This window comes from Anarrhichthys ocellatus, unplaced genomic scaffold, assembly GCF_004355925.1.
Source record: "Anarrhichthys ocellatus isolate YVR2014 unplaced genomic scaffold, GSC_Weel_1.0 scaffold84, whole genome shotgun sequence".
Classification (NCBI taxonomy): Eukaryota; Metazoa; Chordata; class Actinopteri; order Perciformes; family Anarhichadidae; genus Anarrhichthys; species Anarrhichthys ocellatus.
The window spans coordinates 488,363-556,899 of record NW_022280114.1 but is presented as its reverse complement, the minus strand read 5'-3'; the positions used below and the strand labels follow the sequence as shown (position 1 = coordinate 556,899).

At 42.5% G+C, this 68,537-nt stretch overlaps 3 protein-coding genes across 6 annotated transcripts in view; 1 reads left to right on the top strand and 2 right to left on the bottom strand.

Annotated features, from left to right (window-relative positions):
- pleca (plectin a) overlaps window positions 1-844 on the bottom strand; it is a 92,840-nt gene extending 91,996 nt beyond the window's left edge. For 3 of the 4 annotated variants that reach the window (XM_031874762.1, XM_031874765.1, XM_031874771.1), the window contains exon 1: window positions 320-844. The gene's annotated coding sequence lies outside the window, so the exon portion shown is untranslated. The remainder of the gene's footprint in view (window positions 1-319) is intronic. The other variant, XM_031874769.1, reaches the window with a different exon arrangement.
- A 7,902-nt stretch (window positions 845-8,746) lies between these two features.
- On the bottom strand, window positions 8,747-18,249 carry eif3eb (eukaryotic translation initiation factor 3, subunit E, b). Its single transcript, XM_031874867.1, has 13 exons — window positions 18,155-18,249; window positions 17,598-17,715; window positions 17,076-17,193; window positions 16,855-16,897; window positions 15,919-16,023; window positions 15,658-15,783; window positions 14,593-14,717; window positions 14,055-14,181; window positions 13,863-13,964; window positions 10,999-11,108; window positions 10,556-10,658; window positions 10,224-10,358; window positions 8,747-9,082 (listed from the first exon to the last, which is right to left on the bottom strand). The coding sequence occupies exons 1-13, from the start codon at window positions 18,242-18,244 to the stop codon at window positions 9,044-9,046; spliced, it is 1,341 nt and encodes a 446-aa protein (XP_031730727.1). The 5' UTR covers window positions 18,245-18,249; the 3' UTR covers window positions 8,747-9,043.
- A 38,914-nt stretch (window positions 18,250-57,163) lies between these two features.
- On the top strand, window positions 57,164-63,055 carry trhrb (thyrotropin-releasing hormone receptor b). Its single transcript, XM_031874692.1, has 2 exons — window positions 57,164-58,297; window positions 61,695-63,055. The coding sequence occupies exons 1-2, from the start codon at window positions 57,506-57,508 to the stop codon at window positions 62,118-62,120; spliced, it is 1,218 nt and encodes a 405-aa protein (XP_031730552.1). The 5' UTR covers window positions 57,164-57,505; the 3' UTR covers window positions 62,121-63,055.
- Window positions 63,056-68,537: the final 5,482 nt, after the last annotated feature.

The following is a 68,537-nucleotide window of genomic DNA, read 5'->3' as shown; positions in this document are numbered from 1 at the left end:
GGATCTGTTGATCAGACAAGGCCGTCATGTCTGGATCCTTTCCAGAGAAGACTCAACCCCCAAAACAATCGCACCCCCTCGGGCGCTGCATCGCCGCCACACCTGAAATAGGCTCGTTGATGCAGCGATGAGAGACCTAAGAGGTGCACCTGCTGCTAAATGCAGAAAATAAAAACACGTCCTCGCATTTCCTCACAGTGGTGATAGGTCGGGTTATTTAATCTGCAGTTGTTTTTTCAATGACACTAAAATCATTTGATTGGCAGCGTCGGCAATGCGGCAAACATGAATTATGAATATATATTCCTGCTTTACTCACGCCAGAAATATCCAGGATGACGCGCCGTTTTTGGTCCCAGATGAATGAATGAAAAAACAAAAATCTGTCTCCTGCAGTGGTGGTGATTCGTTCCGGTTAGATCCGCTCAAACTTAGAGAAGCATCATCCTCACAGCCGCAGCGGGAGCCGCGCCTGCGCCCTGCGGTGTCCCAGGACGTTCAGCCGGTCAGACCTGGACTCATCCGGGGCCGACATCAGGACCGATCCGCTCCCGCAGCCCGCATGCCTCCCTCCTGCGAGTACAAACGTGTGCCGGGCGAAGTTGTCGCTGAACAGCAAGCAGGGCACGCAGATGGCGAGAGAGGAGAGATCCGATCGCACGCTCGGCGCGCGCACGTGAATAGAAACTCAGATCAGGTTGACTGCAGCGCGCGGAGGCAGCGGCTTCTTCACGCGTTGCACGCGAGTGATTTCAGGTAAAGCTTGTGGGCGAACATATATTGTAAACTTATATCATGTTTCCCACTTTGCCGTTTAATGAGTGAATCAATCATAAATCCATTATATTGACAAACACATGAGTCTACTCTTTCCTTGAACTGCACACCTTCAGGATGCTTGAGAGGCAACGTGAGCAGCACACTACTGCTGAGCTCAGCATCTTTCCCCTATGACGAAACAGATGGCTGCTGAGTAAACATAGTGAGACTACATTGATTCTTGCATATGGGAATATGTTGTTGTTGTTGTTGTTGTTGTGGTGGTGTTTTGCTCATGGTCTAAACTGCTGTTAGTTTTCCACTTTAGATTGAAGTCAACATGCACAATTTAAAAAGGATATTTTGGGGTTAAATGGAACAAAGATAAATGTCTTCAATCCTGACAGATCCTGGTTATATCATGTCAACTGAGTAACTCTAAAAAAGGCCATGAAATGTGGTGCACTGGATTGGACTTTGTGTTGACTATTTTTTCGTCAAGTTAAAATATACATTTTGATGTATAAAAGGAACTTTCTCCCAAATTTGTCTCACCAAATTCTTCCTCTGCGATTCCTCTATATGTTGGCACCTGAATGATTAACATTAGCATTCAAGGATTCGACATTTGGAAGAAAAAGACAAGAAATATGAGAAACTTCAAGAAATCCAGTTCATCACATGTATTCTGTATGTTTGTGCTAGTGTCCGCCACCTGACCTCCGCCTGCTCTTTCAGGTCATAAAAATGCAAAATGACCAGAACTATGAATCAGTAAATCTGTTCCATTTAGTCTCCTTTTTTGCCTCGCGAGTCTGTTTCATCCTGCTTCATGTTCCTGCTTCGCTCCAAACGAGGCCGAGCTGTAATGAGTCAAATTAAAAACTGTCGCACTGAGCCATTACGTAATCCCCACGACGTGGATGACGGGTTGCTTGTTTGTCCATTATCAGTAGTCGAGTGAATCAAAGGGCCCGGAGGCACGCATCGGGTCTGAATAGCGCAGCGGGACTCCTCCGTGGATCTGTCGTGCTGAAGGGTCACACTGATCAACCAAGTGCTGCATGAAGCCGGAGAGGAAGGTGAAGCATGATCCGGGTCACTTTAGATTTCATTGCGAAGGACAATCATCCAGTCAAGAACAAGCCTTGCAAACAATGATGTTTAAAAAAATCAATACTACAAATGCTCCTGCTCTGGAATGCCATTTCAGCCAATAGTAATTCAATAAATACATACATAAATAAATAAGACTTTGAAATAAATCCTGAAATAAATAAACAAATGTAAATATACATTTGTTTATTTGCAGGGAATATTTATTTGATAAAATATTCCATACTGCTGCTGTACGCGTGACGTTTGCTCTTCCAGACATGATATAATGGAAGTGTCCACCGACATGTATGTGATGCATGAGACGCATTAAGTGTGTATCTTAACTACTGCATAAAATGTATCTTAATTAGATTTAAAATAGTACATTTTCATCACAAGTACTTAAAGTGTAAAAAAAATGAACAGCTGAGTGCACAAAAACATGATCAGCTTATATTGAGCTGAAGCCCTGCAAAGAAGAACACTTAACACGCTCAAAGTTACTACAAAGTAATACATTAGTACTTATAGTATCATTTATATGTGAGAAGTATACTGAGAAAAAACACATCTTAAGTATATTTTCTGTTACCTGGTTAAAAATCTTTACTGTTAATCTACTGCCTTCATAGCCTCAATACTATTGAGGCTATGAGGCAGTAGATTAACAGTATTGTAATGTATTGAGTCAATACATTACAATATTTGGCAAAAATAACTCTCTGTTTGTTTAGGCACTCAATGCAAAGCAAACTCATCACTGTCAAGTGAACTACAAAAGTTAAAATCAACATGCATTTGTTATTTCTGCACCTTTTGTTTAGATCAGCTGCTTTAGAGCCATCAGAACGAGTGAACAGACCCGTTAAAGCAGACACGGTGGAGAGGTCCTGAAACGAGGCCTTTGATGACAGAGTGGAGAAACATTCCTCACCTTCTGTGACTTCACCTCCGTCACCGTTTCCACGGTGACTCTATGAGGTCGTCTCCTCCTCTTCCTGACTGCTGGACCCGGCGTCTCCTGTCCTCGGGCCACAGACTGCTTCACCACAGCTTCCTCTGACTGGACACGAGCAGCTGGCTTCTCTTTGGGCTTTTTCTTCCTCTGAAATAACAATTTTTTTAAAACATTATTTCATCAGAGCAGAGTTGTCCCTCATGTATCAGCTTTAAGCAGCGGCCTCTCTGACATACAGATTCTTATTTGTTTCAGTTTGGAGCTTCAGCTACAACATGATGTTTCAGAGGCTTCCCTTTCCTTCTGACAGAAATACAGTTTATAAAAAGAAACACATAGCGTCCCACATGGAACCACTTTATATTTCCACACTAAGGCTCATTTTTCAACGTTTGCTTTGAGGAAAATCCACTAATGAAACAGCAGCTCCCGATAGCTGGCGTGCACAGACAGAGCCGCACAAAAGCCTCCTCATTCACAGGCCGTTGATTGTGATCAATGCTGTCAGGTAAACAAATGAGCTTTTGTTTTTCCTGCTGCTCAAGTCGTCCAATGAGGTCTTTGCTCCCAAGTGAAAAAAATCGTTTTGTGTGGTTGAACGGGAACTCTGGAACGTTTTCAGTTACGATTTTACTTGACATTATAATTATAGCTTTGTACGGAGCGTCTGAGCTGTATTTAAAGATTATAAATCCCACAGTTTCAGTCTCTCATGTGCCAAAACACAGCTGTTCTTACACAGTGGTGGAATGGTACTCACATTTTCTGAAGTAAAGTTTTTCAGGTACTTGTACTTTACTTTAGTATTTTCATCTTCTGCTACATTATACTATCACACCGCTACATTTCAGAGGGAAATATTGCAGTTTTTACATTGCAGATTCAGATCCAGAACAAAAATATATAATCAACAAATAAATTATGTATTATTATGGATAAAGATAAGGCTGTATTGATCCCTTGGTGAGATTCACAAGCTACCCAGTAGTGTGTGTGTGTGTGTGTGTGTGTGTGTATATATATATATTCTGGAACGGGCCGCCCTGCATGAGCACTCTTACTTTTTAAGTATGTTTTGATGCTAGTACTTTTGCACTTACTTATGTTTAGTTGAGTATATTATTTATACACTGTGCTTTTACTCGAGAAAAAGATCAGAGTACTTCTTGCTTGTCATCTCTCAGCACACCTTGTGGGAGGAGTCATGACTTGTCAATCACTTCCTGAGGGCTGAGTAACGTTCTGTCTCATCTTATCATCATGCAGCAATCAGCAGTTTAGAGTTTGGAGGCCTGCATTATTTTTGAGAGGACCGATCGTGTGCGCCTTGAAGAAAAGAAAAGCTTAAGAAAACACATGCAAGTGGAGAAAACAACTTCACCGATTTGTTTCATAAGTTGAATTGCTTTGAGTTCTCAGGGCCACCGTACCTTTTATTTGCTACGAATTACAACTGAAAGAATGCGTGAGTGACATTTCAATTGTGCAAAAAAAATAAATAGAAAAAGAACAAATCCTTTCTTTCTTGAAAAGCACATGCAATCCTAATGAAATCCTTCACACGTCTCACATGGAAGTTCACGCTCATACAGTGTTTCTTAACACAATGAGAGCAATGTGTTCTCCACAATCGTACACTTTGATATTTGGGTACAAACAGTGTGGAGGCATTTGTCTTCTGTGCGATTCAAAACAGAGACCGACGGACTAATAGCTCCCGTCGGCATACGGAGACCTCACATGTCTCTTTGTCCACACTCTGGATGCAGTGGGAGGAAATGGACCTCTGTTTGGCGTGTAAGTGCCAAACGGACAAAGGGCCTCACTCATGGAGGTATTTCAGAAAGCCTCTCACACTTATCGCACACAATGACAGCACAGTGCTTCTCCACTGTGCGACAACACTCATAGTGACGGTGCCAAGAGACACTTGAGCGAGGATCTCTCTGTAGAACATGGGCCCACTTGGCAATCGTGGTAAAGCTAAAGAGAGTTTATATGACGGCACATAGATGATATGGGAATGATATGAACAACGAGACGAGATAACGGGGCCGACGCCGAGGAGGGTCCATTAAATAGGCGCACTGCATTTCCATCGTATGACCTGCGTGCTACACAAACTGTAGTAGAAGTTGCATGACACGTCGGGATGTCTGGGACTTTGAGTGAGAACAATGCTCTTTGTTTTGAGCTTCAGTAAAAGCCAGTTCCTCCCTGTATTTATAAAAGAAACGGTGTGGCTCATGCTGGAAACATTGAATGCAATACTTCCCCTTAAGGAGACGGAACATGAAATGTAAAAACAGGACACGGTGCAGGTTGAATCACTGCGGTGCTACACGAGCCAGCAACATTCATTTTCCAGACATGGTGTTAGCCGCGCTGCTAGCTAGCAATGCGACGTCGTGACCTGATTTCTTCTCTAGCGCCACCATGTGGTTTACATTTGTGTGTTCTGTTTTTATTGGATTGCGTATTGGTTTGTGTTCCTATCAGGACAAATTGTTTGGGCATTCCTTAACTTTACATTTAGCGTCGCCATCTGGTGAGTGTTTTTATCGTTCAATACTTTTGACTCCAAAACTGACATTCCCAGCAGCCCCGGCTGTACTATGCTAATTAGCAAATGTTAGCATGCTAACGCCGTCTAACTTAACATGGTAAACATTACACCCGCTGAACGTCGCCATGCTAGCGTTGCCATCGCGAAACATGCGAGCGTGTTAGTGTTAGCATTTAGCTCACAGCGCTACAGGGGCCTGAAGGTACAAGAACACAGTACAACCTCATTTAAAAATGATTATTATTTCCATTTCATCGTGTTTTCAACAAATTGTTCACCACATTTTTCAACTCTTGACAAAGATGTGTTGGCAGTTCACACATTTAAAGGCGCAGTGTGTAGGATTTGGCGGCATCTGGCAATGAGGTTGCAGATTGCAACCCGTTGAAACTTCTCCCGAGTGAGTTGAGATTAAACACTAAATAAATCAGACCTTTTAATGTTGTATTCCATTTCTGCAAATAGATCCCCCTGAATGCTACACACTGTTCCTTTAAATGCTGCTGACCCGAGAACTCATTTCAAGCGTCATCTGATGGACTGTTTAAGCCAGAAGGCAACGTTGCATTTGTTTCAACAGCAACATCAATCAAGGCCGACTCCACCAGTGCTTCGTTATTTAAAACCCGAAGGACCTCTCAACAGAGGTCTCAAATTCACATTTTTTGACAGCCACTATATTAAGAGCTGTGATAAAATCCTCCAATATGATTTTATCAAGGCATCATTTTTTTGTCCCACATTGGCAGAAGCAGATAATAATGTCACACCATTAAATAATAATGGGTAAGTAGATGTAATAATAAAGCTTGCTGGTCTTGTGTGCTCCTCTGGTTGTTTGAAACTGAGCAAAGTGCAGGTGAACGAGGACCTCTGGAGTCTGAAGCGGGCGTTACAAGCTGATGTACTACTGAGATAATGAGTGCAGACTGCCCTTCAGAGGACTTCTTACTGATTATACAGGAATGTGAGGCATGAGGTGTTCACACCTGCAGTGCAAATGAGGGAGGTCTTTAAAACAGTTGTTCTCATGAGATTTATTTTCTCACCTGAGTCGGAGCTTTAGATTTGGAGTGCTTTGCCATCACTGTATGGGGGAAAACAAACAAAAACAATCCAATATCATTTTAGACAGAACAATAAGTGTGTGTCATGATGTGGTGAAAGAGATATTGCTTTAAAATGTGTGTAGTGCAGAAATGTCCAGGTTTCTTGTAGGGAAACGCAGGTTACCAGGACCCCATGATCCATCATGTCATATGTATGACATATCCTTAAGCTCACATTCTGGAGTGGGGGTACAACATGTAGTTGCACATTCTTAGTCAAACACAGGATGCCTGCTCAAGGCAACGTCCTAAAAATAATGATGTTTTATTGCACTAAAGGGTATGAAAGAGCCATTGTATGCTCTCACATGGGTAAAGGAACATTTAGAACTGTATTCAGAACGGAGGCAGAGCCAACACGAGCTGGGAAATGTCTGGAAAATGTGCACTCTGCAGGTTTGGAAAGGAAACTAAGAATTTACAATTACTGGACTTGAGGGAGAGAGTGAGAGAGAGAGGGGGGAAAGGAAGCATTTCCACTGAGAGTTCCTCCTTATAAAACAGAGCCTGAGCTGAAGTTAAAACTTCACAGACAGCAGTGTCAGTCACAGGCCTCCTCCACACACCCACAGAGAAGGGGAGCTGTGTGTGCGTGTGTGTGTGCGCGAGTGGGGAGGGAGGTCGAGGGCCCACCTACCTGCCAGGTACCGCTCCAGGGAGGGCGAGGATCTCTGGTTCCAACTGTAGCAGCAGAAGAACAAGAGCCAGACCAGGAGGGTGGCCAGCACCAGAGCTAGGACCCAGAGGAGCCGGGCCGCAGATGGGTTAGTGACAGCCCAGGCCGTCAGGATGTCCATGACGGAGGCTGGCTGAGCACGCTTTGTTTGTTCACCGGCAGAGACTCCCTATCTTCTCAGTCTGATTCCCAGAGTTGCGACTGCAGCAGAGCTGGTGAACGGGGTTGTTCAGCTGGACCTGTTCGTGTCCTCTCGGTGCAGCCACGGTGCCTACAGCAGCAGGAAGCAGCAGCAGCAGCAGCCAGAGCAACCACAGATGGATACCAGCTGTTCCAGAAGGGAGCCGCGCACAGACCTCAAACCCACGTCAGCTCTGGAGTGTGTGTGTGTGTGTGTACACAAGCATGTGTGCATCTGTTGTGTTTAACTCAAGTTGTGGAAAAGTGTGTGTGGAGTCTGGAGGAGTGGCTAGGAGTTAACAGCAGCAGGCTTAACCGTCAGCCACTCCCCCCCCCAGGCTAAACATCAGAAAGAGGTCTCTTGGCCATGCTGAAGGGAGACTCCAGAGACGCACCTGGGGCCACTTTCCCCTCTTCACCTGCATGGCAGAAATGTTTCACGCGATGACAGAGGGGCATCCTGACACTCCACTGAGCGCTGGAGCATTTCATTTCTTTGCGGTCGGTAACCAGGTTAGTCCCACCGACGACGTGAGGAACAAAGAGTGTAGACTTTTATTGACCCAAACTATTCACCAGACAGGTTTTACAGGCATTATGGGGGCATTCTCTGGAATGCTCTACCATGTGACCTAAGGTGTGCTGCAGCAGTGTCTTCTATAAAAAGCACATTAAAAATGGATCTTTTTCCACAAACTTTTAGTTCGGTGTAGTTAAAAAGGTAAAACCTTTGTTTTAGTATTCCATTTTTAATAATACCTCCTTATCTTAATATGTAATACCTTCTTCTCTTATCTTATTAACATTCCCTGCTGCACTAAACAAGCTCTCTAAACCGACCTGACTTGTTCCAAACCCTGACTGCATGTTACAGTCCATCGACACGGGTCAAATATTTGCACTGCAGCATCAATATTCTGAAATAAGCTGTGGCTAAACATTTGCTGCACGAGCAGAAACGACCGGCTCTAACTGACGACGAACAGAGAGGCCTTGAAAATATAGTGTGACTGATGTATGATCCGTAAAGCGGTTGTCGTTCCCTTTCAATTTGATCTCCATGCCAAGTGAAGCTTTTCTTAAGTTTTCCTTTTCAATCACGAAATCATTCGTGCTTCTAACGTCGAGGCGTCAGAGGAGAGCCGGGTTCAGTGCCGCCTTTCAAAAGAGTTCTTTGGTTTCATTTATGCATCAATTTTGCATCCGTCTGTTCCCTTTATTCATTCATTGTTACAACCAATCACACAAATATTAAATTGAGACACTGTAGTGGGAGCCACAGTCTGGAGAGATTGTTGGGAAAATGCTACAACTGTCTGCAAACGGCGGGAAACAAGAACTAACCAATGGCGCCATCTAGTGGTCGGATATGAATAGAGGAAGAAGAAACAAATCTCTCTGAAGAGGCAAAAAATGTTTAATGTTAATTGCCGGCTGGATCGATAAACTAAAGTTTGGGTGAATACTTTAGAAATCAACAGTTGATACCAGAATAAATATAATAATATGATGAACTTAATAAATAATACCTCGGTGACGATGTCTTCATCCAGACTTGTCACGTCCTCTCTGACATTTCATACTGCAGAAGTCATGCTGCCAGTTAAATAACAATAGTTGCTAATCTGATAAATAAATAAATTCAATGAATTGTATCCAGTAGAGCCATCTGCATCCTCTTGAAGCCGATTTCCATTTTAGGAGAAGCCAGAGTCTTGAGCAGCCCAATTTGGAGTCTGAGAAAATATAAAAAAACAAACAAAAACAAACATTAGAAGAAACGCTCAAACTACTTTATAAAAAGGCAAAAGGAGATTTGCTCCATAATTAGATATCCACCATCTGACAACACCTGCTTCTCTCTAGAACAGGACAAAAGCAATGTTGACAGATTGTGCAGAATTCTAAGTGACTCAAATTTGAATCATGATTATTTTACCCAAAATAAAATGTTGTGTTGTACCATCGACGAGGAGGATAGTTTAAGAGTTACATGAGGATGTCATGTTTTCACACACATTCATTGGAGGGCAGTAGGACAGGAGAGCAATCACAATGTGAGTTATGTGACATTTAGATCCAGTCTAATTCTAAAGAGCATAAACTTATGAAAAATGTAAAAAAATGTCTCAAATAATAAATAAATCACATCTTGAACAATCTCCATGTCTCAACTTGGTCGGTTTAAAGTAAAAAAAAAGAAAGAAAGCGATGATGTACGGTATTAATATCCTCTTTCCCTGAACAGTAAATACTAAAAGGGTACAAAGTTCACATCCAGGCGGCAACCTCCGGGTCTGAAAAGTGAAGCCACAGCTGCAGAGCCTTAAAGCTGCATTCTGTCTGCTGACCATCAGGGGGCGACTCCTCTGGTTGTATAGAAGTCTATGAGAAAATGACTCTACTTCTCTCTCGATTTATTACCTCAGTAAACATTGTAAACATGAGTTTATGGTCTCAATCTCTAGTTTCAAGTCTTCTTCAATACAGCATGATGTTCATTTAGTAAATTATGGTCCATTTAGAGTCAAACAGACCATAAAGCAGGGTATGCTTTAGGGCGGGGCTACACGGTGATTGACAGGTTGTCCATTCTGGGAGTCCTCTGTGTTTACGTGTTTGAACTTTAACCCTTTCACAGTGCATTTTCACTTCATGAAAGTTAAATAAGGTCGCCTAAAAATGTCTTATTTAGCATTCGGATGTTACAACTTTCCCGTTACCAAAAAAAACAAGATGTGACGGTCAAAATACAAGACAGCCCACGGCTTCAAAACGGCAGCCTACAAACCAACGGGTGACGTCCCAGTGACTCCACCCACGTCTAACATACGGCCTATGTCCACATGCATACACCTTGTTTAGAGCTTTCTCTACCTCATTCCTGTTGCTGTGGGCCACTTTCTTCTCTATGTTCATTGCCAACATCTGGCTACGGAACGACAGGCTCTTGGTCTTCTCGATCACCTGCTGGTACGGCGACACCGCGTTGTTGCCCATCACCACATGACCCTGAGGGACAAACATTCACACAAATGAAGGAATGACTTTAATGCACCGCCAGTTAAACTCTTGTACGCTGCTTTCATCTTACATGAGCAAAATGCATACATTTCGTAAATCAGAAGACTAGACAGGGCCGTTCATGCTAGGCTCGGTGATTTTAAGCTCATCCGACTGAAAGTGGATCAGTGGATGCGGAGCCTCACCAGTTTGGAGTCGATCTTGGCGTCGAGCCTGGCATTACGGATGAGGTTGACGATCCACCTCTCCGCCTCCTCCGGCGTCATGTTGAGCTTGTCTGCCAGCATGCTGAGTGGAGAGAGCGAAGGAGGAGGGGCATTTCAGCGGAGTAAATATCCTTTGGGGTAATCCAGTCTTTGAAAATTCGTTTTATAGTTCTCTGTTGAATATACTAGCATGACATGGATGACATCTAAAAAAAAAAAAAAAAAAAATGGGGAACACAGAAAACAAAAAAAATGGGGACACAAAATGGGGGGGAAAAAAAAAAAAAAAAAAAAAAAAAAAACGGGCTTTTTTTTTAAACCCCCCCCCCCCCCATTGAAAAGGAACTGTGCCTTCACAAATGAAAAGGAATGGCACACTCCGTTCCTGACGAGTACGCCTGTTAGTTACAAAGACGGCGTACCTGATGCTGATACACTGATGGATCCGACAAAAGGTCTCAAAGATGAAGAGACGGGCGTTCTCGATGAAATCCTCGAGGCAAGCGACCAGGAAGAAGTCGTTCACAAGAACCTGGAGGACAAAAAGACCACAGTGCTCCATCGATCACGTCTCACACAAAGCATTCACATAGAGGAAGCAGCAGAGGACAACCTGGAAAAGACAAAGTGTTCCTTCAGTTACTCGTTCTAGTTCTCTGCCGGCACACTTTCCAATACATGCATAATGAGCGTGCAGCTATAATTTAAACCACATGTTATACTGGAATGATAAGTATACTGGAGTACATAAACACATGAGGTTCCATCCACAGCGGGCTGGCTGTTCTGCCACAATTTCCAGCTATTGGTTTATCCACGCATTCATTAAAATGTCCCGGTCAAAACTATGTGGTTTGGATGATTGGGAAATTTTTTTGGTCCAAATTCACCAATTCTCAAAAATGAAATAGTCACATGAGGTCATTTTCCTAAATAAAATGCACATTTATGCATCAATGTGCTTCCAAATCTCCTCAGGTTATCTGCTGCATAGGAGCTTCCTGTGGTGTGAGTGCGAAGGCTAAATCATGTGCTGATGTTGAGAATGGAGCTCATGCAAGAACATTTGCTCTTATCTCAACTTCCTCTTATTCCTAAAGGAGGGCTCGTACGAGTGAGCCACGTCAGACCCAGCAAAACGCTCCGACTTTTGGATAACGATTAGCGCTCCAATGTCATAAAGCAGCGTGGACTAGAACCCAAAGATGACGTGCGTGCTACGAGCACGCACAAAAGCGTTGATGCTAGACGCGCTGTTCGTTGCAGTTCTCTCTGAAACGTTACACGGTGTACAAACTAAATATTCAGCGAAGAAGCAAGAAGACAACAAGTGGAACCAGCAAAACGCCATAAACCAACCTCCTCAAAGCAGAGGAGGAACTGTATTTAACTCAAGCCTCATAGCTCATATGATGAATATAATGAAACAAAGGTGGAATATCGGGCTTCACTATGGCATGCATACATTTAGCTTACGTACGCATCCTGCCCCATATGTCCTATATTTAAAGTCCTGCTTTCAAAAGGAAAGCCAATGATTTTAACAGCGTCAGCAGCAGAATGAAGGGACCTGCTAAGTGGTGGGGGGATAACAAGTGCCGTTAATGCCGTGTCACCCGAGGGTCGTACCCACACTGAAATACAGCACAGAATGCTGTAACATGAAACAGGCCTCTCCACAGCACGCCGACTGGTGACCAACCGAATAACTGAAGTCGTTTTGCAGTTTGAGAGTTCATGTTGATATTGTAGCGTAATACAATAGCACCAGTAGCCCATTTAAATGAATGGTGATGTCGTCGGGTAAATTCAGCAAACATATTGGCTAACCAGTTAAACAGGACATTGTCAACATAATTATGATGTGGAGTTTACGTGGGGTTTGTAAAGTGAAAATTGCTTCAAAGTAATGAATTATACAATCCAAAATAATTGCGCAGGACTCCTTCGACAGGTCTAGACCACTCGTGAACTGTATTCATAAAATTCAAAATATGAGACTATTGGTGAATGTGGCAAGTTTTCCTAAATCACTCGTAATCACTATTGGTTCTTGCATAAGGCCCATTGTTCTGCCTTTGTAAAAAAAGAAGTCAAAATACTAATGATCACAGCTATAAATATTTAATGTATGCTAGGGGTGAGCAATTATATCAACCATCAGCCACTGGCTGGGTACATCTAGGATTTTTCGGGGGGCATTTTAGATCTCTCAGATGAAACTACGATCGCTGCTTGTTGGTCTGACGTTGCCTGTTGGAATTTTAACACATCCAACCCTAATTTACACGCATGTTTGTTTAGATAAATACGATAAGATTACTATTGCACAACAAGATGTTAAGATACTGTATTTCTCCACCAACCCGGAGTGTGTGTGTGTGTGTGTGTGTGTGTGTGTGTGTAGGAGATTATGTTGAGACGTCTCCATCTGTTGGTTTTAAAGCAACAATCACAGAAACATCAAATGGGATGTTTGACCATCTTGAATCTGCAGAGGAGCTCAGGTTTATGAATAAATTAGCGTCTGGGATGTTGAAAGGAGATGTGGCACCATGATTTCACAAGGAGCCGTTATTGTGTAAGAAATCCAATTACTCCACGCTGTGCTGTGGTAAACACACAAACAAAGGTGCATGTCAAGCATAAATATTACTTTACCGATTCACTCATTTTCATCATGTGACTGAGACAAACCGGGTCCAATGCTGACATTAATATTCAACATTAATCAAAACAAAGTGCTCTTCACACAACAGGAGACCTTCATTAAAAACATAATAACTTGTTTTTACAGTAATTAAGACATGTTGTTGATCTCTAGAGGGGAAAACATGTAAATTTAAATTCCCCTGACGATTGAAAGCCAGCAGATTCCATGAGAGCTCACTCTTCGTATCTGACAGGGTAGTTGAGGCCTTCGCAATCACTGCATAATTTACACAAAAGGAGTAAAAGCCAATTCACGGGGGTGCTCAGAGAACAGGCAAAGTGGTCCCACGACACACAACTAAAAAAAAATACTGCAGGGTTTCTAAAGAGAAGGCAACCGAGCCCCAAATCCGACAGCTGTTCCGCTTTGAAAATCAAACTGAATAAAAGTAAGAGCCGGCAAATCAGGCCAGACATGGATTTGCTGAGGCTGAATGGCTGCAAAGTTAAATGCTTTGGGCTCAGGAGATCAGAGCGCCATAGCTAAGGGAGGCTTCATATCACCCCTCCGTCCCGCGAGACCATGACAAACACACACTGTCAAGCAGGAGAAACTTCGGGAAGCTATCCTCACCGACTCGCACTCCCTCAGCTTCTTCTGGGCGCCGTCGAAGTCGAAGTTCACATAGAGACACTCCACAAACTCTGTGATGGGGTCCTTGTATGTGTACGACTCCTACGGGAGTGAAAGAGAGAGAAACCTTAGACTGAACCCTCGAGCCACTTCGGATTAAAAAATGATTCTGCTAACGTTTATTGACTTTACCTGTTGAATGACTTTCACCAAGTCCTTGAGCACTTGTCTGCGCTTGCGTACGTCTTTGTTGGTGATGACTGCGGTTGTGAGGTATCGCAGCATGTGTGGGCACATTGTCTGGATCGCATTCAAGTACCTTATACAAAAGCAGCACACGGTGGCATCAAAAAACGTCGTCATCGCAACAAAACTGGGTCATTTTCCTCCAAAAGAAAACACGCAGAAGCTTTGATTCATGAGGTAAATACACATGGTGCAATTCTAGACAAAACATGCACACTTGTGTAGCTGCAACACATTCTGATCAAAAACACGTTCAGGAAGTTAAGTGACAACACAACAGCAGGGTGGCCTTCAAGCTATAAGGGTCCTTTAAATAAAAGGGCTGAGGTTTAGGCCGAGACAAAGCCAGCGTGTCCCTCAACCGTACGCTCTTGAGCAACAGAAAGAATGAAACGCACGCTCTGGATGACAGAACCATCATGCCCGTGTATCGTTTGTAGAAGCCGACGGTACTTTGCGGTGTATTGAAAGCACGGAGACTCACTGGGGCTGGTAGAGGAAGAGCTCGATGATGTTGTCCCGGCCTTTAGGGTGGTTGAAGAACACAAAGAGGGACCAGTGGATGAGCCAGGTCCTCTGTTGGAGTGACTGGAGAGGAGAGCTCACCGACTGAAAGGAGAGATTCCATTAGATCGTTTTGCATACAACTTGCCTTCCCTTTTGAATTTTTCTGAATTCTGTGCGTTACGATCCTAGCACGTTTTGTGTCTAATAATGTCTAAAATCAATACAATTGCAAAAATGTTTAAATGTAATGCATTTGATGTAACACAACATTGCACTATTTTGTTAAAAGACAGTGATTCAACACAGTTATAAAACCAAACATTGCATCCGATTGAAAAATGTATTAAAATTAAATTTAGCCGTTGCCGTCAAACTCCTCCATTTTTTTGGACGACTAACAGGCGACCCCTCCCCCACGTTTCCCCTCTACACGCGTCTTGAGCTCTCATTGGCTGCGGCTGCCCGACAGGTCAGATATTCGGCCTGCTAGGTGATGCATCGTGCAGAGAGTACCCAGCAAACACCATCTTTTCCTCACAGAGAGCAGAGGAGAGAAGCAAGGTGCCCGTAGATGGAACCAAAACATAACAGCATGGTTTTCATCTTTTCATTAGGCTTAGGTGCAGAGAAATAAATAATGGTAGAGAAACCCTTATTTTCAGAAATTGCACACATATTTTCCCATCATCATCAAATTCCGTCCTGTGTTTTCAGCATCACAGACATTATTGGGCCCTGCATATTCCAACCTAGCCTTAATTGTGATCTCAGCTGCACACCTGTAGAGTTTTGTGTCTGCAATTTGCACAGATGCGACGCTATCGCGACGACAAAATCTGTCTGCATAAAGACAGACGGATGTATATTTAAAGCCTCTGTGGTAGTTCCCGTTACCGTCGGTGTCTCCAGGTCCACATTTGACACATCCCATGATGACGCACACAGACGCACATGGGGAAAACAACAATAGTGACACTGTCGCGGCTGATAACCAGCTAATCGTAATGACATCCGTACGCATCATGAAGTATTATTCACTTACATTGTTATCGATGGTCTCCCTCAGTCGAGTCAGATCCTCCATGGCTGCTTCCCAGTTCTGCATCAGGATCTCAGAGGCCAGTTTCCCCCACAGAGAGCTCAGGGCATTCCTGTCTGTAGAGGGAACCTTGAGCAGAGAGCAACACATTCAGTGTTTCACAAATAAAACAATGAGCTTCATCTTGGAAATCATTTTAAAAAAAATAAATGCTTTCCTGGGGCTTGTATTGAACCTTTTCTATTCTTCTGTGGTTACTCTTACCAGGACACGAAAGAAGTAGAGGTATTCTGCAGCCCCAGAGTAGTTACCGCACTCGTACTGGAATTTGGCGTACCTGTACAGTGTGTCCAGGTATTCTTGTCGAAACTAAAAAATAACAAAAACAAACAGGCGATGCATAGATTAAAGCAAGTTGAACAAGGTTGACCAGGAACCAGTGAAATGGAGGAAAAGTCTGGCTTTTACTGAAAGGTTTGCCATCTCTATCTGCAACTTAGCTGGTAAAGATTCATTAAGAGGAAGGAGGAGGAGGAGGAGGAGGAGAAGTAGTGTTATAATGAATGTGGCTTTAAACAGTACATAGCCCTGGAGGGCAGTCACTCTGACCCACTGTTTTTCACACGGCTAGTGCCTTTGAAATGTAATTGTGAGAGGTTGCAAGGCTGACACATTGGGGCTGATTAGGGAATGTGACAGTATATTTCATCTTTTTAGGCAAAGCCTGCTCATTAAATTTCTTTTATATTTCATTTATTTTATATCTCTTGTACATGTTAATGTTTCTACTTACACTGATTGTTGTTGATTGTTAAATGTTTGCACCTCCCGTCACGCCAAATTCCTTGTATGTTCAACATACCATGGCAATAAACGGTTCCGATTCTGATTTCATCACCAACAAGTCTTCTTTACAGGGTATTGTGCACACGATGTGGAAGATATCTTCATTTATGTGTAATCGATTATATAAAAAAGGTAAAATAAAGAAACCATTGGCAATGAGGTAGCGAGTAGTTACTCTAATCGTCGAGTGAGTAATGAGCCCGTTGGTGGGTGTCATTGGATGTTTTAGGATTCTGAGACTGGTTGTTATGGAAACAAAAATACATTGTGCAACCCGCCTTAAAAGATCAAAATTCAGTGCACCGTTTATACAACGAGGTGTGTGGATACGCCGTTCAACATTTCAACACTTACATTGTGTTTCTCTGAAAGGTAGTCGAAGAGCATCCGTCCATCTCTGATGAAGAATAAACCAAACGGATGTCAGATGAGCCATTAACGGTCCACAGACATACTTTCACACGTACTATCAGTACTGTTAGTACTATAATACTGTCAGTAGTATAATACTGTCAGTACTATAATACGACGAGCGAGACAATCATTCCACAGAGATGCATTTCTTTCTTTCTGACCTTGTGGACTGCATCTGTCGAGTCGTCTCGGGGTCTTCAAACATCTTGACGATTGGTTCCGTCTCTGACTGGAGCTGCTTCAGTTGGGCCACCACAGTACTCCTCTTCTCCCTCAGCGCTGAGACAGAAACAATTATCACATCAACACTGTGGTGTTACAGCAGTGGTGCTTTTAGAGTGAATGGAGGAGAAGAACAACACTGCCAGCATCAAGGAGGCAAATATAGGCAAGATGTTTCCATTTAAACATTTCCTGAACAGTAACCAAGCACTTCACAGATTATGACACTATTATGTTTGATCAACAGACCGCTGAAGTAGCTGGTCAATGTTATGACATCACAGAGGCCACATAGCAAGACATCCAGTATTCTAGTGTTTTAACACATGACTGATAATCTGCTATTCCTTGCAGATTATCAGTAGGTTCACACAACGTCGTACCGTTTGAAAGCTAGACGTTACGACAGAATGAAATGGTATTGAACCGAAAGAAAACGATTAAACTACTATGTTTCATACAGTGTGGGATTTCCTTGTCCAGGTACAGGTTTTTGTACACATCCATTGCGAAGTCCACCATGTTTGTCTCGCTGAGGAGGTCCAGCTTTCCCTGAAGGAGTTCCTTTTCATTGTAGATCTGTTCAAAACAAAAGCATATGTTTCCCTTGGGGCTCAGACTGTATTTAAGAAACATCTGGACAACCAGAAAAAGGGAAACGACTTGAGGACACCACAACACGTGACATTCAGCCAGTTGTAGCCAACGTTAATCCTCTATATAGTAACTATGCGAACACACTAGGTAACGTCAATAAGAAGCGTAATAGAGTCTTAAACAGTTTTGCGGCTTCGCAGCAATTGACTGCTACTATAACTAATATTGCAGCAACACTCCAGTTATTAACTATCTGAATACATGTATAGTTTAGCTGGAGTTAGCTGCTAACTGACAGGCTATCCATCATACGTGACTGTTAGCCAGCTGAGGATGGATCTGTGCCCGCTACAAAACGTGTTTTCATGTATACATATACGGCAATAAACAAGCACGTTATGCGATGCAAAAGCGGTTGTACCTCTTTCACGGACAGGAATTCCAAAAGAGGAAAAACCAAATGCCGGTCCAGAAAATGAGCTATCTTGGTTGTCAAGTCGTAGTCCGCCATCTTGACTGGCTTCAAAAACAGACTTTATTGACAAACACTGCGCGGACAGAACCAGGCACAGCTACGTCATCTCATTTTCCCGCCTGAAAAGAAAATGGCAAGATATTAGAAATGTTTTACATGCACAAATATAAAATAAAAAATTAATGATGAATGGTAAGTGGTAAAATAAGAAAGGAAAGACAATGCATGAAACATGAAAAATGCCTTCTCTGCTGGCCTAAACAGAATCACAAAATGACAGCTATTTTATAATTAAATAATTTTTCACAAATACACTACATGTATTCTAATTTTTTTCCCATTAGCTTATTTTTTCATTGCACAGCTCCTGTCTTCCTCTGTTGCTCTGCTTCCAGCCTGCAGAGCTGCTTCCAGTGCAGCTTGTTTTAATAGAGCTTTTATCCAATCAGATTTCACCCCTGTGTCTCTATGTAAGGAGAGAGGCCCGAGGCCTGCTAGGAAGCCTTTGCAGATGAAAGTAAATGGGAACGATATTGTTGATTGTCATAGTGTTCAACCAATCAGATTTTTAGTTTGACACGTTGGGTGTATTCTTTGAAGCGTTGCACATATTATGGCTGGGAATGCCTTTCATTTGCAACTGAGTGTCTTAGTGTTGCTGTTTGGAGCTACGCTACGCTAACCTGAGGTGGCTAACCAAGGCAGCAACATGACACCATAGCACAATTTCTAACACACGCCGTGTTTGGTGTGCGTTAATCGTGTCATTCGCGTTACTCGCGGAGGACCATTTGTGGCCATTCACGTGAATTGCGCGTGGGCTTGGCTTATCGCCCTGGAAGCCGCTCGGCTGTCCGCCATTTATTAGGTAACAGAACACAGTGAGAAAACACCTCTACTCTGGCAGTGATGATTACTGTGTGTCTTTATTAGTTAATAATATTATTAGTTACTATTATTAAGTACAGTGATCATGTGATCAGACACAAATTTGCCAAAAGTCTCTCCAGCTGTTAAAGCCGACTGACAGCTGATCCAGATGTGATCAGCTGATCCGCTTCATCAGAAACAGACGTCGCTTCACGTGATGCAACTGAGGAAAGGACGTCTCTTTTCTCTTGAAACGTATTTCCTTGTTTCCTCTCTCCTCGCCTGGAAAAGATGCAAGTGACGGAAACGGCTCTAAAAACTGCGGCTGCCTCGATCTCGTGAGATTATCGTTGCCCACGTGTTCATGACGTCAGAGCAAGTCGGGATCAAGTCGGACACAAATCTAACCGGCATGCATTGTGCGCCGTTCGCCGGTGATCGATTCTGCGCAGGACTGGCTCATCTTAAACGAGCCTAATCTCACTCGAGTCAGGAATCTTATCGGATTACGCATATTTGATTGGCTGAGTAGCATCACGTTATGTGATTTGCAACACATGTAATTGGTCATGGTGAACGAGCACTGTAAAAGCTGTGCCGGTTAAAATAGAAGCACTCCATTAAAATGTAATAATTTTTATATCGGTTTTAGGTCCAGGGTCCAGATACAACAACATCTGGGTTTGGACTCGGACCGCGGCCCGCCTGCTAGTGACCCCTGGCCTATATCCTTACTGGAAAAATTACATTAATTATCAAAATACAAATTAATTGGTCTGCTCTTCTTCTTTTCATACATGGGAACATTATGTCTATATTCACACCAAAAAAATGTGATTAACTTCAGCTTACCATTAAAAATACAAAATGGTTTCACATACATATTAGTTTTCTGATTTTCGGCAGGTAGGCAGATAGGTAGGTGTAGTTCATTCATAGCTGAATGTTTTTTACTTCTGGCGATTGCATTTACGCTTCACAAATCATAAAAGTGGTCTGTGTGAGGATTATCTTGCTGAATAAAATGTATCATAATCGCTTGTTTGCCACAGAGTTTATTTGATCCTCCTTGAAGTGAGAACATGGGCCGGTCAGACAGGTAGCAGCTGTCTCCACAGCAGGGATTGTGATCAGGGATGTGGAACACTCATCAGTCAGTGAGGATGAAAAAGCACTGCTCAGCCCGCCAGGGATGTTTCCAGCTCCAACCAGCTCTGATCACAGAGTCAATAGAAAGATCCATTCTGTTTAAGGAGGCAGGCTTGGTTTTGTTTCCTGAGTTTCCTGAGGAATGATCAAACACCTCTAAACCACTGTGGCTGCCAGAAAATTGATGAAAGGGAAAGAAAGCCTACCGCTCCAGCGGTTCAAAATAAAGTCAACGGAAATGTGTAAGAAGCTATAAGACTTAATGAGAGAATATCTACCACATCTAACTAGGTAATAACTGATCGAAAAAACAAAACAATGCAATATAGTATGTGACAAAATAAAGACATGACAGGCCTACCGAAGCCTTTCTTGATTACTCTTCACCAAACTTTCAGATTAGACTCCTGAGGAAAGCTTATGAGAAAAAAAGGCTTGCCATAATAGCAGTGAGGCTGACAACAGCCCTTTTAGCTAAATGCTAACATGAGCACGCTAATATGTTTACAGTGACAATGCTAACATGCTGATGTTTAGCAGGTAGGATGTTTGCCATGTTCGCTATCTTAGTTTTGTGTGCTAGCATGCTAACATTTGCTAATTAGTTGTAAACACAATGTACACGAGGAGACAGGGAGCGCCATTTGGTCATAAACCAAAGTAATTGCAATCTTGTGGCCCAAGAGGAAACATCAGAGCATCTAGGATTCTTCCTCTGAGGACCATGAATGTCTGTAATTTTAAGCCAATCCATAGTTGTTGAGACATTTCACTTAAAACCACAAATGCCAACCTCATGGCGGTGCCAGAGGAAAAGCTCAAATAATCAAAGTCTGTGCAAAACTTCATGGCAACCCGCAGAACGGTTAGCCGAGTCAGCGGTGGACTGAGTGATAGACCGACATTTTTATCCCTTGTGCATCACAGCATGCCTAAAAACACATGTATGATTGCATCACCAACCACAGTGCAACAAAAGAATTGAGTTACCACCAGGGCTGTTACAAGAGGGGAAAAGCCCCAACTGCCTTCTTCCATGGAGCAGTGTGAGCGGCAGAGCATATTTTTCATGTATACCTCAAAATGTTGCTGAACCTCAGCAGCAACCAGAGTGCTAAATTGGTCGAGAGCAAGGTCAGCTTTGTTCCCACACAGACACCTGAAAAACAAAATGAGAACCATTCCCCCTCCCCCTCCTCACACAGGGGGAAGCATGATAGAGAGAGATCTGCTCACTGGCCAGCAGTACAAGATTGCCGTTGAGAAACATAATGTCTCGGTGTGTCTGTGCAGACCCACTTAAGAGTTAAGAAGAGGCAGAAGCTCAGAAAATGAATAAAAACTGCTCTCTCATCACTTTGCAGTTCTCTCTGTTTTTTTCTCAAAGGCTGCAGTTGAACTGGCGTTTTCATCAGTTTCTGAAAAGCTATAGGCGATGAATTCTGATGTGAAATCTCCATGGAAGAGCTACTCCTGCCTAAGTACAACACAAAGAAAACCTCGACTTGAGAAAATGTAATGTCGTTCCTCAATGGCACACATCCCCGTCCCTCCCCTCTTCCCTCCCTCTCTCTCTCTCTCTTCTTGACCATCCTTGAGGCTGGGACACATATGACTCAATCTCGGGCAGCTGGCTGCCTTCCACTTCCACTTATTTTTTTCACGAGAGCAAGAGCCAGCTGGACGTTAAGCACTTCAGAGAAGAAGCCAAGAATTTAATAAAGACATAAGAGCAGGAGGCAAAAATGAATGTGATTAATTATGACATATCCTTCCTTGGATGATAATTCAGATTCAGTGCCTTCTTGTTAGATTGCTTTGCTTTCTACCAGGTGGTACACAGCTCTGCGAGGATCAGGAGTGTCAAAGCGAATGACTTTCCATGCTCTGACGGTAAAGCAAAGGATATGAAACCGCAAGAACAACAGCCTGCCCCAGGGGACTGGGGGGGGGGGGGGGCTCCTACCCCACCAATACAGTTTCCACGCAGTTTCCTCGCTAACACAGTCTGCTGGGTGATGTTTGCCTTTGTGGACTCATCAACAGAGGCGAGACACTTTCTCACACGGCACCAGCCCTGTGAATAAAAGTGACACTAATGGCCAGTGTTGCTTGATTGCTATCATTGAAGATGGTGCAAGTCCCTTGTTTGAAGCTCTTTTACCAGGACACACCAGGTAAATTTGCTTTGAACCTTGCAGAGCATCCGTCTGCTGTGCTGACACGCACAGCACTTATGACTGGAGTCTGATGGAAGCACACATGGCCATGCCATTTTATAATCATGAATACAAATTTCATGTAGTGTCGCAGAGTCATTTATAACAACTTCCCCCTGTCAGCATATTTCCCTCCAAATCATTCGCTGCGCAAAGAGACAATTCATGCAAATTAACATGTGGATGTTACACTATTATAACTAGGTTTATTTGCTGACTTGTTAAGAGTGTTGGATTGAATGTGTACTAGACTTCTTCTATTGCTTTTAATATTAGATTCCTGCAGTCCAAATATACTCATTGGTGTTAAAGTCATAGTTGAACCTGAACATGAACCTAAAGTACAAAAGTATAAAGTATTAGCAATGAAATATACTTAAAATATCAAAGGTAAAAGTACTAGCAGGATGGCCCATTTCAGATTTATGCTTATTATAAAATTGGATTATATTATTGATGCATTAATGTGTACATTACTTTAAGGTTGCATTCTTATTTTTATATGCATTCTGTATATACTGCCAGGTGGCTTGTGAATTTCCCTGAGAGACCAATTGAGTCTTTTTGATTCTTTATCCATAAGAATAGATCATAATATATTTGTTGATTACATTTTGTAATTCTGTGTATGTGAAAAGATAATCTGCCAACAAAGCTGATTCTTCTACTGTATGCCTAAAGGACAATGCTGGGCAGTATGGGGTTACACAGTACATACGTACACATTGTCATATTAATTGTGTCACAGATTAGACCTTGGCTGAGGCAGCTGCAAGCACTTCACGAAATTAAGACCCATTTCCCATAAACCCTTTTTTCCTCCTATCAAAAAGACGAAGTTGCTCATAAAAAGCTACTGCTTCAGTGTTGTTGTTTTTTCTTTTTCTCTACTGAGGAAGAAACACCAACCCACACGTTGGAAGTGCATCTTCCTCTGAGAACCTCGTGAACTCTGAAAGCTTTGACTCCATTTGTGTTTCTTCTTTAATCTCGCAGAGTTCCTGCAGCACAGAGGCCGTAAAAGGCTGCCAATCTCCTCAAACATGGACTGCTTGTTAATTGTAACATGTAAAATCAATACGGTAATGCTAATGTACTGAATGCAGAATACTGATAAATATTGCATGTATATATATACACATGGAATGAATGACATCCAACCTCAGACGGGTGGTGCATTCTTTATCAACAGCAGAGCACAGTAGACAGAAAAGGCACCGTGAGGATACAGTCTGTGGTGTGAAAGGAAAAAAAGTGTGAGAGGAAGAGAATTGAAAGAGAAAACATGAATAAAAAAAAAGACAGAGGAAGGCAAACAAAACTCTCACTCGATGAATCTGTGTCTAAGTGTGTCACGGCTAGAGATTTACGGCAAAACAAGGACATTTCAAATGAATCTGCAAGTTTTATTTATAGGGCTAAACTCAACGGAAATACACGACAATTCAATAAGATATGTGCATTTCCATGCCGGCATGTATGGGTGAATGTGTGTACGTGTAGTTGGAGAAAACACCAAGCTGCAAAGAACAAAAAGCCCCCAAACAGTAAATATAATATCCATTATGGCTTCCAAGGAATTGATTGAGATCATATCATTTTTTTCAACAAGCTTTAACAAAGAAGGGCCGACTGGCCGTATTCATCTGGAAAGAGAAGACACAGCCGACATTTTGCCCTCACCTATTCTTGGCTGAATGAAATGAACTGAGCTCCTTGAGTTGCTTGGACATGCTCACTGTGAGAGGGCGAAACTGGAGTTCAGGCACTTTGTCATCTTTAGCAATTTATCTGTAAGGTTGAATGTCTCTGTAGTGGGAAAACAAGTGCTCGGTGCTTTGATCCCAAACACTCTACCGACCTGATGACTTTGCCCCGCCACCAAACACGCCCACACACACACACTACTCCAGACTAAAAAACATGTGCTGTCTATCAATATAAAATGGAGAGGGCTCTGTCCTACTACAGTTGAGCCACCTCCTAATAACCTCATTATGACGCCACAGCTACGGGTTATTATTTGTTTTGTGTAAAAAACGCATATTCACATAACACTGCAACATTTCACTGGTGAAGTAAAATGTTACATGAAGCTCACCTATGAGGGCTACAAATACACTAACTGCAGAGTGCAGATACATGAATACGCGCATGACGGGATGCTGCGTCATTAACGGGCAATGCATAGAGTCTAAATCAATGTAATTAACACAATGACAAGAACAAACTCACCAGAACCAGTCACATATATTTATATGACAACAAAGCAGGTAAAATAACATAAAACCCAAATAACACGATTCAACAGGCCTCTGCACATTCCAGCAAAACTGCGGCGCTAAAACACCTATTCCACCACACACTCAGGGGCACCATTCAGATATTATTCACATCAGAGGGAACAATATTAACCATGTCATAAAAAACGACACAATAGGAAAATGAACACAGAAGTAAAGCTACTGCAGATGTAAAGCAAGAGCAGTTCACTTACCAAAGCTGCTGTTCACTATTTAAAGACAAAGTCCATCCTCCTTTCTTTCATTACAAAGAGTTCAATGCCACGGTTGTACAGTACATCAGTGTGCAGCAACGTAACGCAACAAGGTAAGGCAACAAGGTAACGCAACAAGGTAACGCAACAAGGTAACGCAACAAGGTAACGCAACAACGTATCGCAACAACGTAACGCAACAACGTAACGCAACAACGTATCGCAACAACGTATCGCAACAACGTAACGCAACAACGTAACGCAACAACGTAACGCAACAACGTAACGCAACAACGTAACGCAACAACGTAACGCAACAACGTAACGCAACAACGCAACGCAACAACGTAGCAGAAAGGGACAACGTAATATGAAATCTGTAACAACGAAAATAACGTGAATAAAAAACAACCACCCTCACTGGACTTTCTCACCTAACAGTTTGTGGGTTGCTAGACAATCCAGATACCCAAAATGTTGAGATATGCTCCCTTTAAAGTAATGTGAGATTTCTCATCTCTGCCAGTTAAGTAAAGTTGCAGCAAGGTTGCAATGTGCAGACCTCTTTAGAACCAAATTAAGGCACAAATGCTTAATGAAGGTGTGGATGGTGCTGCTAATGAATTTGGGCCTTAGTCTCTTCAAAAGTAAAAAGTAATGGCTTACTCATCGAATGTTAAGCCCTCATTCTCCATGTGTGATGCAAGCCTTGTGCCCAGATTTCCCAAAGTCTCACAACCCCTCTAAGATCTATAAAGTTATTTCCAAAGTTATTTAAAATCATTATTATTTATGGGTGTGTGTCTGTTTGTGTCTTTTTCCCAGTTTCCCTGTAGCCTTCGATTTTATGGGTTTCATGGAAGGATGTTCCTCTGACTCACATGACATGTGTAACCTTTACAGGGCAGAGTGACTTTGTCAGAGACTAGGATGACAAAACTACCAAAAATCAACCCTTCAGGAAGAGGGATCCTCCTGGAGGAGGCAAAAAAAAAAGAAATCAAAATATAGCTTGTTGACATAAAATAGTAACTCTAGCTAATTATCCTCATAAACTTGACAGAAATCATCATGGAGAATACTTAATATATGCAGAGGAGAAATTAATCTTGACTGGGATGAAATAAGATACGTATTTTTGCGATTCTGCTGCTGGAGGATGCATGTCAGAGTGAAGCGGAGCACGATGTTGTCAACTGCGTTACAAGGGATTAAAGGCATGGAACCTTCAACTGAATGAGGTCTGTGAAGTTCCTCCCGCTCGGCGTGCAGGCTCATTATTTTCACTGTGTAAAGAGAAATAGAGTGCGGTGTTTGTGAGCATGTGTATTTTTTGTTTTGTTTTGTTGCATCACTTGCCTTGTGTTTGTTCATGATACTGACGTGAATCACCACGGTTTGATGTGGTTTGAATGACAGACGGCATAATTCACCCCGGAGAACAGACGAGTTCGGGTGCACAAGCTGAGCAGGAAAAAGAACCGTTGTTGTCTGGATTCGCAACCTGAAACGTTGCGTCGGGACTTCGACTGAGAAGTCTTCATTAGAGGAGACTGCCATCTCTGCCACAGTAGAAATATAAACACATGTATTCAAAAATGAGTTATGTTTGAAATGTGTGCATTATTTTTTTCTACTTCGTAATGTGTATTTGCATTCGGTCAAAAACCAATTAAGAGATTCCTATTAAAAAACAAATGGTGTGTTTGAGTTTGTCTCCAGCACAGTGATGGATATGTTGTCACGACAAGTCACTGACATCCTGAACTCCACAGAGCGGCGCTGTTCAGCAAACATCTGCCAGACTGTGAAGACAAATTTTGGTAAAGACAAATTAGTATTTCGAGAGTGGCTTGTTAAAGGTTACGGGATTCAGAGCATCAATATAGTAGCAAACGACTATGTCTGTGTAAAGATATAGTGGAGTAATGTCTACCTGAGCAGAGAATGAAGTCACTCGCCCTCTGTGTGTGTTGTTATCAGAGCTTCTCTGTGCTTTGTTTACGTAGCAGGGCAGCTCCAAGTGCATTTTATTACACTCATACAGCAGTTACAGCTGAGAATCGTGTCCCGACCAACAGCGTTGATGCCAAAGTGCAGCACCCACCCTCCGCCTCCCCCTCAGGTAAACACTGTTATCTCTGTCAGCACTGTAGCCATTGTTTGCACTGTGAGCGCTGTTACCACCGTTAGCTGCAAGCCGCCGGCTCAGCCGTCTCCATGTTAAGAGCCGTGTAGAGTCAATAGATTTGCTCTGAATTCCGTATTGAGCACCTCTAAAGATTGGCTCACCTGAGTGAAAAAAAAATTAAAAACAACAAGATAGCTTTGGTTGTATTTGACATTAAACGCCTTCACCCTAATACGCTGGAGGTGAAAGGAATTTCATTGGAAAAAAACACACACTTATCCCCAAACAAGCTGACAACAGTTTTCATAGGGACTATTTCTTCAGTAGAAAGTGGTTCATATGAAAACGGTTCGTACTGTGGAGACAGAGATGTACAGTATATCTCAGTGAAATGGAGGAATATTCAGATACTTCACTGAAGTTAAAGTAGCAATACCGCACTGTCAAAATACTCCAATACAAGTAAAAGCCCTCCACACGGACCGCACAAAACCAACACAGAATGAAAGTTGCTCTCAGTAGCCTTAGGTATCCCAAAATATACTTCAGCACCAAATGACATACCAAAGTATTAAAAGTAAAACTCCTTAATCGAGAAAATATGGCTGAAAATATGGCTGTGAAAATGTGGATTACTGTTACTGATGCATTAAGGTGGTGATAATCAATAGTAGAAATGTCCAGTACAATAACCCCCCCCCCCCCCCGAGTTAAAGAATAAATGGGCAGAAAATTGAAATACGCACGTCAGAACAAGCACCTCAAAATTCTACTAAAGTACAGTGAATTGAAGTGAGTGAATTCCACCACTACCTACATGGCTCAGTAAAACTAGGGCAAAGTGAGGAACTACCTTTATCGGTAATTTGGGTGAACTAATTCTATAAAATGAAGTGGGCATGATGTTGGAAGATCTCTTTTGCACATTTCTGTAACAAAGTACCTCTCCCAGGCATGGAGCTAAACCACAGAGACGGCGATTACAAACACCTTTGGGTAGCTTATTTATTCTAGTTTTAGAAACATATGCAGCTTCCTGGCGGTGCACTTTTAGAAAGCAGAAAGCATCAAAGCCCCAGAGAGAAGGAACACTTTTAAACTTCCAGGTAACTGTACAGAGTTGCATCGGATGACAAGATAAGCCACACAGCTCGCACGCTGTGGCCTCCTCGGCCAGAATTATAAAAGTATTGATCCTGATAGAGCAGCACAAAAAGAATAGACACAATCGATGTGAGAAAGAAAAACACCCTTGTAGTGTTTGATTCCGACAGATTGCACTCAATCGACTCATTCCAAATAAAGCCGTTCCGAGGCTTTTGTCTGAGAAAACCTTCCGCCGAGTCCAGGAGGATCGAGATTCAGCGTTATAAGAACAATTTAAATGGGATTAGCATTCTGCAGAAACCTTTTTATGTTCTCGCGCAGCCGCCATCCATACAGATGTATGGATGGCAATAAATTGCGCGTAAATCAGAGACAAGGTGAGCGAAACTGTCCTGCTGTGAGATTAATTCCCCCTCCTCCCTTCACTTCACCCCCCAAAGTGCTGAAACATCTATCCAGTGGAATCACAGAGGGGCTACATCTTTTTTCTGGGAGAGATGCTTGTAAACGCTCACACGTCATCTTGATGCATCTGTATTTGAAGGACCAATGTTTTTACAAGACCAACTGGTCCATCCTTAAACTATGAAATAATGAATAACACTTTAAACATTAACACCTCCCTTCTTCTACCATTTTTGATTCATTAACAGTATCTTCACCGTTTAATACGTTCCTTCACACAGTCCATCTACGTCAGCAGTGCCCCTGAGGGTCCATATGGACATTTTATGTTACAGAGATTTTTTATGATTATGATCCTCTCAGAATCCATCTCACACATGCAATTTGAATGTTAGAGCAAAACATCATCTAGTGAAATCCCTGAGTTTGCATTTTTTGCATGTGCTGTGTAGAGTTTACACGTTGCAGTAATGATTGCGTGACTTATATCCGCCACAATGGATAGCCTTTATAAAATCACCTCATAGTGCAAAAAAGTTCATTCTTGACCGTAGAGACATTAGCTCTCCTTCAGCAGAGAGAGAGGTCTGCATTTGACCCATCCCAGCAGTGGGCGCCCGGAGAGCCGTTAGGGGTTCAGGGTCTTGCTCAGGGACACTTCGACACAGGACACGTCCCAGTCAAGGATCAAACCGTCGCCCTTGCAGTTACCAGACAATCCTCCTAACCCAGTGAGCCACGGTCGCCCCTCGTCTCTTGTAACATCGTAACAACTACCAACTGCAGCTTTAGAGCAAGTCTGCTTTGCGTTCTCATTTTGGATTTCCTTAACTTGCGATTGGCATGTTCTCTATTTATGATGGATGCTCTGGTTGGTGTTCTTGCCCCTTCCCTGCACGTTTTGAATCAACACTGGAGGTGACATTATGTATGTGGGAGGATGCATCGTGGCTATGTTATGTACCAAAAGTAGACATTCTGCTGTTTTAAGATACACAATCTCCATCACAAAATTCAAAAGTTCAGTGATGCTTCTGCTTTATTTCACTAAATCTACTCTACCATTTAGCAGACAAACACGGCAAAAGCTTTTCTGTGAGATTCAGCTCAAATAAATCAGATGAGTCAGAAATTGTTCCGAGGGCTGTTGGTGTATTTATTTCCTTTGTTAATTTTTTTTTTTTTGTTAAAGGCAAAAAAAAACAATGCTAAGACAAGATGAGGCTCATATTCTTCTCTCCGCCCCAACCATGTCCCACACGCACAACCGAGTCAATACAATACAAAGAGCTCTTCAGAGAACCATAAAAATGAAGGATAAGGAGGTGAGCACTTTCCTCCTCTCGAGTCCTGAAAAAAAAAATCTATAGCTGAAAATGCTGCGCTACAGTGAAACCCCACTGTAAGTTGTCTATTCAGCAATCCGGACTCGGGCTTCATGTTTGATCCGAACAGAGCGTAGGTTTGCGGAGGAAGCCTTTTCTTTTCTTACGTTTTGCGAAAGACGTCTGGCTGGAGACAAACGGTGACAGCACCTGACACGTCTCCTCGAAACTAGGTGTGCAGTTTAAAAAAAGCCTCTTTATACCGCCGTATAATAGAGGGAATGTGTCACCCCACACACACACACACACACACACACACACACACTGTCTGCCACAGCTGCCATTAGTGTGGCAAATCAAAAGAAGAGCATCTTTAACTCCCTTACACTGAGCCACCGTGGCATTTCTCCTCAGCAACAGGCTGACCCCGTTTCTATGGTTATGGTGGCCCTTCTGCATTTCTTCCAGGAAAATGAAGGCAAAAAAAAAAAAAGGCACACGAGTACGTGGGTGCAGCTCAACCTTCAGCAGGTGGTTCACTTTATCGCCACAAACAAAAGAGAAGGAAGATAGGAGGGAACGGATGTGAGCATTCCTGCAGCTACAGCACACTTCATGTCTCCTGTCTGTGATACGCTGAGTTCAGCTGATGCTCAACAAAGACGATTCAGCTTTTAAGCTGGAACCGATCAGGGAACACCTCTAGGTGGATAAACCCCCCCCCCCCACACACACACACACACACACACAACCAAAAGAGTGTCAGGTTAAGATGCAGCCTGCAGGTGTATCCGCCTCAACGGCTTTCAGCTCTGAAAACCTCCTGAAAGACAGCTTGAAAGCTGCGAAGATGTCAGTTGGTGCTGGATTTTTTTGGGGGTTTTTAAAACCTCTGAGCTGAATGAATAAAGCTGATAAATGATGTGGACTGTTGATTTGATTTCCAACTCGTTGCTCTGTTGCCTTAGCCCGAGCCCAGCTCAGTCCCTTCCTTCTCGAGAGCTGTGACTGCCCGCCGTTGCTACGCAACAATCGGGAGTAACGAGAATCATCATTGAATAAGTCATTAACTTAAGGCAATAGTTCAAGAGAGGCATTTCAGGTGCGGAGGCACGATCTTACTCCTAATTTATCGAGCCAACAGAACGGAGTATGGGAGATTGTGCGATGGAGCTTTCCTGTTCGGTGCAAGTTCTCTGTCACTCAGCGTGATGAGCGGTTATGACAGCTGATAATAAGTGGCTGCCAGAGGCTGATGGAAAAAAAAAGGCTTTTCTGCTTCCTGGTCCCCGGTGTCCACAACCACACCCAACAAGCTCTTGACCCCGAGTGACCCCTTCAGCAATCCAATTCCATTTCCTGCTGCCAGCTGCCCTGAATGATTACTCTGACTAACTCCATTCATGGAAAGGGGGCGGGGGGGGCAGGAGCCGGTGGCTATGAGTGTGTATGTGTGTATGTGTGTGTGTGTCTGTGTGTGTGTCAGTCAGCAGAGGGTGTTTGAGTGTGTATCCATCCGTCTGTCGGCGGAGTGCTTTTTTGCAAGACACACAAGCCCAAGCGATTGGGTATCTTCGTGTGCGTGGGATTCTGTTCGGTGCTTTGGCAGTTTGTGTGTGTGTGTGTCGTTTTTCATTACAAGTGTCCCCTGGCAAAACAAACACAGACACCAATTAAAGCTGCTGCAGTGTCCCAGCCCCTTTACATCACTGATAATGTGCCTGTGGAAGACACGAGCCGCTCTCACTCTTCTCCTCCACACCTCAGCTTTTTTCTTTAGTTGCTCAATCAGCTTCAAACAGCGAGGCCTCACATGAACACACCGCTATCGGCCCAAGTCAGACACACACTGTGTCCAGAGGTCTGTATTTACGCTTTGAACTTAACGAGGCAAGAAATAATCAGAATCTGATAATAGCTGTCGGATTGTTTGATTGCATAGCCATGGAAACACCACTGAGCAGACAAACACAACACACAATCCTACCGATTGCGCAAGCTCTCCGCAACATGTGTTTGGAGATTTACACCATTTAATCGAGTTTCACCACACAAACTATTTCTTACCTAATTGTGAATAAATATTTACGCCTGCTAACTGCCAGGTGTGACTGATGCATACCCCAAAACTAGATCAGTGCACTCAGTAGAGTGCAGATCCGCCAGGTGTGTCTGCAACGACCACTTCTGGAATGCTTGATTGATTGAATACGAACCACACTGCGCAGCGTCTCACGCAACACATCATTTGAATGTGTGGGGTCGTCTCCACCGGCTCTGTGCAGCACAACTGCAGTTAAGTTCCGTTAGCTGTGTTAGACTCACATAAATACAAAATAAAGTCTGTTAGTATATAACCTCTTTAAATCAAAGAGAGAAAGAGAACACGGTTTGACAAATCTGATTGGACACTTGATCAAAATGCTGTTTAATATTAATGTATGTACCATGATACACCACCTCAAATGATTGATACTGACATTAACCTCAGATATTTCCCACTCATTCTAGAATAACTCTGAGATGCTCATACTTCTGTACGCTGGTATAAATAACAATTTTTACAACAGATTTGCTAGTAAGTCTAATATCTATTTTTCTTCTACTCCTCAAACTGTTCTTCTTTGAAGTTATGTCAGCCATAGCTCAGTGACTTCCTGCTCACACTGTTTCCAGGCAACAGAATACACATAATGAAAGTCTTTACTCATAAAGACATTTGGTTTTTTTTACTTTTAATGGTGCAACCGATTTGGTAAATCACTAGTTTGAAATAGTGGGAATGCTGAGAACTTAGAAGGGAGTTAAACACACACATTTGTTGATGGATTTATGAATAGGTGGTGCAACAAAGCAGGTTAGCTAAGTTATTTTACTTTTAAAGGAACAGTTCGTAGCATTTAGGAGGATCTATTGACAGAAATGGAATAAAGTATTCTTAAGTATGTTTTCTGTTGTGTAAAATCATCTGAAAACAAGAGTCGTGTTTTTGTTACCTTAGAATGAGCCGTTCATATCTACATACGGGGCGGGTCCTCTTCACGAAGCAGGCAGCCATGTTTCTACAGTAGCCCAGAACGGACAAACCAAACACTTAGTAGGTTGCAATCTGCAACCTCACCGCTAGATGACGCCAAAACCAACACATTTCTACACCTTTAAGTTTTAAACTATTATAATTTTATAACTTTGAAGGTTGTTTGTTTTTCATTTGAACCTTGTTTGTTGCTTATTGATCACAAATATGAAATAATTTCGATTTGAAAACACAAGTTTTTTGGTTAAGATTAAAAGTTCTTCTTGAACTTTGAAATAGTAGTTGACAAAAAAAATCCCAGTACAATAAAGTGACATTAAATGGACTTTACTGCAACTACCACTAAATGGTGTTGAGATTGATCTCTTCAGATTTTGATTTTCAGTTGCCTTAATGGAGAAAATAGACCTTAAAGCTGCTCATGTTGTTAAAAGGTCATTCTTTTATTTCCAGGGCCATTGTGCTGGCTTTAATTCCCATAAACAGACAATATGATGTCAAAAGTAAACATTTCCAGCATGGTTACAGACAAATCTCCAATTATCTAACCCCTCAGCAGTAAATATCAAGAGTTGTGATGTCAATCGCGTAACATTTTCTCTTCTAGACTGAATCATTTTTGATTTAATAAGAGTTGGGAGGACTGGTATCCCCACAGACTATATAGCCCCAATAGACCAGAGTGCCTTGCAGGTTGTGTTTTGAGTTAGAGGGCTGACTGTCATGTTGGGCACTCCTCCTGCTCTTACAATGCTAAATCACGCTCTCCAATCCCACACACTTAATGCAACAGGCTCGCAAGCCGATCTCTCCGATGACTGTCGGAAAAAAGCCAATCTGGCAGATGTGAGACATCGCCAACTGAAGCGGATGAGTCAGGTTGAGGAGAGGTGGGATATTATCGACACTTCGGCATGAAATAACACCATGAGTACACCGGACACCCGCGATGTAAACTGTTATTCCATGACATCTAAACGAGGACCGGTTAGCAATCGCAATCAACTGAATATTTCATCGGGAGGTCAGCCGATTTCCGCCTATTTAATTACAGTAATGAGGCGGGAGTGAGCGAAGGTCGTGTGGAGGATAATGTGATCCTGCTGGCCATGAGCACTTCCAATTACAGAGGTTGCACGGCAGAGATCTCTGCACACCGTGCGCAATGGGGGATACGATTGTTTGTTCACAGCGTCTTCTGTCAGAGCCGGCAACCCATTACTTCCTACCTCTTACTTCCTACTTCCTTCCTTTCGATGCAATGTTCGCTCCAGTACTGCAGCTAAGCGAGCTTGATTGAGGCAGTTGTTTAAAATGCTCTGGGATTCTTTTTTTCCCTGATTCACAGGCCTCACACGAGCAATTAAGTACAACACCAATTAGCAGGAGAGCTTTCCCCCCCAGGGGCTTGTTGATTCTACCTCCGTCTCCCTCTGCGTATGCTTTTGAACATCTGCAATCAGAACCCCCCGAGTATATCCGGCGTGAGCTGAGCTTCCCCGACATCGGTGCTCAACCACAAAATCTAATTACACCTCCCGTGGTATCTGCGTTTCAACGAGCAAACACGAGCATCGCTCTTCAGCACGTCACAATCACATTACACAGAAATTCTTTGGCGCTCGACGCGGAGGATTCATGCAATTGTTGTTTTTGTTTTTTTCTCTAAACCACATCTGCGCTGTTTCTGACTCCTGGTTCAGGTTTGTGTTCCCCTTGCAGCTGCACACAGGCCTCCCGGCACACGAGTCAGCGTGTGGACGTGGATCAGCTGAAACAGGCAGCGTCATCAGAAGCAGCAGTATAGACCAATCGGCAGGTCAGAGATCATCGTAAGGCAAACCACCATCCAGCAATGTAAAGAAAATATACATCTCAGGGGAGCACGTTTCATGATGTACCTTTCAAAATAAATCAATAAATTGTACAGCTGTATGGGTGCAAGTCTTAATACAATACTGGCATGCACTAAAATAGTTGGTGGCTGTAATTGCTCCTCCTGTCCATGTTGGCAGTGAAGGACGTTATTCCAATGTTAGTGATGGGGAAAAAATCCACGGTCCTCTTTCTGTAATAATAAGTTAATATGAGGCTTTAAATCAAGCCGGTATCTTCCAAATCTATAGTTCTTTTTTACACAAAACAACAGCACATCAACTCTGTTCTACTGTTACATCACAATCTGCACACCAATAGATACCGCCGTGATAACTTTCCAGAGTTGTGTAAGCCCGTCTGGTGTTTTGGCATCTTCAAATGATTGGATCTGTTTCCTGATTGTATTTCTCTGTCTCACCGGTACCTGAGGCAACACGCCCCCACCAACGAGGCCCCTTGTGTTGTTTTACTACAGGCATGCTTCTGGTCTGAACCTATACTGTAAATCAAACTTGTCAACCCGCACATTAGCTTCAGCTGAGCTTTAAAAATGCATTTGGATTCAAAAAGAGGACTCTCACAAAGTCTGTCAGTGTACACATGGGCATGTGAGTATTGTAATAAGGCAGACTTGAACGAAATGTGAACATATCTTAAAAATAAAAAAAAGTCCATACATCATCTAAAAACAGTCTCAGCTGTTAGAAATAAAAATACGCATTAAACCACCGCAACATCCCAGAATATAGGACAGCATTAGCAGGATTTCCTAGACACTTCTCGGAGTCTTTTCCGCTTGTCCTGTCCATAAATTCAGCTGAGCACTTCTAAATCCTCATCAGCCGCTGACAGATGTGAGCAGGATCCCCGAGTCGGGCTGGAGCCTGCTCTCAAATTGATCGACCCGTACAACTTCGCTGCGTGTTTGGAATAAGCGAAAGCCTTCCTCCTCATCATCTCCCCTTTCCACATGGAGATCATGAGCAGGGTGGAGAGCAGCACGCCCCCGAGGGTGAGCAGGCACAGTCCCGCGATGACGCACCGGTCCAGATGGGCCCCCACCGCGGCTTTCTCCCGCTCCAGCTGCTCCATCTCCCGGGCGGACACGCTGTCCGGGTCCACCCGAACGTCCCTGGGGACCACGTAGGATATGGCGACCAAAGAGATGCCAGTCACCAGGCACGTCACGGCGATGATGAAGCCGTAATCCACGGACTTCACCGAGGCGTCGGAGGAGAGGTCGTCGTCGGACAGCAAGTAAAGTTCCGGGATGTCCTCCTCCTCCTCTTCCTCCTCCTCCTCCCCCTCGCACAGTTCACTTGAAGAGCTCTGACTCAGTCTGCATGTTAGTGGACTTGTCTCTATCAGCTGGACATCATCATCATCTTCATCACCACTTTGGTGTTTGCAGGTGAAAGATGTTTCCGTTTCCTCCTCCGGCCGCGCGGCTCTCCGGGTCTCTGTCCGTGGTGCTGAACCCTCTCCTCCACCGGGATGAAGCGACTTCCCGCCGCCGATCTGGCTGACACTTTGCTTATTTACAACCAGGGATGTGTCAGTCGGATCGGGCTGATCAAAGTAAAACAGCTCGAGATCAGCCATTTGAGCATGGGGCTGGGTTTCCCGTTTTGCCAAGCCCATGCGTCCGCCTCTGTCGCTAAAACACGCAAAAAAAGAGAGTAAAAAAGATGTTTAAACTACCTGAAATGTCTTTAATTTTTTTCGCATGCCTTGTTGCTGCAAGCCACTTTAAATCTGCGCTTTAATTAAGTATTTGCGCAAGCAAAACCTGCACGCATCTTTCTGCACCGCAAGCGTTTCAAAGTACAGCTAAGCAAGTCTTAAATTAATTCCCATGACAATATATGAAGCCATCTAACACTTTGCCTTTCCTGCGAGCTCTCGAATCGCTACTCCAGAACACTTAGCGACGCGCAAATGAATCTAATCCCACCGAATGTGTCTCAATAAGCGGTTATTAAGCAGCAACAAATGCGGTTTGCCGAGTACCTCTCTCCCGGTCTGTGGTCGCTCGCATCCCCGGCTGCTTCTGCTCCCTGGTCAATTAGAGGGAAAGGTTTGGCAGACCCCTCCCACGGACTGGGCTCCGGCAGACCGCCTTATAATGCCTATTACCGAGCCAACTTCTCCGGCACATGCACACCAACCAGACGACAGTCTGCCTCTCATGTTGGCATTGCTGTACCCACCTCCTCGCAAGGCACTACAAATGGGTTATGAGCAGTAACGAATGGTTTTTAATTAATAGAAAATAAATGCTTTATAGATCAGCTACGAGCAACTTTTGGGTTGTGAGAAATCCTTCTTGCTGGGGAGTCATTTCATGCTTTTCTCACTTTCTAATAAACAGCAAGACTGCAGTTAAATGCAAATTAAGGGAAATAAACCATAAATTCTGCAGCTACGGATCACCAGTTTCTCACTTTCTTTAATGTGCAATTAGCCTATCCAATCTACAGCCATGCTAGCTATGTTGGGCTGTAAAGGCACCCCAGTGCTTTGAGCTAAATGCTAAAGTAAACATGCTAACATGCTCATAATGACAATGCTAACAAGTGCAATGTTTACCATAATCACCATCTTAATTTAATGTGCTAGCATGCCAACATTTGCTAATTGGCGCGAAATGCAGAGGACAGCTGAGGCTGATGGCAATGTCGTTAGTTTTTGCAGGTGTTTGGTCATCACCCAAAGCGTTAGAGAAATTCAAATTTTGACCCAATAATGGTGCTAGAGGAAAAGTAAAGGAAAGGAATCAGCAAAGTTGTTCCAGTTCATTCTGAGGGGCACATGGTTGTATGTACCACAATCCATGACAATCCATCCTACGGCTGTCGAGACGTTTCACACAAAACAACAAAGGTCAACCATATGGTGCAGCTAGATGAAAAGTCAGAGGATCAGCAAAGCTATTATGATTCATCCTCTGGGGACCATGAAGGTCTGTTCTAAGCATCATGAAAATCCATCCAATAATTGTTGACTGTTTAATGGTAGGACCAAAGTGGTGGGCCGATTGGCTGGCATCCTTATAGCCATGCCGCTAATGAGTCTATAATACATTGTCTCGTCTGCAGTTGGAAATGTCAATATATAGTTAATAAATGAATTTAGGTCCAAATGCCCTGCAGCTCCTCTCCAGAAGATCAGAGGTCAAAGGTCCAGAGGAGGGGACTACCTAATGAATGATGAGCTAAATCAATTGTTCTGCCGAAGGATGAAAAACTCTAATTGGAAAGATTTTTCACAATCTGACAACCAAAAGTTGTTCCTAAAAATGACAGATATCTGATTTATGAAATATCGGTCAATAATGCATTCACCACTAATCAAGTCATTTGTTACTAACCCTTCAGGGATTTGAAAAGTGATACCAAAATGGCTGTATGAGTAGCTATTGTTCGACATGACAAAGCAGGAAGTAGCTTATTTTTCCGAGATAGCAGTGATAGGATTTAAGTGTCATTGATTGCTGAAGAGAAAGTGTCTTTTGAGGCATGCCCTGTTTTTAGTGAGGTCAAAGGTCAGCAGGAGCCCTGCAGCTGAGGCAACAAGTCTCAACCACAGCTTTCGACGGAATTTAAGAAATACGGAAGTCACGGGTCCAAGTCCCCCTCAATGCTCCCACCCCTACCCATGCCCTTCTATTTTTCAAGTCAATTGGATTTAGATGGTTAAATATAAGGTGTAAATACAGTCTCAAATTCTATGAGAACATATGCTGTATGAGAAGTGAACGTAGTCAGCGTGATGTCATCCATTGGTTTGTGGACTGACGGTTTTGAAGCCTGGAGTTTGGCCTTTTGGCCGGGGCCAATTCTTTTTTTTTGCAACCAAAAGTGACTGGAACGGGTGAAGATTGAGACCATAAATTCATGTTTACAATGTTTACTGAGGTAATAAATCAAGAGAGAAGTAGAGTCATTTTCTCATAGACTTCTATACAACCAGAGGAGTCGCCCCCTGATGGACATTAGAGAGAAAGCAAGTTAAAGACACTTTGGCATTGGCCTCACTTTTAAACCCTGAGGTTGTTGCCTTGGTGAGAAATACTGAATCCGTCTTTTTTCTTACGTTTGCGAAAATATGCTTATTCAGAATCCTGAGAGCATGAAATAATACCACTCTCATGGCTCTGCAGAAATTACATTTTTTTCCTAAGATGGAAAACTCATGACCCGACTTACTCTACCTCTGATTGGCTAGTACTGTTGCCTTCGTTGGTTAGTTAGGTTTAGGCATGAGGACTAAGATTGGTTAAGGTTAGGGTAAAATGATCAGGGTAAGCCAATCAGAGGCAGAGTAGGGCGGATCATGCCTTTGCCATCCTAGGAAAATAAATATTGCCTACAGTAAATATAACACTGGAAACAGGGGTTTCCAGTGTTCCAGATTTATCCCAATTTATTTCAGATTTACGCAGATTTGTGCTAAGCTAAGCTAACCAACTGCTGGCTCCAGCGAATAAAAGTAATTACCAAAATGCTGAGCTATTCCTTTAAATATAGTGGGTGTAAAATACAAGCGTCACTCCGCTACCAGTTTGCTAACACCCCACCCCCCACCCAATTTCCCAGAAAAAGGAACTACAGATGACATAATCTCAGTGTCCTCAATGGTAGCTGTGTGCTCTCAACAGCAGTCGAAGAACAGTCTCATTAATGACTGGAGCCGCCCTCCTTTATAGGAACACATTCAACCTCCTTATCGGTGTCATACGCAATATCATTGCGACAACGAAACTGATCTGAGTCCAGAAAAGGGGATTCTCCTCCTTTGAAAACGAGTGTTTGCTTTCCAGGCTGGCCCATTTTCCGAGGAGCACCGTGCAGCTGGAAGAAAACTCTACTTTGATATTCAATCAAAACCATGTAAAATCCCATACAGTCAGCGCTGAGTGAAAAGCTCATAAATCCAAACTGGCAGTTTTTCAGGAACTAACAAACACATCAGCTTCCCCGACAACGTCATCGTGTATTTAAAAGTTTAACAGAGGGGTATAAACATCAAAGACTGTCATTTTCTGACCCACAAGAGGAGAATTTCATCCCTCTCCTGAATTTGAAAGATTGAAATGAGGGAAAAATTTGGCGTTGCAAGGTTTTTGAATGACAGCCACAATCTGCAGGAATGGGTAGATTCCACTTCCTGAGCCCCTCGTGGAAATCCTCCAGCTTTTATCGTCTCTGCAGAGCACTGGAGCATATGTAGGCTATAGGCAGCCAAAGGTCATGATTACAGAGCGCTTCAATGCTCCACCGTTCAAGGTCATTTCCTCTGTTTACTAAGATCAACCGCCCCCGATGCTCGTGGGTACACCGACACACAGCCCAACGCTCTGCTCGCCGTACCTTTCGCGGTCAGGACCTTTTGCTTTCTGAGGAAGAGGAGTGTGAAGGGCGATACGCTTCAGGGTGGCTTTAACATTTCCGACAGACCGAGAGGAAGGGAGACAAGTTTAAAGCAACAGATTTCACAGCTGTGCAACAGCACGTGAACATTCAGTCTGCAGAGGGTCCAGCAGAGACGAGCAAGCTGGGAGCGATCACAAACCTCTGCAGGAGGCCTGTACGTGTGGGCAAAAAGTAGAATTTGGCATTCTTCTGTTGGTGACCGACTACATAATTGATTCATCTAGAACTATTTTTTTAAAGGGTGTTTGGAAAACAAAATGACGGAAATCTGAAACCATTAACCGAGTTTGCAAAGCACCAACATACCACACAGTTCTCTACATTAAATTATTAAACATTCAAAAGTGAAATCTCTTTCGGTCATTGTGAAGGCCCGTGAATCAACATGCCGCATCAACAATGGGCCTTGCGCTCACATCACATTCGCAAACACCACCATTTTTAATAGCTTTTCATATTTTCAGATCAAACCTCGAGCCCCATGAGTACAGCTCGAGTAAGCAAATAAAAATGAAATTATAATAATTGGAAAAAAAGGCATCTCTTGTAGGGAAAATACACGACAGTATACAGTATGTTCAAAATATGTGGATGTCCCAGTCTATATCCTTTTGTGTACTTATGGTCCTGGCCTGTTTTCCTGATTTTGGTCCAGGCCCCTTCAATCCAGTATAAAAGGTTAAAAAGTTTATGCTAAAGCATGTGTTAACATTTTAAACAAAGTATTCTGCTACAGCAGTATTCCATGGTTTATTGAACAGGGTGCCGTCTTCATGTGTCCACGTACTTTTTGGCCAGCAGTGGTGTATCACGCCTGTACTGTCACATTCAAACACACCGACAACACCGTCGCACCAGGTGAGAAAAGAAAACTGCACAAAGCTGTTTGCTTACATGACTTGTCTTCAGCTGGTTCATAGAGCATCCAGAGTTCCTCATCTCCTGACACATTTTTCCACATTCTTCACTTCAGAATCTGACACGGTCGTGCTGATGTGGGGGCGATAGCCAAGGTTTTGTTACGCCACTCCAGGCATTATCTGACTGATACAGTTAAAGTTGCTCTCTTTCTGTGCTGTGCACACAGCCCCACAGTCCACAGTACTCAATGTTCACTGCACATCTGTCCTACTGCGCTGTGGTTGGTACAGTAGGTGCAGCACTTTAAGATATGGTGTTTGAAAAAAAACGAACAAGGCAAGCCTCCAGCAAGTATTATACTTATATTTCGCATACAGAACGAGAAAAGTGCAGATATCCGCCAGGTGCGTCTCCCTCTCTCCTCCCAAACAAAGAAGAGTTGAAATTATTATTTTCATATCGTGCCTTACTTTAGTGGATCATAAGATATCAGGTATGGAACTAATCTGCAGATGTTCAGAAGTAAGTGGATGATCATATACTGTAGATCAGAGGTCTTCAACAGGGGGTCCGCTACCCCTAGGGGGTCCGCGGAGTTACTGCAGGGGGTCCACGAAATATTTGGTTGATTAGACAATTTCTTTTTTTTTTCTTCTAAACATGAATCTGTCCATTATTTTAATAGTTCAGTATTGTATGAAAGATAACAGGTATGTTTATGCATGGCAGTGGCACTAATAGGCCATCACTCATTTTTCGTTTCCACATTTATGTTTAAAATGAAAACATCAATTTGAATAGCTTGTATGCATGATTATCATGCAATTGACATACAATGTTGATATTGGCATTGGTATCAGCTGACAAGGTGTGTTTCTAAATGGCAGTGGCACGGCCTCCCTACTCACTGTACCTTGCACATGTTTACAATAAAAACATGAATATATGAACCTGTGTATTATTTGAATAGCTTAGTATTGAATGCACAAAAAAGAGGTATATATGTTTATACATGGCATGAGGCCCAGTTTAATATAAAACACAATTGTATACAATATATATAGTCGGGGGTCCCTGCTCCATCTCTCTATCAGTTTGGGGGTCCTTGGCCTGAAAAACGTTGAAGACCCCTGGTGTAGATAGAAGTCAGTTTTGTAGACAGACAAAGACCAAAAAGTGGCCTGCGACAGATGATAAGCCGAGGCGACTGTCTGAATTGACTTTTGCTACCGGATCAGTTGATCACTTGAAGTGTTGAACAGTTCAGAGTAGGGAGGAATCAGCAGTCAGTGACGGTATAAAACAGTCAATAAAATAGTTTTTTTAAATTGTGAATCCCCGCAACCACAAGAGATCCTCGAGCATACGGTCACAAACGAGCAAAAGGAACAGCAGCTGATGGGTCCAGGATGTGAGATTAGCTGCGGACAGACAGACAGATACGTGTATGCACACACGACCGAACACATGATCTCCACCACAGGCTTACACCTGGCGGATACATGTAGTGCAACACTGATAATGAACCTGCTGATGATAGTACACTGGAAGTGTTTCATATCATATGGCTGTCGGTGGGTTTTTGTTGCAGAAATTCAACATTCAGATTTTGCAATATCGTTTTCAATGTAATGCATTAATGTTGCAGGAAATTATGTTTGCATTTTGGGTTTTAACAACATTTGCCACGCTTTCAAATAACACGGATAAACATTTGAAAATAAAAAGTATTCATTAACTTTGATATTCACAGTAATATTTTACTTTTAGTCCCAGTCTTTAGCATTTATAAGTGGTTTATAAATATTTAACAAATTGCTTTATAACACAATATAATATATTAGCAGACACACACTTGTATTAATGAATTTGTCAACAGTTAAACTTCTCCTCTGTGGAGGCTGGTGTATAAACCAATAATAAGGGGCGTAATGTGTTTGGCTCAGACCTCAACTCCAAACTTAGCCTTGATTTTAATCAACCACACACCTGTAAAGTTTCATGGCATCACGGTAACAGACAGAAATATAAACATCTAGCAATACTAAAAAGCTCTTCTGTGGTAGTTCTGGTACAGCAGGTGTCTCCCAGTCCACATCTTGCCATGATGACACACAGTTCAAAAGAACAAGTGCCAAAGATGTAGTAAAATAAAATAAGGAGAAGACAAATACTTAATCGTACATCAACAAACCCTTAAAAAATGTTCTGCTTCCAACCACATTATATTATAGTGTTAAAAAGAATGTATTAAACGCTTGCATGCTGCTTCTAAATGCTAAACAAAAAGTGTTAACTAAGGTTCTTTGTTAAAGCTCAATTCTCGAAATGCTGACTCACAGTATGAACACGACTCTGCAACATTAATGCCACTACAGTCTCTGCTGTCCTGCCTATAGCAGCCTGTAATACATAACCATGACTGTGCCCTGTCAGAAAGACTCATGCATGATCTCTACACACACACACACACACACACACACACAGAGGGGAGCCTGGGGGGGAGGGCCGCTGCCATCAGTCCAATGCTTAACATGGCAAGTAACATGGTCCACATGCCAAACTGCAGCTGGAGGTTGAGGGCTCCATTAGTCCAATGTCGGACCAGAATGGTGAAGAAGAACATAAGCATATATATACATATTTATATGCTGCGGCTGTGTGATTTTAAGGGAAACAGAGTGGGAATAAAGCCCCCTCTGCACCTGCGGAAACTGCCATCAGTGCCTTTGAGCAAGGCAGCAAAGGGTCACTAAGCTGTAGCCTCTCTGAAGGCTGACAGTGCAGTGTTTTGGTAACCTAATCTCCCTCTGCAAACGCACCCGCCAGGCAGTAAACAGAAAAGAAGGGGGGGGGGGGGGGATTCATCTGTCTAACTACGACCTGAAGTGCAGCGCTGCGGGGAAATAAAAGCTATTACCCCTGGGAGAGGTATTGAGATGAGCGCGTGCAAATACTCCGGCCCCGTCTCCGGTCTGAAGGAAAACCACCAGACTGTTCTCGTGAGACGCCGCCGCTCCGTTGTTTATGATCTAAACTGATTTGTCATTTCCTCCAGAGATGCTCCCGACCAGCAGGGCCCGTTTTATTTACGCCGTCGAGGCGAAGTGTGGCATTTTACACTGACGGATCCGCTGCGAAGCCCGAGCACAAGTGAAGCTAAGAATAGCTGATGGGAAGCCAGCAGCATCAGCAGCGGCGGAGGAGGCGAAAGACGCAGGTCCAAGGTTAGACTAGGACACCGCCGCCAAGCAGGAGAACAGGGGAGACAAGACTGAGTCAGACGGCCTTTCAGCAGGGGAGGGAGGACCTCTTTGAGTGGACGGAGTGGTCATAAACACACACGCACACACATGCGCACACACAAACAGGTCGTGTGGTCACTAGAGCTGAGTCAAGCTGCAACGCAAAGCTGAGCTGACTCGTTGTGTTTCTCTCTGTGGCATCACTCAGCGCAACCTAAAGGGTATTTTGGACGAGGTTCAAACAGGTAAATCATGCAACATCGAGCAGACATTTGCCCCGCCAGATAAACTATAAAGGCACAAGGGGAGGCTGAAGCCCCCCCCCCCTGCCGCTGGTAATCCATCGAGGACAAATGACTCCATATGTGCTCAAATACAAATGAGTCCACCCATCAATTATTGGACACGTTCCCGATTTAAATTCTGGGTTCATAACCAATCTTTCTGCTGCAGTTGTTCGTTCAAAATCTGTCGAGGGAGGAAAGTTTTTATTTCAGCTTGCACAGGAGAAACCGGGCCAACTGTGTGTGTGTGTGTGTGTGTGTGTGTAGAACACGTCAGATGATGTAAACACAACGGGATGTTTCAGGAATGGTTAAAATTGCACTTATTATTTCTTTAACGTCGGCTGTGACTTGTGAATAAGCTGTTATGTAAATGAGAAGAACTTTAAGTAGTCAGGTTATGAGACCAGATTTAAGGATGAAATGGGCAACTTTCCACATACAGAAGGTGTAGTGGCGGCTGGTCGAACATTTTCTTGGTAGGGCTGTGCCACATCCAATCAATTTCAGCAAACATCCCAGAATGATTTAATGCAAAAAAGTGAAGGTATCAAACACGCATTACTACTTTGCAGTTAAATATTTAACATTTATTCCAACACGAAAAAAAGCAGTAAATAACACTTAAATAAACACGTCAGAACATCTTATTTTTGTCATATAATATTACATTATATCATATAATAATATTCTGTATAATATAATAATATATATATCATATAATAATATTCTGTATAATATAATAATATATCATATAATAATATTCTGTATAATATAATAATATATATATATATATATATCATATAATAATATTCTGTATAATATAATAATATATCATATAATAATATTCTGTATAATATAATAATATATCATATAATAATATTCTGTATAATATAATAATATATATATATATATATCATATAATAATATTCTGTATAATATAATAATATATCATATAATAATATTCTGTATAATATAATAATATATATATCATATAATAATATTCTGTATAATATAATAATATATATAATAATATTCTGTATAATATAATATATCATATAATAATATTCAGTGTAATATAATATATATATCATATAATAATACTCACTATAATATAAAACACACACACACATATATATATATATATATATATATATATATAATTATTTATTTATAACTACATATCCATTTCTCCACAGGTGCTTCATGTCCCTCACTCCCGTAACTGTCCATGCTGGATCTGTCCCCGTTGTTTTAAAAACCTAAATAAGTTATTAGCATGACTGCATCCAGCTATAGCCAAACCTGTCCGGTGTACAGCTAAGAAGCTTCGCATGTACTGCTTCCCTTTCCCGCTAGTCCTATTCATGTAACCTCTTTTTTCTCTCTTGCAAAGTGTGAAGAGTGCCCAACACAACACAACACAACACCCTCACTGTGCTTCACCTTCCCAAAACAACACAGCAACCACAGGAAAAAGTATGTCAGCTGATTGGTCTTTTGGCAGCTCTTCAAACTTTACTTTATGGACCACTTGAGCATTTCTGGGAGAAAACTGGAAAACACCCAGGTCAAGAGACAATCTCACTACAAGGTCCATGTAGTAGCTGTTTCATGTCACATTAAGATATTGATCGAATTGTTCAATCCCAAACGTCAGAATGTTTAAACTTGTGAATTACAACCTTTAAATTCAGTACAATAATTGCCTTGTAAGTGTTAGAGAAGAATACGATATTTACAGACACTTAAGGTCCGCCACAGACATTTTAATCCAGTGACAATAGCAACATTTTGGCATCACTCTCACATCTCTGCGCTATGGCGCCTCAGCCTGGCCGTGGCTGAATGCTGCAGAAAACTAGTCTCTCTCTGCCCCAACTTTTTTTCTCTACTTTATTTTTTTAATTTAAATGTAAATAAAATCAGAACTTCTCCTGTTGTCCCACGAGCAAAACCCATATTAGTTATGTTTTCATTGAGCACACATAATTATATTCTGTATGTCTGTTTTGTAATGTTGTTTTTTTCCCTCCTGGGAAAAAATGGTGTCACAAATGCAATGCTACGCGAGCAGATTTAAATCTTGAATCTATCTGAAGGGAATCCCTGCAAGACACTTTCTTATCATGTAATACAGCAATGAGCAGGAGTGATGCTGTCAGCCCAGGTTATGGACTGGACCCCACAGTGTACTCGGCTTGTTTATGACCGACCTTGCGTCACGATGTGTGTGTGTGTGCGTGTGTGTGTGTCTCAGTCGACTTGCAGTGACTTCCTTTAAAATGACCTGCCACCGACTCAGTGAATCAGAGCGGTCAGAGGTCATTTCACGTTTTGAAGTACTGTGCTTGGTGAGTTATTATGCATAATAGAAAAAGCAATTTTTTTTTCTCCAACAAATAATTATGTATTGATTTACTGAACAGCAAGCTCACGTGTTCCGTTGCTGTGTGCACAGTGTGTAACAGCAGGATAACTCAAAAGGGACTGACACATTTTATGGTTTAGGGGAAGAAATACAAGCGCGCTGGTATCAATGTTGTGGGCATAAATGGTGAACAATATCATCAGGCTCCGACTATCCATATTCATGAAGTACCTGTAGAGGATATCATACTCTTTCCTCTCCGTTTTCTTTGCTTTGATAATTTCTATCAGACCTAAGAAGCGCTTGTGTTGAATGTGCGTGCAGCGCAGCAGAAACACTGACTGCTTCTGTTATTGTCAAGGTAAATGGTCTGTGGGCATCGTGACCAGCCTCTGTGGTGACACGTGTTCCTGCTGCTGGATTCAGGTTGAAACCATGCACAGCTTAATTTGCACATTTGTTGTGCTCTGTTTCTGTCCGTCTTTCTAAATGTTAATCTAATTCATGTAAATAGTCCACAGTCGAAACCTGCATACCAGGAAAAAAACCATGGTAATCAGACTATTCACATTCACACACTTATGGCAGACACCTGCCATCAGACTATTTACATTCACACACTTATGGCAGACACCTGCCATCAGACTATTTACATTCACACACTTATGGCAGACACCTGCCATCAGACTATTCACATTCACACACTTATGGCAGACACCTGCCATCAGACTATTCACATTCATGTAAATAGCGCAAGTTTCACCCAGGCGCAGGTTTCGCCCGTGGAGTGTCACACTCCACGGGCGAAACCTGCATACCAGGAGAAAAACCATGGGGGGGGGGGGGTTGTGTATTGTACTGTATTTTCTAGTCTTTCCGACTACCGTGAGACTATTTACATTCATGTAAATAGTGCAAGTTTCACAGACACCTGCCATCAGACTATTCACATTCACACACTTATGGCAGACACCTGCCATCAGACTATTCACATTCACACACTTATGGCAGACACCTGCTAGTCTTTGTTTGTCTGTGCCTCCTGCATCAGGCTGAACTCACCAGTTAGCAGGTTAGTTGCAGCTGGGCGCGGAGTGAACAGTGTAGAGAACCTGTACCACTTGTTCCTTTTCTTTTCAGCGGCCCTTCTCTGCAGATCCTCCAGCTGGGTCTTCACAAAGAGGAGTTCATCCTGAAGGACGGACTCCTTGATGTCCGACACCTGCTCTTTCTTCTGCAGCGTCTGCTTGAGCTCCTCCACGGCCTGAGTGAGGGACGGCTTTTCCTCGTGCCACTCTCGAAAACCCTCAAAATGCTGCTCGGCATTCCTCAGTGCAGCCGCAAAGTGGTCGACCTCCTCTTTCTGATGGTTGAGCTGAGCCACAGCGGAGGCTCTGATCTCCTGCAGCAGGGAGGCTTTCTCCAGCTCCCACTGGAGACGGTCGGCCATGAACTGATCCGACTCTTTTTTATGGATTGCCACCTGGGCCAGAAACGTGCTTCTGGACTTTTCCAGCTCTTCCAGGTGGCAACTATTGTCCCTCTGCCTTCGATCAAGTTGAGTCTTCAGCTCCTCCTCAGTCTCCTTCAGAGCATTCTGGAGCTTTTGATTCTCCATCTTCTGCTCGTTTAGTTGACCCACACAGGAGGCTCTGATCTCCTGCAGCAGGGAGGCTTTCTCCTGCTCCCACTGGAGAGGGTCGACCATGAACTGATCCTCTTCTTCTTCGTGGCAACTCTCGTCCCACTGCCTTCCATCAAGTAGAGCCTTCAGGTCCTCCTCGGTCCAGAATTTGCATTTATGCTTTAACCTTCTGAGGGCAGCGGTGATGCTTTTGCCTAGATAGGAAGCCCCTCCCACAGCCTTCTTAGCCTCTTTCCGTTTTAGAAGAGCCTCCATCTCACTCAACTTCCGATTTGCGGCACTGAGCTGCGACTTCAAGGCCTTGTTCTCTTTCTTCGTCTGCTCCAGTCCGACCCGCAGGTCCACGGTGTTGGCGGTCTGCAGACCAAGATCGGTATTCATCAACTGCCCTTTCAGGTGGGCGATGCCCTTCTCCGCGTAGTCGATGTGGTCCATGTCTTTCACCTTTGTCTCCTGCTGGACTGCAGTGTGTGCTCTCAGTGTCTTGTGACCTTCCATTGGCTCTGTGTGTTGTCAGAATGTGTGCACGTCTAACAGAGCAGCTGATATAGGAAAGAAGGGCTTTATGACATCACAGGCAGATCACAGGCAGGGCTGATGACGTCATAGCCACTATACATTGAAGGCAGAATAAATGACGTCATCCATTCTGCCCTTCAACTCGTTGCCTGGATACCAGTTTGTTGACGTTTGATACGTGAACGTTCCGATTTCTGAGATGAATGACTGTGACGGCCCTGCTTCTAACAGCAGTCGTGGCTGATTGACTGATGCAGAGCACCTGGTCCTGGAGCATAAAGCCCTGCTGGTGTTGCTCTGCCGGCGGGGTTTCTCTCCGGCACACGTGAGAGATCTCTGCCAGTTGCTGCCGGTTATGTTTGGTTTTCTTTGGTTTTCTTTGGTTTCGCTGACAACACACACACTTTATCACACACGCATCCACGTTGACATTACTGATGTTGCTGACTGATACACTTCATAAAGTTAAGTATTTCTTTATTTGGTTAAAATAAATACTTTACGTCACCATCATCTCTTGTGTCTTTGCCGTATTTGTCATAGCCTAGGAGCCAGGTTAAACTTATGACATGACTGACTGACAAATATATGCGTTAAAAAAATGTATCATTAATGTACCTGAAATAATGCAAAGCTGGCGTTTTGTTTTTAGGACGATCATATCCACAGTCCTGATAGATCATATGTTATCTTGTGCAACATATGAGCAGAAATTATCATCACACATGAACTTTTTATTTTTTAAATACATTTTTGCTCTGTGATAAATTAATGCAGGATTTTATATTTCGTATTTGAGGCGTCAAATATTCAACAACTTTATTCTTCCCAAAATAAATGTGTTGTGCTCCAGATGCTCTTATACATAGAAAATGATAAACATGATATAAATAAAATGGAATAAACACAGTAAAATGTGACCAGTGAGATGATTATTTCAGTCTACTGAAGGTCATTAGTTTGGCTGTGTTTTAGCATAATTAATCAAAATTTTCATAGGTTGTTAATTAATAATAAAGTTAATTTTTGTGAAGTTCAAGTATGAATACCACAATGTAGAAATACAAGTAAAAGTCCTGCATTTAAAATCTTGCATACAGTCAGGGCCATAAGTATTTGGACTATGACACAATTTTCCAAATTTTGCTTATTTACACAACTCCAATGGATTTGAAACTAATCAGTCAATATGTGGTTGAAGTGTAGACTTTCAGCTTTAATTCAATGGATAAAACAAAAAATGACAATAACCGTTTAGGAATTACAGCCACTTTTACACAGTCATCCCCATTTTCAGAGGCTCAAAAGTAATTGGACAATGATGACAAATGATGCCAACAATAGGATTCAAAATGTTGTATTTGCAGTTGGTAGCTGGTCCTTGGAACTCTTAGCATGCGGACCAAAAAGGTGTCAATGCAAGTGAAAGGAGGCCATTATGAGATTAAAAAAATTGGTGTACCTTGGTGAAGAAAAACCCCTTCATAACATCTACTGAAGTCAAGAACACTCTGGAGGAGGTAGGCGTGTCATTGTTAAAGTCTACAGTCTAGAGACGCCTTCATAAATCTACATACAGAGGGTTTACAACAAGGTGCAAACCACTGGTAACACTGAAGAACAGGAAGGCCCGATTAGACTTTGCCAGAAAACATCTAAAAAAGACCGGTTTTGGAAAAAGAATCTTTGGACGGATGAAACCAAGATGAACTTGTACCAGAATGATGGAAGAGAAAAGAGTGGAGAAGGAAAGGAACGGCTCGTGATCCAAAGCAAACCACATCATCTGTCTAACATGGTGGAGGCAGTGCTTTGGATGGGCATGTATGGCTGCCAATGGAACTGGGTCACTGGTGTTTGTTGGTGATGTCACAGCTGATAGAAGCAGCAGGATAGGTTCTGAGGTCTTTAGGGCTAAACTATCTGCTCAGATTCAGCCTGATGCTACAAAACTGATTGGATGGAGCTTCACAGTGCAGATGGATTATGACGTAAAACATACTGTGAAACCAACCCAAGAGCTTCTCAAGGCAAAGGAATGGAATATTCTTCAATGGCCAAGTCAGTCACCTGATCTCAACCCAAGTGAGCAGGCTTTTCACTTTCTGAAGATAAAACTAATGGCAGAAAGACTCACAAACAGCAGCAGCTGAAGGAGGCTGCAGTAAAAGGTCTGGCAAAGCATCTCAAGGCAGGAAACTCACCGTTTTGGTGATGTCTACAGGTGCCAGACTTCAGGCAATCATTGACTGCAAAGGATTTTCCTCTAAGTATTAAAAATAATGAATATATTCATAATTATGTTAGTTTGTCCAATTACTTTTGAGCCTCTGTAAATGTGGATGGCTGTGTAGAAATGGCTGTAATTCTTAAACGGTGATTTTTTGTTTTGTTTTATCCATTGAATTAAAGCTGAAAGTCTAAACTTCAACCACATATTGACTGATTAGTTTCAAATCCATTGGAGTTGTGTAAAGAGGAAAAATTAGAAAAATTGTGTCTCAGTCCAAATACTTATGGGCCTGACTGTACGTGCTGGTCAGTAAAATAAAGTATCAAAAGTACTCGTTAATACTGAAGCATCATTTTACTGCTGCGGGTAGAGCTACTTTTTAAAATACCCAAACTTTATTCAACTATCGGCTCATATGATGATACAATATTACAAATTCATCTTTTTCTCTTTAGACAGTAATCCCCCCCAATAATCCCCTCCCTCCTCATAAAAACAAAATAACTGTCAAACTGTCAAAATGCTTCTACTGCCTGAAGATGACGCAATATACAGTATATATATATATATATATATATATATATATATATATATATATATATACGTATACACGCCAATATTACCAGTAGTAACTAAGCATGTATTTTTAAGGTACACCACATGATCTGTGTGTTTCACTGTGAGAGACATGTAGAGAATACAATGGTTGTATTGCCTTGTTTAATTACCATTGCAACAGCAAATGAAGCAATGAATGACTGAAATTGTTTTTTGGTTTTTAAAATGAATTATCAATGTATCATGCATAACTACACCCAACCCACTGACAAGTAACCACAAATTCATACAAGCCAGGACCAGAGTGCAGTGTACACATTTTAATAGAAAAAACACAAAAACAACTAAGTCACTGCCAGCATGTAGTGCTGGAAAAATCACTATAAATATTAAACAAACCATCCCTCCTTGTTTTACAGGATTTAACGACAAAGTGGGAAACTTAAACATATCAAAATTAATAAACAGCCATTCCAATAAGTATTTCATTTAGGTGTCAACAAAACTTGAATGTAAAAGCAGATATCGGTTTAAATTCAAGACTTAGTATCAGTTGTGATAGCTATGAAAACTGCACAGTTTTGTACCTTAATTTAATATTTCCCCTTTGAATGACAGGCGGCCCAGCATCTACAGCAGCTGCAGACAAAAAAATCAACCTGTGCTTTACACAGAGTTTTATCACGGCTCTCTCTTCGGACAAACAGTCAAACATGTTTTATATATTATGTTTTAGGGGCATTTTGTTTTAGTCATTTTGGAATTCTGCTGTATTTTTTAAATAAAATGTCTTAAAAAAGCATCACTCAGACTGTCTTTAGGGGTAGTAACACATGGACAATTAAATAATCAAACATGTACATATGCTCAGCTGTACGCTTACACATCTGTACAAAAAACATCTATTGTTGTGGCTTAATATAAGTAAAACTGCAGCATATTTGGAGACGAGTATGTTATTTGCATAATTACTTCAAGATAAATGAATCTATCCTGATTCTTTGATGTGAAGCACTTTGTGTTTATGCATGAAGGCTATCCAAATAAACTATCATTATTTGTGTACTATGGCCACATTTCAACCGGACATTTAGTTTGGGTAAGGTGGGAATGAAACCGCCTCATTTTGGGAGGGCTTCTGGTCATGGAAATATCTTCTACAGCTATCCTCCGCTGGCCTCCCTTTGTTAATTGTCTAGTAATGTACATTAAAGTAGAGATGAAACCCTTTAGGATCACATCCCCCGGTAATATTGCAGTTATTTAATAAGATACGCAAAATGAAATGATAAAAAGTCAATATCTATTATAATCAGCAATCAAATAATTAATCATCGTAACACATCATCAGTTTCCACTTACAGGACAAAGAAGACCAAGCGACACAGGCAACAGTGACTTTTTATTTATTAAGCAACAATTATAAATACAACATAAACAATGTTCGTTATATACAACCATAATCTCCCTTTCCTTTTTTAAATCGTTGTCAAAGCCACACAGGAGCCGGTTTCAGAAGGTCTGTCATATTTTCAAGGTGGACATCTGTAAATAAAACAAGTATTAGAAAAACATTTTCACTTTTAGACCAGTTTTGAACGTCTTTTCACCGGTGACCATAGACGTCTTTTCAACGGAATTAAAGATGCTCACTTGGATATTACACCGCATAATACTTTATATTGTTTGTATATTGTATAAGCCAAACAACAATGTTGTGACCGTCTTGTTATGTGTACATGACTTTGGTTTTCTCACTTCTTCACCATGTAAACTGTATCTCTGTCTCTCTCTCTTTCATTATGATTCTGTCTCCTCTGCCCCTCTCTCGCAACCCAGTCCCACCCTTTCAAAATAAAAGCCCCTTGGAGTAACTGTATCGTAACATTAAGCTCAGAATTAGCTTAGTTGTTTTTGTATTTTTTTTCTATTAAAATGTGCACACTGCACTCTGGTCCTGCCTTGTATGGATTTATGGTTACTTGTAAGCCCAAGTGCTTATTGTCAGTGGGTTGGGTGTAGTTATGCATGATACATTGATAATACATTTTTTAGAACATTCTTTCAGTCATTCATTGATTCATTTCCTGTTGAAATGGTAATAAAACAAGGCAATACAACCATTGTATTCTCTACATGTCTCTCACAGTGAAACAGAGCATGTGGTTTACCCTCAAAATACATGGTTAGTTACCGGTAATATCGGCGTGTATATATATATATTGCGACGTCTTCGGGCAGCAGCCACACTGTCAAAATGTCCTGCGGAATTTTCTAGTTACCAATGTTATACATATATTTCGATAAATTGATGTTCAAATATATCTGAATAAATCCCCCCTTAATACAAACAAAAATCAAATGATCTTTTCTAACGCGATATGAAGAGCAAACACTACATCTCTAAAGTCACGTTTGAGGAGCTGCTGTCTGAATGACGTAGTCACATTTACAACTGTTCTCAACGACATCAGAACGCACGTCTGTGGTCATCTCCTCACCTCCACACTGCCCTCAAATAAAGGCAGAATTGCTCTTTGGGTTGTGTCACGTTGGGTGCTGCTCAGGTGTGTCCTTTGGGTGGCAGTACAACTCTTTCACTCCTTTTCCACAGCTTTTTCTGCTTCCTAATACTGCTGCTATGATTTGAATTATGTACTCGAGCAACAGGAGCTGCATATGATGGCACTATTGAACTGTAAAAACAATAATGACGAGTCTCTGATAAATTGGCATTGGTTTGAGCATGTTGTACCACTTTGCGTGCTTGCGTCTGTAGATTTCTCCTAAATTCACCAAAAGTTACCATTAGATAATGCCTCATTTGCATATTTAACCATAATATTTCAGAAAACTTGTAATACAAAACAATATCATCTTAATGTCAGGAATCAACTGGGGAAGATTCATGGTGATATCTATTAGTTATGTTTTTACCATATTCATCCAGTGTCTTCAACGTGTCTGTTACTAAACATCTCTTTAAAGGCTGTTTTCTCTGAATGAGTTTTCTCTCAGACTCTGATCCAGAAATCTCCACTTCAGCAGCTCTTACATACACCAAACTTTACAGTTTCATTCCTCTCTGTGTTCTGAAGGTTTTTACAGAGGGGTCTGTTCATATATCATTCATAGCCTGATTTATTAAACATTCTATTACCAAAAGCATGGAGGATTAGTTTTGTTTTATGGCTGTTGACAGTATTTTCTGATTGATGGAGTGACAAAAAGAACTGGCTTTATCAAATGTTCAGATTTGTGTTCTGTAAATGTATACATAACATTTTAGAAAACCATTAAAGTAACGGTCTTACTGTATGTTATTAACCTGGGAAGTTTCATGGTGACATGTGTTAGTGACTTGTTTTTTACTCCCCTTAATTTGGGGAATTTACTGTCCACAAGTTGGCACAAAAACAGCTTCTTAGACCTTAATTTAAATTAATTTAGAAAAACAAAACACTGCTGCTAACAAACAAATCCGCCTAATTAATCACAGCAGATTGGTATCTGCTAACTTCACGGGACCAAACAGCAGATGAACTAAGATAGACTCATTCAAGAGACTGCGCTAAAACGCACTCTTCCTTCACAGCTGAGCGATAATGGGAATCATGGGAGAAAGAATAGGGGGTGGGCGTCATCATTATGTAATTCCCTGTCGTCCCGGTCCACCTGTTGCTCAGGATGGACGGCTCTATAGCAGCTTCAGTGCTCGCAGCACGACGGCCGTGAACAGAGTGTGTTGGTGTGATGAGCTCTGTTCTGTGGGGAGCGCGTGCACAGTTGGTGTGGAGGAGGGCTTCTCCACCTCCACAGTGTGGTGCAGAGAGAACAGGCCGCTGCACACTCCCATGCTGTTGGACAGCACGGCGGCTAATGCAGGTCACTGCAGATCTGTGCCATTTGTTTTTGTGCTTTTCATGCTGGCGAGCGCTGGTTTATTTCTTTCAACTTCACAGATAACTATTGTTTTTTAATACTGAATCAGCTGAAAGTCCCTTCAGCGCTTTAATTTATGTCAGCACGCGGCTCACATTTTGGGCAAGGAGGACTTTCTTTTGTAGCGGTAACTAAATATGTTTTACTTGGTGCACGAAGGTGCTTCAAAGTGAGGTATGGTAAAGACGTGTGTCACATGTGATGGTCAAAACGAGGACACAAGATGTTGCGGCATGGAGGACTGGAAGTGTGAAACAATACAATGTAAAACAAACCGTCTTCCTTGAATCTAAACCCTCTTTTTTAAATCTTAGTCAGAGCTGTAGTACCACTGAGGTCTGTTATATTCGTGTACTTCTAACACTTATATACGGTCAGTATTCCACGCTTGAATTTGACTGCAGAATATAGTATTTTCTTCACATTGAGAGTAAGATTTTAAAGAAACTATATGAACATTTAATGGGATCATTTGATATAAAGACTTGTTTTGGGTGTCAAAATTTAATCAAAATGATCAAAATCTCTATGATCTTAATTGCAACTGGAAAAGGGGAAAAAACATATTTATAGTGATGATGTATAGACACTTTGCTTAATAAAGACTGCTCAGCATTTTCCTCCTAGATCGATGCCAAGGATCCATCCATCATCTGTAACTTGGACATATTCCAAGGAACGATTAAGACATTCATATTTTACAACATTACTCAGGACGTAACGACACTTCTTAACTTCCTTCTGTGAATGTAATCCTGCTAGTGTGAACAAGCCACTCCAACGTCTTCCAAAATAAGAGCACCCGCTATAAAAATGAGAAACCGCCTGTACCTTCACCTGAAGGGATGCACATAGAACCATTTTTAGACTGCAGTTCATTCCATAATGCTGCCTTTTTTTTCTTATTAAAGTGGCAGCCTGTTGAGCTGGTCGTCAAGACTGCATTGAATCTGCACAAATCTTACAAAGTGAGTTCTGATTTTCAGGGTTAAACTCTCTCAATCTGGTCCAGAGACAGAATTACACGTTGAAATCATCTTTATAAAACATCACTCACACGGATGTCTGCAGCCTTCTGCGAGTAATGAACTAATCCCAGCAGAACACACACACATATGTGGTACATTGTGGCGTTTGAGCAGCTTTTGTTTGTTGGAGGGAGGGGGGGGTGGCTTCTGGTGTCCGAAAATGTCATGATGGGCTAATCCCCTCGCATGCGTAATGAGAGCCCGTGCCAAGAGCAAGGCTTCAAAACCAACCCGCCATCTGGGCGACGGACGCAGTTTGTTCTGACGGGAACTCGGCGACGCATCGATCTTTTTTTTTTTTTTACGCACAGCACGAACGCGGAGAATACGTCAGAGTCCGAGCGGCTCTTTGTCACATTATGATGCTTTCACGTGCAGCACGCGACTGGGTGCAGTTGTGAGTTTTCTTTTTTGTTTTTTTCTTCTTTTTGGACCGATAAACACTTTTCCCCGGACCCGCAGCGTTGATTCGTCTCTCGCTTTCCACCGCGCGTAAAAACCGGTCTGGCGCGTCAGGAGGCACCAAAACCCGCGGAGTTTTGGAGCTCGAGCGTCGAGATGGAAAACTTTACAGCGGCAGCTCCGGGGCTCAACGGCACTTTAGGGTTGTGGACGGACTACAGCCTCCAGTTCAAAGTGATCAGCAGCGTACTGCTCCTCGTGATCTGCGCGTTAGGGTTAGTCGGCAACGTGATGGTGGTGCTGGTGGTGCTCACGACCAAACACATGAGGACTCCGACCAACTGCTACCTGGTGAGTCTGGCGGTGGCCGATGTGATGGTGCTGACCGCGGCGGGTATGCCGGCGATCACCGACAGCCTCTTTGGGTCGTGGGTGTTCGGCCACTACGGGTGCCTCTGCATCACCTACTTCCAGTACCTCGGGATCAACGCGTCCTCGTGCTCCATCACCGCGTTCACCATAGAGCGGTACATCGCCATCTGCCATCCGATTAAAGCGCAGTTCCTGTGCACGCTGTCCCGAGCCAAAAAGATAATCTTGTTCGTGTGGGCGTTCACCTCTCTGTACTGCGTGATGTGGTTCTACCTGTCGGACATCGAGCAGCTGGTGTACGACAACGTCACCATCGTCGTGTGCGGCTACAGGGTGCCCAGGAAGTTCTACCTGCCCGTTTACTTCTTCGACTTCGGCGTGTTCTTCGTGCTGCCGCTGCTGCTCTCCGCGGTCCTGTACGGCCTCATCGCCCGGATCCTCTTCCTCAACCCGCTGCCCTCCGACCCCAAAGACAAGAAGAAGAAGAAGAACGGACCGAATGACGGCGCCAACAACAAGAGGACCAGCTGCAAAAACTCGCGCCACTCCAGCTCCACCGCGACCTCGCGCAGACAGGTGGGTGGCGCGTGCTTATGTCTTCAAAAAACGGAATAAAAAAAATCTGATAATGGTGCGACTCGAAATGTATCCAAGTACATTCAGTGTAATAAATGGCGCTCACACATGGATGTGTCACTAATACTGCATTACTAAAATAATACAGTAATAAAATGTATAAAGTAGGCTAGTCTCAAAGGGGCATTTGTTCAGCATACATGTTTTTACAGTGGGGTATTGCTACACAAATGTAAGTACACCACCTGAGTACTGGACTTCCTGCACCACTGTAAGTAACTAAATAAATAGTGGAGAGAGCAAGCCTCCCAACACAGTGTTGAAAAAGGTCCTTAATTATGATTCAGATGGATGGCACAGAAGTACCCTGTGTTCAAAACAAGGGTTTAAAGATGCTTGTGCTTGCAAAAAGGCAAACCCATCTCCGTCATGGTTTGCTTTTTCGGGGGTAAAATTGTCAGTATATCTATAACAAAACCATATGCTTATTATATGAACTGTAAAGAAAGGAATTCATGTAAATGAATAATTTCTTATTTTCTTTGGTGTTTTTGATACAGGTATGCAATGATGATTGCTGGGTATTATGTATGTTGATGTTCCAATGTCACATCTCGATTTATTCACGTGTCGAGACAATTTACTGTATAGATTAAACCCAAATCTGTCAAAACTGACAAACTGAGCGCATCTGCTGAGCAGTCATGCCTTTCAAAGCGGCGGATAAATAAAAAACGGATTGTGACACGTCAATTATGAATCAGTCACTTCACTCACTGGCCGTTCCTGCTGCTATTTAGCTTGGCTCATTAGCCATCTAGCTAGCTGGCTAGCATGGAGAAACATTGCAGTCAGTCCACATCGCCCAAGTGGCGCCAAGCCCCAAACTAGCTAAATTGAGACAAATATGACGAAGGTTTGAATTTGGTTCTGTTGAGAACGGCGATGGGAGACCAAAATGTGCCACGTGTCTTCAGGTGCTAGCAAACGTAGCCTCAAAGCCAGCCAGGCTAAAGCAACATATGAATATCAGGGCAAAACAAAGTGATATTGTCATCAATCAAATTAAATGTGTTTCAGTTTATCGCTATCAAACAGGTCTGAAGTAAGCATCTAAGAGTACAAAGAGAAATAACCATATGCTTAATCGCTGATACGATTAAGAGGGGGTCTTTGTTAAATTATATATATATATATATATATAAAAAAAAAACACTTGTAGTTCGGGTGAACTGGCCCTTTAACAACTGAGATTACGGGCGACTGTGGCTCAGAAGGCAGAGTGTCGTCCCTGACCGGTTTGATCCCCGGCTCTTCCAGTCCATGTTGATCTGTCCTCAGGCAAGACACTTAACCTGAAATTGCTCCTGAAGGCTGTGCCATCGGTGTGTGATTGAGTGTGAATGATGTGTGAAGGACATGTAGTGTAAAAGGGCTTTGAGTGGTCGAAAGACTAGAAAGGCGCTATACAAGTACAGTTCCTGACAAAAGTCTTGTCGCTTGGGTACAAGTTGACCTTAAGTGCCCCTCAAATATATTTGTAATCAATTTTTTTTTTTTTACAAGAAATGGCTAATTTCAATCCCAACAGCTTTTGAAATAATGTTTTGGTGCCAAACGAAACTGCTGAAAAGGATTCTAACGTTCACAGCTTGGTAAAGCCCACTGAGTCAGTTTTTGCAAAGACAAAAGTCTTGTCACCTTGTCATATGCTGCACCCAATCCTAGATTACAGCCTCACCTGTGATCAATAATTGATCAATCAATTAGTGGGTGTGTATAAAAAGAACCCCAGCACACCAGACCTTCACATCAACTGCAACTTGACCTCTGACAACATGCCTAAGATTCACCCTGAGACCAAAGCGTTGATTATCAAGAGGCTGAAGACCAGATCCACTGCTGAGGTGGCTGACACCTTCAATGTGTCTCAGCGTCAAGTACAAAGAATAAGAAAAAGATTTGAAGAGACTGGAGATGTTTTTGACAAGCCCAGGACCGGCAGACCCCGCAAGACAACTGCTCGGGAGGACCGTTTGTTGGCTCGAAAATCCAAGGCCAGCCCCTTTTCCACTGCAGCAGAGCTCCACCAGGCCTGGTCACCTCAAGTCCCCGTGTCAACCAGGACAGTTTGTAGAATTCTGTCTCAAAATGGCCTCCATGGTCGAATCAGTGCCCAGAAACCAGCACTAAACAAAAGGCAATTAAAAAAACGTGTGGCATTTGCCAAGGCCCAGAGCCTGCTAAAAGGATGGACGCTGGAAAAGTGGCAGAAGGTGGATTTCTCAGATGAATCTTCGGTTGAATTACATCACAGCCGCCGCAAATATTGCAGGAGACCTACTGGAGCCCGCATGGATCCGAGATTCACCCAGAAAACAGTTAAGTTTGGTGGTGGAAAAATCATGGTCTGGGGTTACATCCAGTATGGGGGTGTGCGAGAGATTTGCAGGGTGGAAGGCAATATCAATAGCCTAAAATATCAAGAAGTATTAGCTACCTCTTACATTCCCAACCATAAAAGGGGTCAAATTTTGCAGCAGGATGGTGCTCCATCGCATACTTCCATCTCTACATCAAAGTTCCTCAAGGCGAAGAAGATCAAGGTGCTCCAGGACTGGCCAGCCCAGTCACCAGACATGACCATCATTGAGCATGTCCGGGGTAGAATGAAAGAGGAAGCATGGAAGACGAAACCAAAGAATCTTGATGAACTCTGGGAGGCATGCAAGACTGCTTTCTTTGCTATTCCTGATGACTTCATCAATAAATTGTATGAATCATTGTCGAACCGCATGGATGCAGTCCTTCAAGCTCATGAAAGTCATACAAGATATTAAATATGGATCTCACAGCACCACTACTTAATCCACTGATGTTATGCAACATATTTTGGTATTTGAAGTAAATTATTTGTTCAATTTTCACATTACTCTCTGTAGGCGACAAAACTTTTGTCTTGCCAAAATCTGAGCTTTCTGTGTTCATTAAATGATCAATCTTTCTTCAGTGAAGCAAATTTATTTTAGTATATTAAACATATTTTGGGAGGGTTTTAGCTTTCATATGAGCCATTTCTAAAACCAATGGATTAATTAAAAGTCAGGTTATAAGCTGTTGTTTCTACAAAATGGATAAGTGACAAGACTTTTGTCAGGGACTGTATAGTGTACAAGTACAAGTCCATTTACCTTTTACCATTTACAAATGGCCAGAACTTCCTCATTGTCAATTTAAGAAATTGTCTCTTTATGAATCATGAAATCAAAATCATGAAGAGAAAGAAGTTGGAAAACCTTTTAAAGCTTGTTCCTCCGTGTTAAGGCCTCAACAGTATTTATTCATCCTCTGTACTGCAGCATCTGTTCTTGTATTATCCCTTGTTGCCTAACTCCAGGTGACCAAGATGCTGGCCGTGGTGGTGATCCTGTTCGCCGCGCTCTGGATGCCGTACCGCACCCTGGTGGTGGTCAACTCCTTCCTGGACCGCGCCTACCTGGACAGCTGGTTCCTGCTCTTCTGCCGCGTCTGCATCTACCTCAACAGCGCCATCAACCCGGTCATCTACAACGCCATGTCGCAGAAGTTCCGCGCCGCCTTCCGCAAGATCTGCCGCTGCGGGAGGAAAGGCTCGGACAAGCCCGCCGCCTACAGCGTGGCCCTCACGTACAGCGCGGTCAAGGAAACGTCGATGGTGGAGAGCGCCGACCACTTCACCACCGAGCTGGAGGAGCTCACCGTCACGGACGAGCTGCTGTCGGACCAGAAGATGATGTTCCCGGACCCATGTGCGTACAGGAAGGTGGATTTCAGCGATGCTTGAGGTTCGTTCAAAGCCAGACGGACGATTTCAGGAGGGCCAATCGACGATTAAGGAGTTTGAAAATGTCACTTAATGGATTCTGCTAAGTGGGAATATTGTTCTCCGAGGGCCTGCTGACCTTTCCAAAGCCGGGCTGCTTTGAATGGACATGTAAACATAGATCACAGCCACTGATGCGTAATGAGAGTCTCGATCCACAAGGGCCGAGAATGATCCCGGACATTGTAAAGCAACAAACGACAACAGATAAGCTCTTTGTTATTCACAGCTGTTGTCTCATGTCTCACCTGCCAACGTGATAAACTGCGTGTGTCAACGAAAACATAAATGTGAACAGAAACACCATGCCCACTTCAGATATATGGTGTCGATGCCATGATCAAACTAGAAACTAGAAGAATAACGCCAACGAGTCCGGCTCGGGAGAGCAGAATTCATTCCTCAAGTTCTGATTCAACGTTTTCCAAGAGTGGAATTCAGGCTGGGTCGTATTCCTCAGCATTATACAGGCTTTGGGGATTTTAGGCTGAGAAAAAAAGTTTATTTTCACACAAAAAAAAGCAGCTTTAATAACCGTTTGCCACCCGCCCTCCCTGATGTTTTCAGGGCAGACAGCCTATTAAAGGGTGAGTCATGCCTGAACCTTCACGGACATAACTGGCTCTAGTTTTCATTGCGAAGGACGAGTCCTCGGAACGCAATGTGAAAACCAAGACAGACTGTGCCGAGTGTGTTCTGGAGGCCAGGGGGTTTGTGTCTTTGCAAAGATCTCTTGATGGTTTGTGGAGATGGGGAAGCAGAAGTACATATGAATTCAAAAAGTGCCATAATGATGTTTATTGTGTCATTTTAGCTCCCACAGCATCTATACCTGTTTTTAATAAGGCATACTTTATAATGGATTTATAACTTGTCACTAATTGCTTTCAGCCCCCCCCCCCCCCCCCAAAAAAAGGCTTTACAGATCAGTAATGTAGTAGGACAACCTTTAGGTTGCTAGGTGTCCCTTTGGTAGATGTTTACTCAGGCAAAACTTGATTTGTCTTTTTAAAATGTTCATAATATCAAACCCCGTTTTCAACACCATTCATAGCCGACATGTTTTCAGCAGTTGCCATTCAATGGATCTGCGTTCAGTAATCATTCACTGTTAGGGTCTGAGTTTATCTGCGCACCGAGGGATTTACAGGAAACGGTGCGTGCGTGCAATCTCCCGTTGTAATTTTATTTAATTAATATCAGCGGAGGCAAAAGCACTTGGCATTAAGAATAGGGACGTCACTTTCCTGTGCCGACGCCAGAATCTGATCAAAACCAAAATGGTAGTGTAGGTGTGGATGAGATGGAAACAGCTGGGTTGTTGTAAGCCGACGTACAAATATTAGAACTCTTTGATGAACGAGACAAACTACGAGCCACTACGAACTGCCCAATCATAACAATCCTTCCAAACAGATCATGATGACCCTCCAAGTCCTAACATGCAGAGAGTATACAATAAAATCCTTCTATCTACGACTTATTAATATGAATTCATATTGTACTGAAGACAAACTTAACACCAGGCTGAAAAGCAGCGTTTTTACTGCCCCCTCTGGTTGAAAGCTTCAACAGTAACCACACCCACCGGCGATGTCAGTGTACCGACACAGCCCTGAGAACACTTCTACATCACTGCAGCGGGGTGAGAAAAGTGAAAACGAGACTTTCGCTGCCGTGAAGGGCTTAATTTATTACGTCACAAAGCCGAGACCAATTATTGATGACTCTCAGTTTTCTGATAGTTAGAAATGTTTAAAAACTTGTGACACATTTGAATACAGAATTAGTTAGAACTTATAATCCCTTAATACAATATTTACCTCTTTCACCCTTGAATGATTAGTTTTTGATTCTCTCATAACTTAGAAAAAAAAACGTGTGTATGAGCAGCAGAGGTGGTTGTAAACCTCAATGCTTTACAATGTAAAAGACTGTATATAGTGTTACAGAGACTTAGTGTAACATAAAGAACATGTGGATATATTCCAGCTGCAGCACTCGGAGTTCCATCTCAGCATCAGTGTTGAAGTTGATGCAAAGTGAAGTGAATGTTTTGTATCATGTGTGAACTGTGGATTTAACAAGATTTGCCAGATGAACGTGTGATGTTTAGACATGCTGGAGTTGCGTGGCCACATCAGCGGCTGTTTGTGAATCTGCGAGCGCGGTCTGCCACAAGGGGGATGTAATTGGGCAGCAGCAGCAGTGGAAGATGAAGCTCTCGCTCTGAAACGGGAGGGTTCAGTCGCCGCTGTATGTGGGAAAATGCGGCAGCTTCTGCTTAATGATTGTACCAATACTGTAAATGCCTTGAGTGTCAGTAGATTCATGCACTCGTGTGTGTTCCCTGTGTATTTAAAGTGATTGTTATTTATGGTAACTCCTCTGTTTGCCAAGAGAAGTTATCTGTATATTGTTAATGCCACTCCTGCTTTTGTTGTTGGGTTAATTAAAACATCATGAATAGGATTCTGTGATGAAGAGTTTGGAAGCTGCTACCTTGGACTTGCTTTTGTAGAATAATGTAATCCTGTGAGTATGTTTGATTGTCGTCTAGAAATTGCTAATTCGTGCATTTTATCTTCATGTTCCATAATAAAGTTGTTCTTGGAAGTGAGTAGATGATCTTTTTTTCTTTTGTGTAAAGAAATGCACATTTGGGGGCGTGAATCTCTCTTTTCTATTAGAAATTAAACTGATGACATAAGCGTCCAAGATGTTTGATAAAAAAATATTGCAATCAATTGTTCCTTCTGCTCATAACATCTCCTCACTCACCACCCACACTTGGCAGGATGCTCTTTAGTCAAAAGAACAGGAGGGAGAAGATTAAAAAAGGACAAGTTCCTGGAATCAAATGACTTTCTTGGACATTCAGTGGATCAAAAAAGAGTCCTAACAGCCATCAAGAGCCATACTTCTTTTGTTGAACTGGAGGGTAAAAGTGACTCAAAGACAAAGTAAGACTTCGTTAAAGAGAAACAAAAGAGATGACATGTTCTTCTTCTTTCAATTAAATAAGTTAAATTCAACCCGATGCTGCTTCAGTATTCAGCGACTGTTTTCGAACACAAAGGTAATAAGTCAGTGTTGGGTTGACAGGTTGTTGCGGTGCCGCTCAATTGGCAAAGCAAAATAAAAAAGATAATAAATGTCATTCTATATATACACTCATGGCTGTGAACACTAAAATGTAGTACTTTTATTATTTTTAGATTCATTTTTTTAACAGAGGCGTCAAACCATATTCATGTAGTGTTTTAGTTGACCGACAGCTCCTTTGACCGAATTAAAGTGTACCAATGTTTTGCATGTAAATCGCAGCTCCCATCCATTGCTTTAAATTAGACGTACCACGAACACTCATCGACATTCAAATGGAGACCCTTCCCACATTAACCCTAAGAGAATAAACACGGCACTACTCACCAATAAATGCAAATTCTACCGAGCACCATCTAAAGCCTGGGAGCAGTTTCAGTTGACTGCTAATTCACAGCCGTCGCCAGGTCTAAACTGCACGAGTGGAATTTCAAAAGGCTTCATGCGTTTTCTCTGGAGTGTGAATAATGTTTTGTTGCCAGCCCCCGAGATGCGTGGTCTGCTGTCGGCTCCAGATTCAGAGGTGAGTATGGCTATAAGACACCTCAGAGAAAAGACAGACAGCCAGAGACACAAACCTTTAGTGAGTTCATTGAGGACACTGTTGGGGCTTCCTTTACTTTAACTTAACACACACACACACACACACACACACACACACACACAAAGATTATAAAAGACACAGCTGTGCCACCAACACTGTTTGATTGTGATTGACAGGGGATTTCTGGCTGGCAATTGCAGAGCAGAAACACCACAGTAATTAATCAAAATCATAAAAACAAAAAACCTGCAGATTACCACTTTAAATGATGTTCATTTATGGCAGGCTACAATTAGCAGATGGTCTGCCGGCTGCAGCCCTTGATTTCGATGAATCACATCACTGCCCCTCTGGCAGTTAAACAACAGTGCACCCTCGCTGTGGTATGAAGTAGTCTGAACTTATCTAAATCAAGTGTCAAAAGAGAAGAGGTGCAAAGGTGGAAACTGATGGAGGGAGAGTGAAGTTGAAAGAGAAATAGAGTACAAGAGGGCAAGGTGGATACAAAACGAGGGAGGGATGAGCAGAGAGGAACAGTTATTCAGATAGAAGCAGAGAGGTAGAGTGAAGACACTTTCTGGCTCATTAACTCTGAAATAAAAGCGTTTCAGCACAAAAAGAAAGAGGGATGTTCTGTGATAACGGGAGTGTAATGTTCGTTATGACGGAGACAGCAACAAAGACGAGGGGGGCGTAATTACAGTTCCACTGCAACACGAGAGCAGCCTCAGCTTCTATGAATAATTACATGTGGAAGAAAAGGTGAGTGGCTGTATAAAGAGGAGTCACTTTCCCCTCCTAAACCACAGCTTTTTTCATTTCATACGGCTAGAGCAGCGAAACAATGCTGTAAAGCCCTCGACTGAGGATTTATGATGCTGCGTATATTTCAAGGATAAGACTGGAAATATTCTGTGTTGGTTCATTTGTTGGGAAAAAGACCAAAAACAATTAATTCATCCCACTACCAAGAACGATGTGTGCTGTTACCCTGTTATGTAACACACTGTGTGACATGCCATCCTTCACTACCATGACTGTGGGAACTGGAGTTTATTTTGAGTCCATCATACTTTCACCCTCCTGTTGCCAAAAATACTCACCACAGCCCCAAACGTGGATTCATCCATAGACGAAGATATTCCATTGCAAACCTGGGGACTAAAAACTACAGTTCGCAGTGTTTTTAGCGAAATACTTTTCATTTTGAGAAGATGAAATCACGTATTTTGTAGCTTTGAAAGAGACGGAATATCACCAGCTTTATCCTCTAAAGCTGATACAATCAATATTTTTAAATTAGCAATGGATCAAAAGACAATGTGTAATGTGACAGGTCCTGCTAGAAGACAAATGGATAATACAATTCTTCAGAACCTACGTTTAAAAAAAACAACTTTTGTTTTCACTCCTCCAGTTTACTGCTTAAATAAGTGGTTTGACATTTTGGTGAACATGCGTATTTGTCTGCTAGCTGAGAGTTAGATAAGAAGATCAATATATCACATGTCTGTAGAGCGAATGTGAAGTTACCGCCAGCAGCTGGTTAGCTTAGCATAAAGATTGGAATATAGGTGGGGGGAAAAGGCTTCTGTCCAGAAGTAACTAAATCCACCTACCAGCACCTATAAAGCTCACTTTCTTACACATGTTTTATGTCGTTTGTTTGGCACAAACAGAAGAACGAAGTGTAAAAATGACACGTTGTGGTTATAGTCTTTGTACCACTGACTACTCTAAGCTAAGCTAATATTAACCCCAGTGGCATCAATCCGCTCATCTAATTCTCAACAAGAAAGCAAATAAACTCAAAATCCTGGGAAAATTAAACTCTTAAAAACTACATTGCTCCAATACACACCTCGTGTAAGTTGACAGTGAACTATAAATCTTCTGTAATCACTCAAACAATATATTATTTGAGTGAATTCAAACATTGGCAACATAAATCTGTCTGAAGGCTGTTTGAAAGCCTGTCTTATCTGCCTTGTTTCGAGAGTTTGCCACTTTCCACGGTGTCGTAACATTCACCGCCTGTGGAGAGACGGTATGCAGGTATACCATCCATAACACCTAATTACTCTCCCTCCATCTACCGCTCCCATCGGGGAGGATCTCTATTCATTACCGAAGAATGTGCAATCAACTCAGTAATGATTTGTCTCCACGATCCTCCGACTGGAGAACTGTGTGGGTTTGTTTGCTTTAATCGCTTAATCATTTAAAAAAGGTGCCAATTACACCTGCAGAGAAAAGCAGGTTCATCATGAGGAGGTGCGCTTTAATCACAAACCAATTTTCCAAGGCCCCGGGACGCAGGGCTGGACTGCACAGAAAAAAAACAGTCTGCTACTTCAGCACCACTGACAGCGCCGTGGATTTATCAGCACTGGGCCGTAGATTCTAACTCGCACAAACCTCAGTCAGATGAAGGATCAGGGAGTCAGGCACACTGGACTAACATATTCTGCCCCTGCACTCTCTCTGCTACTAGAGGATGGAGGGGGAAGAGTATTGCTGGGCTCGCTGGAGGGAAGAGACGCACACGAGAACCAGAACCAGGATTGAACGTCAGACCCTGCCGTCAGTTAAATGAGAGGTTTTCTTTAGGGACTCTGGTGCTCGGAAACACTACCGCTTTCATCCACAGCGACCGCAATACAAAACACCACAAAATGAAACTTCCTCCTAGTAACTTTAACTTAAAGAATGTTAAAGATGGCACACGC

What these genes read in the sequence shown, in the direction of transcription:
- trhrb (XM_031874692.1), top strand. Translation starts at nt 57,506, where the DNA reads ATGGAAAACTTTACAGCGGCAGCTCCGGGGCTCAACGGCACTTTAGGG. An exon ending in CCGCGACCTCGCGCAGACAG is followed by an intron (nt 58,298 to 61,694) that starts GTGGGTGGCGCG and finishes GCCTAACTCCAG; the next exon opens with GTGACCAAGATGCTGGCCGT.
- eif3eb (XM_031874867.1), bottom strand. Translation starts at nt 18,244, where the DNA reads ATGGCGGACTACGACTTGACAACCAAGATAGCTCATTTTCTGGACCGG. An exon ending in CTCTTCCTCTACCAGCCCCA is followed by an intron (nt 14,182 to 14,592) that starts GTGAGTCTCCGT and finishes CTTTTGTATAAG; the next exon opens with GTACTTGAATGCGATCCAGA. An exon ending in CCAAGATCGACTCCAAACTG is followed by an intron (nt 10,359 to 10,555) that starts GTGAGGCTCCGC and finishes TTTGTCCCTCAG; the next exon opens with GGTCATGTGGTGATGGGCAA.